At 45.7% G+C, this 60,948-nt stretch overlaps 1 protein-coding gene across 2 annotated transcripts; it reads left to right on the forward strand.

Annotated features, from left to right (window-relative positions):
• The first annotated feature begins 4,989 nt into the window (after nt 1–4,989).
• On the forward strand, nt 4,990–57,735 carry LOC112235670 (serine/threonine-protein kinase 17A-like). Of its 2 annotated transcripts, none has more exons than XM_042298726.1 (7): nt 4,990–5,540; nt 33,675–33,887; nt 48,894–49,038; nt 52,207–52,333; nt 52,451–52,499; nt 54,087–54,266; nt 56,010–57,735. In XM_042298726.1, the coding sequence occupies exons 1-7, from the start codon at nt 5,365–5,367 to the stop codon at nt 56,341–56,343; spliced, it is 1,224 nt and encodes a 407-aa protein (XP_042154660.1). In that variant the 5' UTR covers nt 4,990–5,364; the 3' UTR covers nt 56,344–57,735. The 2 variants fall into 2 exon arrangements, with proteins under 2 accessions (XP_042154660.1, XP_042154661.1); XM_042298727.1 differs by lacking the exon at nt 4,990–5,540 and adding an exon at nt 7,531–7,609.
• The last annotated feature ends 3,213 nt before the right edge of the window (nt 57,736–60,948 follow it).

Consider the following 60,948-nt stretch of genomic DNA (forward strand, 5'->3'; position numbering starts at 1 on the left):
CATTGTTAGATACTTCAACGACTGCTGCTACTACTACTACTACCACTACTACTGCTACTAATACTACTAATAATACTTCTACTACTAATGCCAGTACTGCTATTGCTGCTGCTACTGCTACTGCTGCTACTGCTACTACAACTGCCACTGCTACTACTACTACTAATGCTACTGCTACTACTACTAATGCCAGTACTGCTATTGCTGCTGCTACTGCTACTACTACCACTACTACTGCTACTAATACTACTAATGCCAGTACTGCTATTGCTGCTGCTACAGCTACTGCTGCTACTACTACTACTACCACTACTACTGCTACTAATACTACTAATAATACTTCTACTACTAATGCCAGTACTGCTATTGCTGCTGCTACAGCTACTGCTGCTACTGCTACTACTACCACTACTACTGCTACTAATACTACTAATGCCAGTACTGCTATTGCTGCTGCTACAGCTACTGCTGCTACTGCTACTACAACTGCCACTGCTACTACTACTACTAATGCTACTGCTACTACTACTAATGCCAGTACTGCTATTGCTGCTGCTACTGCTACTACTACTGCTGCTACTACAACACCTACTACAACTACTGCAACTACTACTACTGCTAATACCACTGCTACTACTACTACTGCTACTGATACTTCTACTGCTATTACTACTAATACTACTACTACTACTGCTACTATTACTACAAATACTACCACTACTACTATTACTACCACTACTACTATTACTACCGCTACTGCTAAATCTTCTAATATTACTACTAATACTACTGCTACCACTACTACTAGTGCTTACATTACTACTACTACTACTACAACTACTACTTCTACAACAACTACTACTTCTACTACTACTACAACTACTACTACTACCGCAGCTACCACCACCACCACCTCTACCACTAACATTACTACTACTACCACCACTTCTACTACCACTACCATTACAACTACCTTTACTACTACTACTACTACCACTAGCAAAACCACTACTACCACTACTACGACTACCACTACATCTACACCTCCTACTACTGCTACTACTACTGCCACTACCACTACTAACACTAATACTACCACTACTACCACTTCTACCACTGCTACTACTGCTACTACTACCACCGCTACTACCACGACTACTAGTACTTCTACTACCACTAACACTACCTCTACTACTACCGCTACTTCTACCACTACCACTACTACCACTACCACTACTAAAACTACAATTACTAATACTACAACTACTAGCAATACTACTCCTACAACTACTACCACTACCAATATTACCACTACCACTACTACCACTACACCTACCATTACTACTACAACTTATACTACTCCTACTACTACTACCACTAACAATACTACTACTACTCCTTCTACTACCACTATTACCACTACAACTACCATTACTACTCCTACTTCTACTACTACCACCACCAATATTCTACTACTACCACTACCACTACCACTTATACTACTACCACTACTACTACTAGTACTACTACTGCCACTACCAGTTCCACCAGTACCGCCACTACCACTACTACCACCATTATTCTACTACTACCACTACCACCACTTATACTACTACCACTACTACTACTAGTACTACTACTGCCACTACCAGTACCACCACTACCGCCACTACCACTTCCACTACTACCACCACTACCACTACCGCTACCACTACTACCACTACACCTACCATTACTACTATTACTACTACTTATACTACTCCAACTAACAATACTACTACTACTACTAATACCACCACTACTACTACTTCCACTACCTCTACTACTGCTACTACTGCTTCTGCTACTACTACTATTACTACTGCTACTGCTACAATACTACTACTACTACTATTACTACCATTACCACTACTGCTGCTGATACTATTACTATTACTACTGCTATTACTACCACTACTACCACTTCTACCAATACTACTACTTCTACAACCCCAACCACTAGTAGTAGTAGTAGCAGTACTACCACTACTACTACTACTAACACTACTACTATCATTACTGCTATCACTGATACCACTACTACTACTACTACTACTATCATTACTGCTATCACTACTACTACTACTATCATTACTGCTATCACTACTACTACTACTATCATTACTGCTATCACTACTACTACTATCATTACTACTAACACTACTACTATCATTACTACTAACACTACTACTACTACTATCATTACTGCTAACACTACTACTACTACTATCATTACTACTAACACTACTACTAACACTACTACCACTACTACTACTACTACTACCACTACCACTACTACAACCAACACTAATTCTGCTACTATTTGTATTACTACCACTACTACTACTACTAATAATAATAATAATAATAATACGAATACTACTACTAGATCAACAATAAAGAATTACATTGTATTCTACTCATCTCTCTTATATTTTGATGACTCTCACTGGTTAATGTGTTCAGGTTTGTGCACATTGCCCAGATTTTACTATGACAAAATACTATGAAAATGGATACAGGTTAGACAAGTGGAATGTATTGACAATCGATGGATTACATCTTCCTGGGAATTCTCCCAGCTCCCAGTGACCTAATGGTTGTGCTGTGTCTGATTACCAGTTAGGATATTTAAAGCATATTGAAGTTAATTATCTGGAGTACTTCTCCTGTCCTATTCGGTGTCCTGTGTGAATCTAAGTGTGCGTTCTCTAATTCTCTCCTTCTCTCTTTCTTTCTCTCTCTCGGAGAACCCTAGCCCTAGGACCTGAGCTCCAGGACTACCTGACATGATGACTCCTTGCTGTCCCCAGTCCACCTGGCCATGCTGCTGTTCCAGTTTCAACACCTGAGCCCTAGGACCATGCCCCAGGACTACCTGACATGATGACTCCTTGCTGTCCCCAGTCCACCTGGCCATGCCGCTTGCTCCAGTTTCAACTTCCACCTGACTGTGCTGCTGCTCCAGTTTCAACTGTTCTGCCTTATTATTATTCGACCATGCTGGTCATTTATGAACATTTGAACATCTTGGCCATGTTCTGTTATAATCTCCACCCGGCACAGCCAGAAGAGGACTGGCCACCCCACATAGCCTGGTTCCTCTCAGGTTTCTTCCTAGGTTTTGGCCTTTCTAGGGAGTTTTCCTAGCCCAGTGACTTCTACACCTGCATTGCTTGCTGTTTGGGGTTTTAGGCTGGGTTTCTTACAGCACTTTGAGATATCAGCTGATTAAAGGGCTATATAAATAAATTTGATTTGATTTGATTTGATTTAATTGAATAAGACTGTTGGCACTGCACCCACTGTAAGCAGATCTAACTGGTATGGAGCAACGATTTATATATATACAATAGATGACTAATAGAGGGCGCTGTTTTGAAGCCTCCAGGCCTCAAACTTGTTACTCCCCCTCCATTGTAAAAAATATGTTGGAAGCTATAGAAATGCATTTATTAATGTGTACATTTGTTTTTGACACATTTATTCTACTATCTTAATACACATGTTTTTCTCATTTTTATTTCACATTTATTTAACCAGGTAGGCTAGTTGAGAACAATTTCTCATTTACAACTGCGACCTGGCCAAGATAAAGCAAAGCAGTGCAACATAAACAACAACACAGTTACACATGGGATAAACACACATACAGTCAATAATACAATAGAAAGAGTATATATACAGCATGTGCAAATGAGGTAGGATAAGGGAGGTAAAGGCAATAAATAGGCCATAGTGGCGAAATAATTACAATATAGCAATTAAACACTGGGGTGATAGATGTGCAGAAGATGAGTGTGCAAGTAGAGATACTGGGGTGCAAAAGGAACAAAATAAATAAAATAAATAACAGTATGGGGATGAGGTAGATGGATGGGCTATTTACAGATGGACTATGTACAGGTGCAGTGATTTGTGAGCTGCTCTGACAGCTGGTGCTTAAAGTTAGTGAGGGAGATATGAGTCTCCAGCTTCAGTGATTTTTGCAGTTTGTTCCAGTCATTGGCAGCAGAGAACTGACAGGAAAGGCGGCCAAAGGAGGAATTGATTTCATTTTAGATTGGAGATGCTTAATGTGAGTCTGGAAGGAGAGTTTACAGTCTAGCCAGACACTTAGGTATTTGTAGTTGTCCACATACTCCAAGTCAGAACCGTCCAGGGTAGTGATGCTGGACGGGCGGGCAGGTGTGGGCAGCGATCAGTTGAAAAACATGCATTTAGTTTTACTTACATTTAAGAGCAGTTGGAGGCCACGGAAGGAGAGTTGTGTGGCTTTGAAGCTCGTCTGGAGGTTAGTTAACATAGTCTCCAAAGAAGGGCCAGAAGTATACAGAATGGTGTCGTCTGCGTAGAGGTGGATCAGAGAATCACCTGCAGCAGGAGCGACATCATTGATATATACAGAGAAAAGAGTCGGCCCGAGAATTGAACCCTGTGGCACCCCAATAGAGACTGCCAGAAATCCGGACAGCAGGCCCTCCGATTTGACACACTGAACTCTGTCTGAGAAGTAGTTGGTGAACCAGGCGAGGCAGTCATTTGAGAAACCAAGGCTGTTGAGTCTGCTGATAAGAATATGGTGATTGACAGGGTCGAAAGCCTTGGCCAGATCGATGAATACGGTCCATATTATGTGAGCTAAACATAAACATTAAAAATGAAGTACCAATGTTAACAAAAAACACTTAAATACATTAATTTTGTCCTTGAAACATTTCAATTAAATGCTGTAGAATTCCATTCATTCTTATGGAGGACTGCGTTTCTGAGGAGGGACAATATGGCCGACAGATCCACTCATTGGCCAATGCATAACAGGACAATCCAGGGTTTTTATACATTATTGATGTGGAGAGCCCTCCCCCTGCCTGTTGTGAAGAAGCATGCGCCGCCCTATTTGGTCAAATTGCTTGTCAATCAAGAGTGCTACCACGGTGACAGAGTATCTGACTGTAAATGTGTAATATATTATTTCATCCGTTGTTCAGACAGATGAGTGAGCGAAATCAGATTAGACAGCCCGGTTACAAACAGTCAGTTGAGTTTAAAATATTGAAACATTGTTGCACGCTTCGACATCCTTTAATTACACATGAAAGTAACAGTTTTCTCCTCTGAAATATCCATGAGGGATGCGGTCTTATTTTATCACTCCTAAAGCAGTGAAGTACTGCTACTTTTGTGGCCATATTGTAGCCAACGTCTACTACTAGTCTTCCAGCCTACTAGGGAAGTTGGGGTTGCTGTCGTTGTCTGTTTTGTTTTAAAGTGACAGGAAAGACCGCACGCTGTAAAACATTCAGCCCGGATCGAATCGACGCGATGATTCCTGAATGTCCCCGGAGCCGAGAGACAAGGAGCCGAACGCGGTGCCACTATGGCCAGGTAGCCGAACCAAACCAGAACTGTTTTGGGCTACTTTCCGAGATCAAAACTCTTATCAAGAATGAACCATTCACTGACCACTACGCCATCATTCCGGGCAAAGAACTTGGCAGGTAACTAACGTTAATAAGTTCTTAGTAAATAACGTTACTGTAGATCTGGTGCTGAGCATCTATCCAGCTTGTCTCTCTGTGAATTGTCTGAAGAACTTCTGAGCTACTGTGTCTGTCTGTTTCCATACTTCTGATAATACTGAAGATGTAGTGCAATTTTTTTTGCCCATTTCTTGAATAGTTGATATTCAAATATCCCCGTTTCTGGCTGTGGTAGTTAGATGTGGTAGCTACTAGCTATCTCTAGTTAGATGAGGTAGTCACATCTCCTTTCCTGCTGTCATTGTGTAAGTATTTGTCTGCACTGCATTCTGTCCAGCAGTTAAGGGTTTTGCAACGTGTATGTTTGATTGTAGACATCCGTGTAAATTGGGGAATCCGTTGAAGGGACTTGCGTCAATGTCACCGCGCACTTGGAGACAAAGTGCATTTAATGTTCACCCTTGCGTATAGGGTGCCAGCTGAAAAATCACGCCTCTCTTGTTTGAGAATGCTGGAGAAGGCTATCTATGCATGGCAGGCTATAGCGGTAGGCTTGCATTTTCTCCACAGCAAGGTCACTCGACTCGTCATATATTTGCTGAGTGTTTGAACTGCAGTGAGCTGATGTGTCTGATAAATTGTTAAAAAAAAAAAAAAGCATCACTGAAGCACATGAGTTATTTTCTGTAAGGAAAAATGCAATGCCCCTCAGTTTTCAGCCAGTCTTCACTAGGCCTTGTCTTGGGACAGATTCCTTTCCTTCCTAAGTGCAGTTTACAAACACTTTGGCAATGGGCTGTATGTTATGATTTGCAGCAATGGGCTGTATGTTATGATTTGCAGCAATGGGCTGTATGTTATGATTTGCAGCAATGGGCTGTATGTTATGATTTGCAGCAATGGGCTGTATGTTATGATTTGCAGCAATGGGCTGTATGTTATGATTTGCAGCAATGGGCTGTATGTTATGATTTGCAGCAATGGGCTGTATGTTATGATTTGCAGCAATGGGCTGTATGTTATGATTTGCAGCAATGGGCTGTATGTTATGATTTGCAGCAATGGGCTGTATGTTATGATTTGCAGCAATGGGCTGTATGTTTCAAATTGCCTTTAGTTGCACCAACGACTAAGCCTAAATGCAGCTCCCTCCATGTTATAAAGTATAATGAAACGCATGGGAAATACTGCATAGCCGGCTGTATTTACTCTCTCAATTCAATGATGCCAAGGGAAATACTGCAAAGCCGGCTGTATTTACTCTCTCAATTCAATGATGTCAAGGGAAATACTGCAAAGCCGGCTGTATTTACTCTCTCAATTCAATGATGCCAAGGGAAATACTGCATAGCCGGCTGTATTTACTCTCTCAATTCAATGATGTCAAGGGAAATACTGCATAGCCGGCTGTATTTACTCTCTCAATTCAATGATGTCAAGGGAAAATGATGTATTTACTCTCTCAATTCAATGATGCCAAGGGAAATACTGCAAAGCCGGCTGTATTTACTCTCTCAATTCAATGATGCCAAGGGAAATACTGCATAGCCGGCTGTATTTACTCTCTCAATTCAATGATGTCAAGGGAAATACTGCAAAGCCGGCTGTATTTACTCTCTCAATTCAATGATGTCAAGGGAAATACTGCAAAGCCGGCTGTATTTACTCTCTCAATTCAATGATGCCAAGGGAAATACTGCATAGCCGGCTGTATTTACTCTCTCAATTCAATGATGCCAAGGGAAATACTTGAAGACTATCTTGTCATTGGCACTTTGAAACTCCATACTTCACCACTGAATAATGGCTTTAGTCCACTTCTTGGGAGCCAACTCTGTGGTTCTTTCTCTGCTTCACTGACAGAGAACGAAGGGGGATTCCAGTGTGTTTTTTTTTTTTACGAGTGGAAATGTCTCAGCCTCCTTCCTCTTTCCACACAGCTCTCTTAACATGCTAGTCAAAGTTAGGGCAGTGTGTCTTTTTCCCTGTGAGCATTGTAAAGAGCGCCACTTAGACTAGGCAATGCAAACACCACACTCAACCCTGTCAATGGCACCATGTTGACCCCAAGCAAAACCTACAGCAGGGTAACGTATATGTGTATATATATATATATATATATAGATTACTTTGTGGATTACTTTGGAACACATTTCCAATATTTATATAATTTTTTTATTTTTATTGTTTTACACAAAAGACTGTAAAAACACTAACTAATCAGCTCCATGTGATTTACAATTTGGAAATGTGTTCCAAAGTAATATATATATGATCTTGTAAGCAAAGTTTGACATGACTATGTTTTAGTCATATGTTATATCTGTTTGGGTTTCCTGTGGTCAATTTGCAGTCTACAAATGATTTGTAATTATGTTCCGGTCCCCTGACCACCTACTCAATAAAATGAAAAAAAAATTAATCCCCATCGACTAGTTGATGATTCCTGACCTACGGTATATCTCCTCTGATTGGATTAAGCCGATAAGAAGTGCGTGAGTCCTGTTGGATTTCAAAGGCATTGTCCTTTTGTAGAAGGCATTTGAGCTATGCATGTCTGTCTGACGTTTTCAGCCATTTGTTTCATAAGAGGGACATTCAGAATGTGACTTTGCATCACATGACCTGCCGTTGCGTCTGAGATTAGCCAAAGGCACTCACTTCAAAGTGTTTGACTAAGCCACATCCGAATCAGATCATCCTTCCCTCTGCCTAGTGACCAGCTGCTAGGGAAGTACCCATCTGGTGACTGGTCACAAGCATCCTCTGGCCAAAGCCCCACAATCTCTAGCTGATGTTTGTTGCTATGTACGTACTCACTGTTAATTAATTTTTCATGGATCATCAAACTGTAGAAAAATAATTTTAAAATGTGAACTCCATACTATCTCTGTCTGTAGGATCATTTCGTTTGTTTGGCAGAATACCATGGAAACTGCTATCTAGCCTGAGACTGAAGCTTAGTGCCTGCCAATGGGAACAGGAGTTACATTTTGCCATAGGAGAACTTCATGGAACATTGGCTAAGAGTATTTTTAGAAAAGGCCCATAAGGAATCACTGTTCCCAGGTCAGATGTAGCTGGAATTCACTTGAGTCCTGAAACCACCTCTGTTACTGTGACACTCAACATTTCCCATTAAATTGAATTAGGCCGAGCCTACGCACATGTCTAACGTCTTTGTATGGTGCAATGATCAGATTACAAATAGATTTTTCATCCATAAGGCATGGATGTCATGAAGTTAGCTGGAGATGCATGACGGCTAACAATCTACAGTGGTCATACTGTACCAACTGATATTATGACCATTAGTCCTTTACCACCTCGATGAGAAACATTCAATCACGATGTCTGGACGCCTGAATTGAGGCAGTAGTGCGAGCCGTGTGTAAATATCTTGTGTTTTGTTTTGTTTTTTGTTTTGTTTTGTTTTGTTTTGTTTTGTTTTGTTTTGGTTGGCTATTTCTGTGAATCATGTGACTTAATGAAGTTATCTGGCTGTAAAGCTGAAGTAAGCACTTGACTAATAAATTACACTACTAAGCTGTTTCATTTGGTTGGGTTGTTTGTAAGTACTTCAGCCGCCAGGAGATTATGAACCTGGTTATTTAGCCTGGAACTCAATTTGAGCTGTGTGTTCTACTGTGCTCGTGTCCCCTGTGTGTTCTACTGTGCTCGTGTCACCTGTGTGTTCTACTGTGCTCGTGTCCCCTGTGTGTTCTACTGTGCTCGTGTCACCTGTGTGTTCTACTGTGCTCGTGTCCCCTGTGTGTTCTACTGTGCTCGTGTCACCTGTGCTGTGCTCGTGTCCCCTGTGTGTTCTACTGTGCTCGTGTCCCCTGTGTGTTCTACTGTGCATGTGTCCCCTGTGTGTTCTACTGTGCATGTGTCCCCTGTGTGTTCTACTGTCCCCTGTGTGTTCTACTGTGCTCGTGTCCCCTGTGTGTTCTACTGTGCATGTGTCCCCTGTCACCTGTGTTTCTACTGTGCTCGTGTCACCTGTGTGTTCTACTGTGCTCGTGTCCCCTGTGTGTTCTACTGTGCTCGTGTCCCCTGTGTGTTCTACTGTGCTCGTGTCACCTGTGTTAGTCTTTTCTGCTTATTTAAAATAAAATGAGATTTTATTTGTCACATGTGTCCCCTGTGTGAATACTGTGCTTGTGTCCCCTGTGTGTTCAACGTGATGTAAACTGTGTGTTTACTGTGCTTGTGTCCCCTTGTGAAATGATTGCTCGTGTCACCTGTGTGTTCTACTGTGCTCGTGTCCCCTGTGTGTTCTACCTCGTGTCCCCTGTGTGTTCAATGATGTCAGAATCAAAAATTATAGGACCTGTGTTAGTCTTTTCTGAATAAAATACAAAAGAATGGAGCTCTATACAGGAAGTACCATATCAATGTGGAGCTCTATACAGGAAGTATCAGTACCAGATCAATGTGGAGCTCGATACAGGAAGTACCAATACCAGATCAATGTGGAGCTCGATACAGGAAGTATCAGTACCAGATCAATGTGGAGCTCGATACAGGAAGTACCAATACCAGATCAATGTGGAGCTCGATACAGGAAGTATCAGTACCAGATCAATGTGGAGCTCGATACAGGAAGTACCAATACCAGATCAATGTGGAGCTCGATACAGGAAGTACCAATACCAGATCAATGTGGAGCTCTATACAGGAAGTACCAATACCAGATCAATGTGGAGCTCTATACAGGAAGTACCAGTACCAGATCAATGTGGAGCTCTGTACAGGAAGTACCAGTACCAGATCAATGTGGAGCTCTATACAGGAAGTACCAGTACCAGATCAATGTGGAGCTCTATACAGGAAGTACCAGTACCAGATCAATGTGGAGCTCTATACAGGAAGTACCAGTACCAGATCAATGTGGAGCTCTATACAGGAAGTACCAGTACCAGATCAATGTGGAGCTCTATACAGGAAGTACCAGTACCAGATCAATGTGGAGCTCTATACAGGAAGTACCAGTACCAGATCAATGTGGAGCTCTATACAGGAAGTACCAGTACCAGATCAATGTGGAGCTCTATACAGAAAGTACCAGTACCAGATATGTAGTTATTAAGAGACTACAGTGGGGCAAAAAAGTATTTAGTCAGCCACCAATGGTTCAAGTTCTCCCACTTAAAAAGATGAGAGAGGCCTGTAATTTGCATCATAGGTACACTTCAACTATGACAGACAAAATGAGAAACCACTACAAAGTATTAACTTAAGGGGGCTGAATAATTTTGCATGCCCAATTTTTCAGTTTTTGATTTGTTAAAAAAGTTTGAAATATCCAATAAATGTCGTTCCACTTCATGATTGTGTCCCACTTGTTGTTGATTCTTCACAAAAAAATACAGTTTTATATCTTTTATGTTTGAAGCCTGAAATGTGGCAAAAGGTCGCAAAGTTCAAGGGGGCCGAATACTTTCGCAAGGCACTGTAAATCCAGAAAATCACATTGTAGGATTTTTTATGAATTTATTTGCAAATTATGGTGGAAAATAAGTATTTGGTCAATAACAAAAGTTTATCTCAATACTTTGTTATATACCCTTTGTTGGCAATGACAGAGGTCAAACGTTTTCTGTAAGTCTTCACAAGGTTTTCACACACTGTTGCTGGTATTTTGGCCCATTCCTCCATGCAGATCTCCTCTAGAGCAGTGATGTTTTGGGGCTGTTGCTGGGCAACACGGACTTTCAACTTCCTCCAAAGATTTTCTATGGGGTTGTGATTTGGAGACTGGCTAGGCCACTCCAGGACCTTGAAATGCTTCTTACGAAGCCACTCCTTCGTTGCCCGGGCGGTGTGTTTGGGATCATTGTCATGCTGAAAGACCCAGCAAAGTTTCATCTTCAATGCCCTTGCTGATGGAAGGAGGTTTTTCACTCAAAATCTCACGATACATTCATTCTTTCCTTTACACGGAAAAACAGCCCCAAAGCATGATGTTTCCACCCCCATGCTTCACAGTAGGTATGGTGTTCTTTGGATGCAACTCAGCATTCTTTGTCCTCCAAACATGACGAGTTGAGTTTTTACCAAAAAGTTATATTTTGGTTTCATCTGACCATTTGACATTCTCCCAATCTTCTTCTGGATCATCCAAATGCTCTCTAGCAAACTTCAGACGGGCCTGGACATGTACTGGCTTAAGCAGGGGGACACGTCTGGCACTGCAGGATTCGAGTCCCTGGCGGCGTAGTGTGTTACTGATGGTAGGCTTTGTTACTTTGGTCCCAGCTCTCTGCAGGTCATTCACTAGGTCCCCCCGTGTGGTTCTGGGATTTTTGCTCACCGTTCTTGTAATCATTTTGACCCCATGGGGTGAGATCTTGCGTGGAGCCCCAGATCGAGGGAGATTATCAGTGGTCTTGTATGTCTTCCATTTCCTAATAACTGCTCCCACAGTTGATTTCTTCAAACCAAGCTGCTTACCTATTGCAGATTCAGTCTTCCCAGCCTGGTGCAGGTCTACAATTTTGTTTCTGGTGTCCTTTGACAGCTCTTCGGTCTTGGCCATAGTGGAGTTTGAAGTGTGACTGTTTGAGGTTGTGGACAGGTGTCTTTTATACTGATAACAAGTTCAAACAGGTGCCATTAATACAGGTAACGAGTGGAGGACAGAGGAGCCTCTTAAAGAAGAGGTTACAGGTCTGTGAGAGCCAGAAATCTTGCTTGTTTGTAGGTGACCAAATACTTATTTTCCACCATAATTTGCAAATAAATTCATTAAAAATCCTACAATGTGATTTTCTGGATTTTTTTTCTCATTTTGTCTGTCATTGTTGAAGAGTACCTATGATGAAAATTACAGGCCTCTCTCATCTTTTTAAGTGGGAGAACTTGCACAATTGGTGGCTGACTAAATACTTTTTTGCCCCTCTATATATACAGGGAGTACCAGTACCAGAACAATGTGGAGCTGTATACAGGGAGTACCAGTACCAGAACAATGTGGATCTACAGTGCATTCCGAAAGTATTCAGACCACTTGAAGTCGAAGGAATTGTCTGTAGGGCTCAGAGACAAGATTGTGTCGAGGCACAGATCTGGGAAAGGGTACAAAAAAATTCTGCAGCATTGAAGGTCCCCAAGAACACAGTGGCCTCCATCATTCTTAAATGAAAGAAGTTTGGAACCACCAAGACTCTTCCTAACTGAGTGATCGGGGGAGAAGGGCCTTGGTTAGGGAGGTGACCAAGAACCTGATGGTCTCTCTGACAGAGCTCCAGTTCCTCTGTGGAGATGGTTGTCCTTCAAGAACGTTCTGCCATCTCTGCAACACTCCACCAATCAGGCAAAAGGCATTTTCTCAAGCAATAAATTTGCTACGACTGTCTGTAAGTGATTTGAACAAGGAGCCTAATGGAAAGGATATGTAACCTGCAAACTGTCTGTTAATGGCAGAGAGATTTGTTTATTTGTTATTTGTCTATTAACCTATACCCCCAGGTGACGTTGTCAGGCAGGCCAATACTCCACAGTGCAAAACGAGCTGAAATTTTAGGCGGTCTTTTCAAACAGCTCTTACACTAAAATGGTATTGTCATTTTCACAATTTCACACAGTATTATTTAAACCTCATGGTGTGGAAATATCCATAAAACACAGGAAAACCCGTTTTTGACTGCACTGCCCCTTTAAGACTGTCTTCAGGCCTTGGTTCCAAGGAATTGACTGGATAAATGAGTAGTTTAAAGGCTATACTCGTTGTATAGGTGTGCAACCACTCGTAGTTTAGTTCGTCAAGGAATTAGGTTGGTAACAGGGCTAAAAGCGTCAGTCTTGCTGTAGTCTAAATATTTGGAGCTTTTTAAGTATTTTTATTATGGTTTCAGTTAAAAACAACTCTATCACATGCCTCAGGCAGCATACAGATGACACCAAGATATCCCAGGATTACATAGAGAGAAATTAGAGCACGTTAACCCAGGATTAAGTAGAGAGAGGCTAGAGCACGTTAACCCAGGATTAAGTAGAGAGAGGCTAGAGCACGTTAACCCAGGATTAAATAGAGCGAGGATAGAGCACGTTAACCCAGGATTAAATAGAGCGAGGCTAGTGCACGTTAACCCAGGATTAAATAGAGAGAGATTAGAGCACGTTAACCCAGGATTAAATAGAGCGAGGCTAGAGCACGTTAACCCAGGATTAAATAGCGCGAGGATAGAGCACGTTAACCCAGGATTAAATAGAGCGAGGATAGAGCACGTTAACCCAGGATTAAGTAGAGAGAGGCTAGAGCACTTTAACCCAGGATTAAATAGAGCGAGGCTAGAGCACGTTAACCCAGGATTAAATAGAGCGAGGCTAGTGCACGTTAACCCAGGATTAAGGATAGAGCACGTTAACCCAGGATTAAATAGAGCGAGGATAGAGCACGTTAACCCAGGATTAAGTAGAGAGAGGCTAGAGCACGTTAACCCAGGATTAAATAGAGCGAGATAGAGCACGTTAACCCAGGATTAAATAGAGCGAGGCTAGTGCACGTTAACCCAGGATTAAATAGAGCGAGGATAGAGCACGTTAACCCAGGATTAAGTAGAGAGAGGCTAGAGCACGTTAACCCAGGATTAAATAGAGCGAGGCTAGTGCACGTTAACCCAGGATTAAATAGCGCGAGGATAGAGCACGTTCTACTGCTCTCTGGTGAAATCCATCACAATTATTTCCACTTTGCTTCATCACTTTTGGATCTTGCCAGGCCTGCTCTAATAAATTAAACTAGGTTTACATTTTAAAACAATAGCCGTATGGGATATTCAGTTCTTCAAGTAGTTTAGTCTCTATGCCAAAATTAAAGCCTGTTCATATTACTAAGGGCTGTATGACTGAAAGTAGTGCTAAAACTCTTCAAATAATCCTGTCATATCACCATTGAATGTTTTGAAGAAAAGTTCTGATGTTTTCCCCATCACATTCCAGTGGTCAGTGGATCTTTCAGTGTCTCATCAGGGGAGAAAAAAATGCTCTGTCATCATGGATTAATAAGAGAGTGTGTCGTTTTAGAATTTCTCTTTCCCCGAAGGGTTAGACTGCAGTTACAGCAGGCTGTGGGCGGGTGGTACGCCCTCCCATACTCCCCCAGCATCTAAAACATCAAGTCATCTGCACACACACACACACTCCTTTGGATAGCTCACATCGTCGTGTGTGTGTGTGTGTGTGTGTGTGTGTGTGTGTGTGTGTGTGTGCCTGCCTGTCAGTGTGGTCCCGGTCCCAAACCCCTTTTACTAACCCCTATCATGTTTTGAACAAAACCTCCCCCTCTGTTTCTCACAGAAGGAATCTATGTGTCTTGACAGTCAGGCAGGATACCATGACATCATCGCCCAAGCTTTTCATGTTGTTTGAGTCTCGCGGCAGGGCCGGAGGCAACATTTGCTGAGCGCCGTGGAAACAGCCAACCGCTGAGAAATGAGGGGGGAGGACATGTGAAAGCCAAGTTTGTTATTGAACCCCATCCTCTGTACTCTCTTGTGTCAAGAGATGATGGGCAGGGCAGGGAGGGGTGTATGTCACTCTATTCTTCCTCCCTTCAAAGCAATTTAATGACGTTGATTTAACTTTCTGTCCTCCTACAGCTGTTACACGCCTCAGCAAGAAATCTCTCATTTCTGTCATCAACTGGGCCTAATCCGTTTTCTGTTGATTATTAACGCATGCCGTTGAGACCCTGTAGGATTAAAACGGTGCTACATGCTATGGTGTTACCTTTCTCCCTCAGCAAATTCAATCTGTCATGCCCTTTCACATGTACTGAGCCTGTGCCGAGAGAGAGAAATCCAGGCGAGGAAGTCTAACACAAGTATGGAAATTGTTCATCTCCACATAGGCGTGGCGAGTGAACCGCGTCTTTTATTGTGGCCGATTAACCACAATGTAACGGATCCTGAGCCGCACTGAGAAGACACGGTGGGATTTAGAAACGGACATCCCCAGGGGAGGGCGACGAGGCAGCCCAGGGGACGGCGACGAGGCAGCCCAGGGGACGGCGACGAGGCAGCCCAGGGGACGGCGACGAGGCAGCCCAGGGGAGGGCGACGAGGCAGCCCAGGGGAGGGCGTCGAGGCAGCCCAGGGGAGGGCGTCGAGGCAGCCCAGGGGAGGGCGTCGAGGCAGCCCAGGGGAGGGCGTCGAGGCAGCCCAGGGGAGGGCGTCGAGGCAGCCCAGGGGAGGGCGTCGAGGCAGCCCAGGGGAGGGCGATGAGGTAATGCCCTTTCCCAAGGTATTCAGAAAATGTCCCTCTCTGTGCCCAAAGAACAAATGAATAGGCAACCCGTCTTCCTCTCTCTCTTTCCCACTCCTCTACACACAGGGGGTCACATAATGTCAGAGTTCATTAGGCACGGCGTTAACAGGCCTCTGGTTTCAGTCCTGGCGTTGGTACAGAGCTCAAAGGCCCTTTTCTTAGTGAGGAAAATGAGCAGTCAGTAGGAGCTCTTTGCTCTGCCTTGCTGTTTGTTCTAAAGGTGATGAGGCCATTGCAGCCATTGCCTCATTTACTCCCAGGTTCACTCTCCGTGTGCCCGTTGATGATTAATGGAGCTCTTTGAGAAGATGGCCGCGCCTACTCAGGACACTCGGGTGACACTGCAAACCTGTGAAAACAACACTAGAAAAAAAGTAGTTGATTACCGGGCTGCCAATACAGTGACAGACACAGGGAGCAGGCCGACAAACACGGTAACCTTCCCTCTATGTGACTCTCCCCTCATACTGGCAGTGTGAAAGATTAGGATTTCAGCAACAGCCCCCCCATGTAAAGTGGTTGTGTTTGTAGTGAGTCTAGTGACCTATTGCCAAAACATACTTAAAACGCATTAAAAACATGGGCATTTCCTCCTATGGGCAACTGCTGGGGAAAGCAATTCTGCTGCCAGGACAGATCCCCAGGCTGAAAGCCCTCTGTCTCTCTGTCTCTCTGTCTCTCTGTCTCTCTGTCTGTCTGTCTGACATCTGTTAAGGACACTGCTATACCCAAACTGACTTGGTAGAAAAATCCCAGTTGTAAATGAGAACGGTCAAGAGCCTACCTGGTTTGGCCTGTTAACTGGCCTACCTGGTTAAATAAAGGTAGCTGGCTCTGGTTAAATAAAGGTGTTCCCAAACTGACTTGGTTAAAAAATCCCAGCCTACCTGGTTAAATGAGAAGCCTACCGTTCTCAACTAGCCTACCTGGTTAAATAAAGGTGTTCTCAACTAGCCTACCTGGTTAAATAAAGGTGTTCTCAACTGGCCTACCTGGTTAAATAAAGGTGTTCTCAACTAGCCTACCTGGTTAAATAAAGGTGTTCTCAACTGGCCTACCTGGTTAAATAAAGGTGTTCTCAACTAGCCTACCTGGTTAAATAAAGGTGTTCTCAACTAGCCTACCTGGTTAAATAAAGGTGAAATAAAAATAGACAAATAAAAAAACTCTAGTCTGCTCTTGTAAGTCGGTCTGGATAAAAGCATCTGCTGAATGACTATAATGTAGTCTGGCTTTTGGTATCCTGTCAACTCTTCTGTCAGCTGGAGACCTTGTCTGCATTCTATAGAACCTGCACTGTGATACCAGCGTTTTTGACGCTATAGACTGGCCACGAGATAGCCGAACAGAAGGTTTTTACCGTATGCTCAGTAACATGAGAGTTTGACACCTACCGGTTAGATGATCGGGCCGCTCCATCAGTCTATGACTAACATAGCAACAACTTTAATGCCATGATTATACAGGTGGTAAGATTCCTAAGAGTACTGGCCTCACTTTTCTTAAGCATCGGTCAGTCAGAGCCAGATTTACAGACACCTGATGACCTCATATCACTCTACCCATACCCACTGTGTGTAACTCTTAAATATTGGACCTATCATCTATGTAGAGGACATCTCTAAGGGGACGATCCTGCCGAGTCTAATTCAATAAAGCTCTGTCAACGACTTTGTCTCAAGCCCCCCCACCCCACCCCCACCATAGTTTGGGGGAGAGATGTTATATTCCTAGAATTGCCACTCTTTTAACCTGGACGTTAACGTACATACTTACCTTGAGGTGACTTTCCCCATGTAACGGATGTGTAACGGCTAGCTTAGTTAGTGGTGGTGCGCGCTAAATAGTGTTTCAATCGGTGACGTCACTTGCTCTGAGACCTTGAAGTAGTGGTTCCCCTTGCTCTGCAAAGGCCGCGGCTTTTGTGGAGCGATGGGTACCGATGCTTCGAGGGTGACTGTTGTTGATGTGTGCAGAGGGTCCCTGGTTTGCGCCCGGGTATGGGCGAGGGGGCGGTCTAAAGTTATACTGTTACACCCACTCAAGGGCTACTGTGTGGAAAATATTTTCAAAATAAAAGGACAGCAGCCATTCAGCTCTTGGCATGCAAAACCTTATTATATTAATCTTGTTTTCTGCTTGGACACCTGCCACTGCAAAAAAATATGTATGGAAGTAAAGATGTCCATTAATTTAAAAAAAATATATATATTTATTTTTTAAATGGATCTTTAGCCCAAAAGCCCAAATGGTCCAAACGTGCAGTTTTTTTTACAGTTTTGGTCAAAAATAACATAACCTTACTTCCTCTTGATGAAGTCCACTGGTTTAGGGCCACAGCCATCTGTTCTGAATCGACCGTTCCTGGGTCACAGTCAGTGTGACTGTGATCCAGCAGTCACCCGCTTTCTGTGTACACATGACAGCCATCTCTTTCAGGGTGTTGTCCGTGTGAGGCCACCGGCTTTTGGAAATGTGCTGACATGGCTGCAGAAAAGGCTGTGGTCTGTTTTTAAAAGTTTCTCCATGTACACAAGCCTTAAATCAAAGGCTTATGTGTGCCTGCTGAACTTGGAACATTTTGGTATAGTGTGCACTACTTGCATTGAGGGTACAGTCGTGAGTTTTCTCCTCAATAGCATGCAGATAGTGGCCCAGATATACGCAATATAAATAGGCTAGTTGTCTCTCCCCTGGAGTGAGCCTTAGAGCAATCCAGGTCTAGACCCCGTGTCCAGCACCCCGTGTCCAGCACCCCGTGTCCAGCACCCCGTGTCCAGCACCCCGTGTCCAGCACCCCGTGTCCAGCACCCCGTGTCCAGCACCCCGTGTCCAGCACCCCGTGTCCAGCACCCTACCTACTGTAAACATAGCACAGATTCATGGCCGACTTGATGAACGTCACACAGCATTGGATCGGAATCATCTGAAACGTTTTGGTATCAAAGCCTCATGATCTCCCAGTGGGTGAGAGTCCGGACGGGACGAGGATGCAGTGGTGGGCGGGGCGTTGGATAGGCTAGGGCTGGGCCGCTGGTTAGGCTAGGGCTAGGCCGCTGGTTAGGCTAGGGCTGGGCCGCTGGTTAGGCTAGGGCTGGGCCGCTGGTTAGGCTAGGGCTGGGCCGCTGGTTAGGCTAGGGCTGGGCCGCTGGTTAGGCTAGGGCTGGGCCGCTGGTTAGGCTAGGGCTGGGCCGCTGGATAGGCTAGGGCTGGGCCGCTGGTTAGGCTAGGGCTGGGCCGCTGGTTAGGCTAGGGCTGGGCCGCACCAATGCCACCACGCAAACCTCATCTAGGGCAGGGTTTGTTTCTTTACATAAGACAATTGTAAAGGTGATACCTGCCTCTATACTAGGACCCTGCCTATATAATAGGACTGGGAATTACCAGGGACATCACCATACCATATTATCACCATACTGAGGGACCTCACCATACCATATTATCACCATACTGAGAGACCTCACCATACCATATTATCACCATACTGAGAGACCTCACCATACCATATTATCACCATACTGAGGGACCTCACCATACCATATTATCACCATACCATATTATCACCATACTGAGAGACCTCACCATACCATATTATCACCATACCATATTATCACCATACTGAGAGACCTCACCATAACATATCACCATACCATACTGAGAGACCTCACCATACCATATTATCACCATACCATATTATCACCATACTGAGAGACCTCACCATAACATATCACCATACCATACTGAGAGACCTCACCATACCATATTATCACCATACCATATTATCACCATACTGAGGGACCTCACCATACAATATTATCACCATACTGAGGGACCTCACCATACCATATTATCACCATACTGAGAGACCTCACCATACAATATTAACACCATACCATATTATCACCATACCATATTATCACCATACCATATTATCACCATACAATATTATCACACCATACCATATTATCACCATACTGAGAGACCTCACCATACCATATTATCACCATACCATATTATCACCATACTGAGAGACCTCACCATACAATATTAACACCATACCATATTATCACCATACCATATTATCACCATACCATATTATCACCATACAATATTAACACCATACCATATTATCACCATACTGAGAGACCTCACCATACCATATTATCACCATACCATATTATCACCATACAATATTATCACCATACTGAGAGACCTCACCATACCATATTATCACCATACCATATTATCACCATACCATATTAGAGGCCTCACCATACCATATTATCACCATACCATATTATCACCATACCATATTATCACCATACCATATTACCACCATACCATATTATCACCATACAATATTAACACCATACCATATTATCACCATACCATATTATCACCATACAATATTAACACCATACCATATTAACACCATACCATATTATCACCATACAATATTAACACCATACCATATTATCACCATACCATATTATCACCATACAATATTAACACCATACCATATTATCACCATACCATATTATCACCATACAATATTAACACCATACAATATTAACACCATACCATATTATCACCATACAATATTAACACCATACCATATTAACACCATACCATATTATCACCATACAATATTAACACCATACCATATTATCACCATACCATATTATCAACATACAATATTATCACCATACTGAGGGACCTCAACATACAAAATTATCACCATACCATATTATCACCATACTGAGAGACCTCACCATACCATATTATCCCCATACTGAGAGACCTCACCATACCATATTACCACCATACTGAGAGACCTCACCATACCATATTACCACCAAACCATATTATCACCATACTGAGGGACCTCACCATACCATATTATCACCATACTGAGGGACCTCACCATACCATATTATCACCATACCATATTATCACCATACCATATTATCACCATACTGAGAGACCTCACCATACAATATTATCACTATACTGAGAGACCTCAACATACCATATTATCACCATACTGAGGGACCTCAACATACAATATTATCACCATACCATATTATCACCATACTGAGAGACCTCACCATACCATATTATCACCATACTGAGGGACCTCACCATACCATATTATCACCATACTGAGAGACCTCACCATACCATATTATCACCATACCATATTATCACCATACTGAGAGACCTCACCATACCATATTATCACCATACCATATTATCACCATACCATATTATCACCATACCATATTATCACCATACCATATTATCACCATACCATATTATCACCATACCATATTATCACCATACTGAGAGACCTCACCATACCATATTATCACCATACCATATTATCACCATACAATATTAACACCATACCATATTAACACCATACCATATTATCACCATACAATATTAACACCATACCATATTAACACCATACCATATTATCACCATACAATATTAACACCATACCATATTAACACCATACCATATTATCACCATACCATATTATCACCATACTGAGAGACCTCACCATACCATATTATCACCATACCATATTATCACCATACCATATTATCAACATACCATATTATCACTATACTGAGAGACCTCACCATACCATATTATCACCATACCATATTATCAACATACCATATTATCACTATACTGAGAGACCTCACCATACCATATTATCACCATACCATATTATCACCATACTGAGAGACCTCACCATACCATATTATCACCATACTGAGAGACCTCACCATACCATATTATCACCATACCATATTATCACCATACTGAGGGACCTCACCATACCATATTATCCCCATACTGAGGGACCTCACCATACCATATTATCACCATACAATATTATCAACATACCATATTACCACCATACTGAGAGACCTCACCATACCATATTATCACTATACTGAGAGACCTCAACATACAATATTATCACCATACTGAGGGACCTCAACATACAATATGATCACCATACCATATTATCACAATACTGAGGGACCTCACCATACCATATTACCACCAAACCATATTATCACCATACCATATTATCACCATACTGAGAGACCTCACCATACCATATTATCACCATACCATATTATCACCATACCATATTATCACCATACAATATTAACACCATACCATATTAACACCATACCATATTATCACCATACCATATTATCACCATACAATATTAACACCATACCATATTAACACCATACCATATTAACACCATACCATATTAACACCATACAATATTAACACCATACCATATTATCACCATACCATATTATCACCATACAATATTAACACCATACCATATTATCACCATACCATATTATCCCCATACTGAGGGACCTCAACATACAATATTATCCCCATACTGAGAGACCTCAACATACCATATTAACACCATACCATATTATCACCATACCATATTATCACCATACTGAGGGACCTCACCATACCATATTATCACCATACTGAGAGACCTCAACATACAATATTATCACCATACTGAGAGACCTCAACATACAATATTATCACCATACCATATTATCCCCATACTGAGAGACCTCACCATACCATATTATCACCATACAATATTATCACCATACTGAGAGACCTCACCATACCATATTATCACCATACCATATTATCCCCATACTGAGAGACCTCACCATACCATATTATCACCATACAATATTATCACCATACTGAGAGACCTCAACATACAATATTATCACCATACCATATTATCCCCATACTGAGAGACCTCACCATACCATATTATCACCATACCATATTATCACCATACCATATTATCACCATACTGAGGGACCTCACCATACCATATTATCACCATACTGAGAGACCTCACCATACCATATTATCACCATACCATATTATCACCATACTGAGACCTCACCATACCATATTATCACCATACTGAGACCTCACCATACCATATTATCACCATACCATATTATCACCATACCATATTATCACCATACTGAGGGACCTCACCATACCATATTATCACCATACAATATTATCACCATACTGAGAGACCTCACCATACCATATTATCACCATACAATATTATCACCATACTGAGGGACCTCAACATACAATATTATCACCATACTGAGGGACCTCAACATACCATATTAACACCATACCATATTATCACCATACAATATTATCACCATACTGAGGGACCTCAACATACAATATTATCACCATACTGAGGGACCTCAACATACCATATTAACACCATACCATATTATCACCATACAATATTATCCCCATACTGAGAGACCTCAACATACCATATTAACACCATACCATATTATCACCATACAATATTATCAACATACCATATTACCACCATACTGAGGGACCTCACCATACAATATTACCACCAAACCATATTATCACCATACTGAGGAGCCTCATCATACCATATTATCACCATACCATATTATCACCATACTGAGGGACCTCACCATACCATATTACCACCATACCATATTACCACCATACCATATTATCACCATACCATATTAACACCATACCATATTAACACCATACCATATTATCACCATACAATATTAACACCATACCATATTATCACCATACCATATTATCACCATACAATATTAACACCATACCATATTATCACCATACCATATTATCACCATACCATATTATCACCATACCATATTATCCCCATACTGAGAGACCTCAACATACCATATTATCACCATACTGAGGGACCTCACCATACCATATTATCACCATACTGAGAGACCTCACCATACCATATTATCACCACACTGAGGAGCCTCACCATACCATATTATCACCACACTGAGGAGCCTCACCATACCATATTATCACAGTACTGAGAGACCTCACCATACCATATTATCACCATACCATATTACCACCAAACCATATTATCACCACACTGAGGAGCCTCACCATACCATATTATCACCGTACTGAGAGACATCACCATACCATATTATCACCATGCCATATTATCACCATACTGAGAGACATCACCATACCATATTATCACTATACTGAGAGACCTCACCATACCATATTATCACCGTACTGAGAGACCTCACCATACCATATTATCACCATACCATATTATCACCATACCATATTATTACCATCCTGAGGGACTTTACTATATTTAGGTGCGGATAAGTATTGCGATTCGATGCTGAAATTCTATTGTGATTTGATGTTCCAAGCATAATGCTCACAATATGTCTGCTACAGAGGGACAAGAGAGAGCCATGATAACTAACTAGTTTTGATCATTCATAGAAAAGTGCTGAAAACCAATTGCAATATTGTCAAAACGATGCGATACAATATGTCACTGTATTATTCAGGTTTTAAGAAGCCTTGCGGCAGCAGGGACTTGGTTAGTGTATCAGTCGTGGAGGTACGAAGGATTGGCTCAGCCATGCCGTCGTCATCAGAAAGCCTGTAAGAATCAGCCATGCCATCAGGTGAAAGCCTGTAAGAATCAGCCATGCAGTCGTCAGGTGAAAGCCTGTAAGACTCAGCCATGCCATCAGGTGAAAGCCTGTAAGACTCAGCCATGCAGTCGTCAGGTGAAAGCCTGTAAGAATCAGCCATGCCATCAGGTGAAAGCCTGTAAGACTCAGCCATGCCATCAGGTGAAAGCCTGTAAGACTCAGCCATGCAGTCGTCAGGTGAAAGCCTGTAAGACTCAGCCATGCAGTCGTCAGGTGAAAGCCTGTAAGACTCAGCCATGCAGTCGTCAGGTGAAAGCCTGTAAGACTCAGCCATGCAGTCGTCAGGTGAAAGCCTGTAAGACTCAGCCATGCAGTCGTCAGGTGAAAGCCTGTAAGACTCAGCCATGCAGTCGTCAGGTGAAAGCCTGTAAGACTCAGCCATGCAGTCGTCAGGTGAAAGCCTGTAAGACTCAGCCATGCAGTCGTCAGGTGAAAGCCTGTAAGACTCAGCCATGCAGTCGTCAGGTGAAAGCCTGTAAGACTCAGCCATGCAGTCGTCAGGTGAAAGCCTGTAAGACTCAGCCATGCAGTCGTCAGGTGAAAGCCTGTGAGACTCAGCCATCAGCCTGTAAGACTCAGCCATGCAGTCGTCAGGTGAAAGCCTGTAAGACTCAGCCATGCAGTCGTCAGGTGAAAGCCTGTAAGACTCAGCCATGCAGTCGTCAGGTGAAAGCCTGTAAGACTCAGCCATGCAGTCGTCAGGTGAAAGCCTGTAAGACTCAGCCATGCAGTCGTCAGGTGAAAGCCTGTAAGACTCAGCCATGCAGTCGTCAGGTGAAAGCCTGTAAGACTCAGCCATGCAGTCGTCAGGTGAAAGCCTGTAAGACTCAGCCATGCAGTCGTCAGGTGAAAGCCTGTAAGACTCAGCCATGCAGTCGTCAGGTGAAAGCCTGTAAGACTCAGCCATGCAGTCGTCAGGTGAAAGCCTGTAAGACTCAGCCATGCAGTCGTCAGGTGAAAGCCTGTAAGACTCAGCCATGCAGTCGTCAGGTGAAAGCCTGTAAGACTCAGCCATGCAGTCGTCAGGTGAAAGCCTGTAAGACTCAGCCATGCAGTCGTCAGGTGAAAGCCTGTAAGACTCAGCCATGCAGTCGTCAGGTGAAAGCCTGTAAGACTCAGCCATGCAGTCGTCAGGTGAAAGCCTGTAAGACTCAGCCATGCCGTCGTCAGGTGAAAGCCTGTAAGACTCAGCCATGCAGTCGTCAGGTGAAAGCCTGTAAGACTCAGCCATGCAGTCGCCAGGTGAAAGCCTGTAAGACTCAGCCATGCAGTCGTCAGGTGAAACTCTCTTCAGCTAGGTTCTCTATAGCACCAAAACTATTTATTCTGAACTTGAATGATTAGATGCTGCCCGCTAAGATGTTGTAAATGCAAAAGATTACATCTGCTCTCCACATTCCTTTTGGGCTTTCATTGGATACTGTGACTGAGGAGGAGTGTTTAGTGTCCAAGTCACTGACCTTGTCACTGAGTCACAGCTGTCAGACTGACTTCAGACAATAACAAACACCTTTGTTTGCCACATCCTCAAGAGTATGATTTACACAACCATCTGAAAACCAGCCTTTTACTGACTTCTTCCCATAGAAACCCAACCTAGAGAATTCCACCCTCAAATATTTAGCCTAACTAAAGGCATTTAGTCCTCTGTGGACAAGCCGAAGAGTTTAGTTTTTTTTAAATCCTCCAGTCTTTATATTTTTCAAAGGGAAGTGTTTTCAAAAGTAAAGGTGGACCCAGCTGTATGTAATACATCTGTGCTGGACAGAGCCTCAGCCCAGTCCTGGCTAAATTCCCAATCTGGCCTTCATACCATCATGGCCACTTAATCATCCCTAGTTTACAATTGGCTCATTCACTCCCCCACCCTCCTCTCCCCTGTAACTATTCCCCAGGTCATTGCTGTAAATGAGAATGTGTTCTCAGTCAACTTACCTGGTAAAATAAATACAAAATAAAAAGTCTAGGGCTGTGACGGTAATAATGAATCTAGGGCTGTGACGGTAATAATGAATCTAGGGCTGTGACGGTAATAATGAATCTAGGGCCGTGACGGTAATGAATCTAGGGCCGTGACGGTAATAATAAATCTAGGGCCGTGACGGTAATAATGAATCTAGGGCTGTGACGGTAATAATGAATCTAGGGCCGTGACGGTAATAATGAATCTAGGTCCGTGACGGTAATGAGTCTAGGGCCGTGACGGTAATGAATCTAGGGCCGTGACGGTAATAATGAATCTAGGGCTGTGACGGTAATAATGAATCTAGGGCTGTGACGGTAATAATGAATCTAGGGCCGTGACGGTAATGAGTCTAGGGCCGTGACGGTAATAATGAATCTAGGGCTGTGACGGTAATAATGAATCTAGGGCTGTGACGGTAATAATGAATCTAGGGCCGTGACGGTAATGAATCTAGGGCCGTGACGGTAATAATGAATCTAGGGCTGTGACGGTAATAATGAATCTAGTAAAATGACGGTAATAATGAGTCTAGGGCCGTGACGGTAATGAATCTAGGGCCGTGACGGTAATAATGAATCTAGGGCTGTGACGGTAATAATGAATCTAGGGCCGTGACGGTAATGAGTCTAGGTCCGTGACGGTAATGAATCTAGGGCCGTGACGGTAATAATGAATCTAGGGCCGTGACGGTAATAATGAATCTAGGGCCGTGACGGTAATAATGAATCTAGGGCCGTGACGGTAATAATGAATCTAGGGCCGTGACGGTAATAACGAATCTAGGGCCGTGACGGTAATAATGAATCTAGGGCCGTGACGGTAATAATGAATCTAGGGCCCTGACGATGGTAATGAATCTAGGCCCTGACGGTGGTAATGAATCTAGGGCCGTGACGGTAATAATGAATCTAGGGCTGTGACGGTAATGAATCTAGGGCCGTGACGGTAATGAATCTAGGGCCGTGACGGTAATGACATTTTGTCAGGCAAATAACTGCCGGATTCACGGTAATCAGTTAATTAACATAAACACATTTAGCATCTCCTGGCCTGCACACATGCCAATGATTTATTATTTTATTTGACCTTTATTTAATTAGGCAAGTCAATTAAGAACACATTTTTATTTTCGATGACTGCCTGGTAACGGTGGGTTAATTGCCTTGTTCAGGGGCACTGATGCAGACCTTTGGAAAATCGACATTTTAAAAAGTCTAATAAATCCATGTCATATAGCCTACACCTTCACAATAAATCCATGATTTATTTTAGACAGGTCTAAAGAAACATGATATGAAGAAAATGTAGTCTATTTTCAGAAGAGCAGAATAGCATACTTGGCATACTTTTACAAGTATTTCGCTAGACCTGCAATAACATCTGCTAAATAGGTGTATGTGATCAATACATTCGATTTGATGGTAAGCCCTGGTCTGGCAAAATGCTGTGGAATACACTAATTCATTTAGCAGATCATATTTGCTTAGAATTCCCTGGCATTATATTAAATTATACTGGAAAAAGTAAATAAATAAATTAGGTCCTAATCTATGGATCTCAAATGACTGGGCAGGGGTACAGCCATGGGTGGGCCTGGGAGGGCATAGGCCCACCCACTTGGGAGCCAGTCCCAGCCATTTAAAATGTGTTTTTCCCCACAAAAGGGCTTCATTACCGACAGAAATATACCTCAGTTTTATCAGCTGTCCGGGTGGCTGGTCTCAGACGATCCTGCAGGTGATGAAGCCAGATGTGTAGGTCCTGGGTTGGCGTGGTTACACGTGGTCTGCGGTTGTGAGACTGGTTGGATGTACTGCCAAATTATCTAAAATGACATTGGAGGTGGCTTAAGGTAGAGAAAATAACATAACATTTTCTGGCCAAGGCTCTGGGTGACATTCCTGCAGTCAGCATGCCAACTGCACACTCCCCTTAACTTGAGACTGTGGCATTGTGTTGTGTGACAAAACTACACATTTTAGAGTGACCTTTTATTGTACCCAGCACAAGGTGCACCTGTGTAATGATCATGCTGTTTAATCAGCTTCTTGATATGCCAGACCTGTCAGATGGATTATCTTGGCAAAGGTGAAATGCTCACTAAGAGGGATGTAAACAAATTTGTGCACAACATTTGAGAGGAATAAGATTTTTGTGCGTATGAAACATTTCTGGGATCTTTTATTTCAGTTAAAAAATTAAAGGAGAGCCGCACGCTCTAGGAGCTCAGATGCAAAAATATTTATTTCCAACATTTGGACAGACAAGCTGTCTTCATCAGGGTGACAAACACTGCGGGATGACTCATTTACAGAGAGGGGGAAAAGTATTTGATCCCATGCTGATTTTGTACGTTTGCCACCGACAAAGAAATGATCGGTCAATAATTTTATAATTTTATAATTTTTATAATGATATTTTTAATGGTAGGTTTATTTGAACAGTGAGAGACAGGATAACAACAAAAAAATCCAGAAAAACTCATGTAAAAAATTTTTAAAAAGAAACATCTCTTTTTCTGGACCAGGTCTTTCAAAGATGATTTGTAAAGATCCAAATAACTTCACAGATCTTCATTGTGAAGGGTTTAAACACTCTTTGCAATGCTTGTTCAATGAACCATAAACAATTCATGAACATGCACCTGTGGATGTTCGGCTTACAGAAGGTTAGGAATTTAAGGTCACAGTTAGGCCAACTTAGGACACTAAAGAGGGCTTTCTACTGACTCTGAAAACACCAAAAGAAAGATGCCCAGGGTCCCTGCTCATCTGCGTGAACGTGCCTTAGGCATGTCGCAAGGAGGCATGAGGACTGCAGATGTGGCCAGGGCAATAAATTGCAATGTCTGTACTGTGAGACGCCTAAGACAGCGCTACAGGGAGACAGGACAGGCCGCTGATTGTCCTCGCAGTGGCAGACCACTTGTAACAACACCTGCACAGGATCGGTACATCCGAACATCACACCTGCGGGACAGGTACAGGATGGCAACAACAACTGCCCGAGTTACACCAGGAATGCACCATCCCTCCATCAGTGCTCAGACCTCATGTGGTACCCTTCCTGCGGGCTCATCCTGACATGACCCTACAGCATGACAATGTCACCAGCCATTCTGCTCGTTCTGTGTGTGATTTCCTGCAAGACAGGAATGTCAGTGTTCTGTCATGGCCAGCGAAGAGCCCAGATCTCAATCCCATTGAGCACGTCTGGGTCCTGTTGGATCGGAGGGTGAGGGCTAGGGCCATTCCCCCCAGAAATGTCTGGGAACTTTCAGGTTCCTTGGTGGAAGAGTGGGGTAACATCTCACAGCAAGAACTGGCAAACCTGGTGCAATCCATGAGGAGGAGATGCACTGCAGTACTTAATGCAGCTGGTGGCCACACCACATACTGACTGTTACTTTTGATTTTGACCCCCCCTTTGTTCAGGGACACATTATTCCATTTCTGTTAGTCACATGTCTGTGGAACTTGTTCAGTTTATGTCTCAGTTGCTGAATCTTGTCATGTTCATACAAATATTTACACATGTTAAATTTGCTGAAAACACACGCAGTTGACAGTGAGATGATGTTTCTTTTTTTGCTGAGTTTATATGCTTAATTTAGAGTTATATAACTTTAGTTGTGATAGAAACATTGGGCTATATGTGGTGATATTAATAAATGTAAAGGCTACATGATGCGACTCTAGTGATGATTTGATGATGCTTAAAGTGCCCTGTTTTCTTTTTTTGTTGTACAGGCTGCACACACTTCATCAGTCTCTCATTCAAAATCTGACAAGTACTTGATAATGCCTCGAATTTCCCGGCAGATTCCCTTCGTGTGCCCCCTATAAAATTCCATGTCTTTTGCTGAAGATAATAATTAGAATTCCCTGCTCCCGGCTGCGTGCTCCGAAGCACCTCTTACTCACATGGCTCTCTGATATCTCAATTCTTATTAGCCCATGCCCGTCACATGATAGGGTCTTTCGCACAGGCTACAAGTGAAGACAGACACATCAGGGATGCAACTGTGCACGTCCTTATTGAATTCCGAGGTGCATATTGAAGATATAAGAACTGTCCACATATACTTAACAGAAAAAGCACTCGCCTATGTCAATCTACTATCCCCCATAGTACAAAAGTTGACATTTTGTGCAATAAATAAATTTCAAACATAGTCTGGGACAGTTGTGGGATGCGATATATCAAATTAAGGTACATTTGGTAGCTGGTTGAGAGAATGCCAAGTGTGCAAAGCTGTCATCAAGGCAAATGGTGGCTACTTTGAAGAATCTCAAATATACAAAATATATTTTGATTTGTTTAACACTTTTTTTGATTACTACATGAAGCCATGTGTTATTTCATAGTTTTTCTGTCTTCACTCTTATTCTACAATGTAGAAAAGAGTAAAAAATCATAATATCTTGAATGAGTAGGGTGTGTCCAAACTTTTGACTATTACTGTATATATTTAACAAGACTAAAAACACCATGACCTTATTACATCACGAACTTGGCTGTTTTGTTGTAGTTGTTTTTCACAGAAATATACTGTCCAGTACGTTGTGTTTTTCCCCCCTTGATGTAGGTTCTCTAGAGTTCCAAACCAACTCCATTTCATCCGTTTCCACTCCTGCCCCGACAACATGACAATGACGTTCAGCATGGTGGCGTTAGGCAGGCATGACTGCACTGGATGTTTTCTCTTCGCTAGTCAGATCTATCCCTCTTGGCTTCCCAGTCGCTGTCACGCCAACGCAGTATTTTACATGATGCAGGCTAGTGACACTGCTCTCAGGAGAAAGCACAGTACTGTACACAGTATTTTACACAGTATTTTTACACAGTATTATACATGATGCAGACTAGTGACACTGCTCTCAGGAGAAAGCACAGTATTGTACATGTATTGTACACAGTATTGTACATGATGCAGGCTGGTGACACTTCTCTCAGGAGAGGAAAGGCAGGACGCCCCCCTCCATCCATCCATCCATCCATATCAACATACAGTAAAGACAGCCTGAGACATGACTGCTTTTCAATGAGAGCAGTAACTCAGCCTTCAAGACCATTGTGTTTCACTGTGTTTCACTGTGTTTGTGGTCAATCCCATTTCAATTCCAGTCAATTCTGGAAGTGGAGTGAAATTCAAATTTTCTCTTCAATGCTTTTCAATGAGGAAAATTAGAAATTGGAATTGGACTTTGGTTTACTTTCTAAATTGACCCCAATCCTGCTGTTTTCTTTCCTTGAAAGACTCAGGTGTTGACTGAGGACAGTCTTACACCATTTCACTTCCTCTGCGTGTGCAATGAGGACACAAAAAGGAGCATGTGATATGTGGTTGAGGTTCCGAGTTACACGCTCTAAGGCTTGTATGAGGGGAGCAAAGGTCAGGGAAGGATTTTTAGGTGAGTGTTTACTCAAAGTCCACCCGTGGCAACTTGGCCCACTTCCAGACGTCAGTCACGCTCCGACTTCTCGACGGCCACCGAAGTCACCCCAGCCTCCCGAAGTCATCATTCGTTAGACCTGTTTACCAGAGATTTGGCTGGCTCTGGACTTTTCCACTGCAAACCTCTCCGTTCAAATAACCTTTCCTGGTCCTGGCAAATACACTCCCCTTAGTTAAGTCAATACCATTGTACTTCAATTGTATATAAATGTGAGGTTTGTTGCGTTGGCCTGGAAACAATACAACACAACATTTGTATCAATGTCTACAGTCTACACTGTTTCTACCTAGCAGCAATGCTTCATTTAATTGTCTCTGCTACACATTTAGAATCTAAAGTTGTATTGTCATATCCTCTTAGAGAACGTAATGAAGCCATTGCTCCAGTGTTTTAGTGCATTGACTGAAAACAAATCACAAACATTTTAGGTGTAGACCTTACGGTGAAATGCTTACAAGCCCTTAACCATTAATGCTGAAAAAACGTGTTCAGTAAAACATATATAATAAAATAAAAAAAACTAAAAGTAACAAATAATTAAACAGTAGCAGTAAAATAACAAGCGAGGCTATATACAGGGTCAAGAGTCAATGTGGAGGGGCACCGGTTAGTCGAGGTAATTGAGGTAAGATGTACATGTAGTTAGAGTTAGACTGACTAGGCATCAATCGTAAACAGAGAGTAGCAGCAGTGTAGAAGAGGGGTCTGGTAGCCCTTTGATTAGCTGTTCAGGAGTCTTATGGCTTGGGGTTAGAAGCTGTTAAGAAGCCTCTTGGACCTTGACTTGCCACTCTGGTACCGCTTGCCGTGTGGTAGCAGAGAGAACAGTCTATGACTGGGGTGGCTGGAGTCTGACAGTTGACAGCAGCCAAGAGGGGGGGCTGATGTGGGCGTGTCATCTTGATGTGGGCGTGTCATCTTGATGTGGGCGTGTCATCTTCATGCACTCCTTTCTCTCAGAGAGGACCCTCTATTCCCTATGGGTCCTGGTCAAAAGTAGTGCACTACATAGGGAATGGGGCACCATTTGGGACACAACACACTCGCTGTGTGTTCTTCACACCAGACCAGGCCCCTGCACCTGCATCATCCCAGTCCACATTCAAAGTGGGTCAGAGCCACAAAGCAGACGGTTGTAACAGTGAGAAAGGGGCCAGCTCGGGTGCTGGGGACGGGGGGATGACTTCATCCTGTAGAAATGCCAAAGAGACAAAGGGATGTTCAGCTCCCAATGATAACAAGTGTGCCGGTTTCAGAATCACTGGAACACCCCTCTCTTTCTCTCTCTCATCCACGCCATCAGACACACACACACACACACACACACACACACACACACACACACACAGCTCAAGTCTCTTCTCTCACTGAGATGAAAGGGTTTCACGGGGGGGAAAAAATGTTTGTGTAAATACGCTGCTTGTACGTTGGTTCCTTTGATTTGTAACGGCATTCATCTCTAATGAGATGCACTGGGATTACTTCATTTAGTTTCACAAGACTTGATATTCAAACGTTCATTGGGGCTTTGTGTCGTTCTTGTGAGTTGGTAGAAAGACGGTATCGGCCTATTGGGTCAGCGAAACTAGGTCGTATAGTCAACTTGGCATTCACAAATGAAAGACTGCCTTCGGTTACCATAGTCACAGTTACCATGGTTACAGTTACCACGGTTAAAAAGGCTTTTTATAATAACTTTGATGGTGAATAAATAAACCTACTCTACTGTAAATAGCATGAGGCTTTTCCAGTCTACCGTATTCTTTGAACCAGAATGAATACAATCGCTCAGTGAATCATTACCCTTAACGCAACGTCCTCTTCTCCTCAGGGGGAAGTTCGCCGTGGTGAGGAAGTGTGTGGAGAAGTGCACGGGGCAGGAGTACGCCGCCAAGTTCATGAGGAAGAGGAGGAAGGGCCAGGACTGCAGGCTGGAGATCATCCACGAGGTGGCCGTTCTGGAGCTCGCCACGGCCAGCCAGCGGGTGGTCAACCTGCACCAGGTCTACGAGATGGCCTCCGAGATGGTGCTCGTCCTCCAGTTGTGAGTATAGCACTATGCCAATATGTCGTGGGAACAATGCCACGTCCTCAGCGTTACGGTGCAGAGATGATGCAGACACGTGAAGAGGTCTGCCCCTCTTTCAGTTGTTTTAATCCTCTTCAGACATGGACAGCATCTGGTTATGTACGTACTGTACATTCACACAGCCTTGAGTATCTCAGTAGTCTCAATATGACTCCATCTCCATCTACACGGATCTGAAGAAACAGGATAGGTGATGGGATCTCATACCCAGTGTTATTCAGGTCATGGAAAAGGAAGCTCAACTCCTACGTATCACTTTTGACCCACAGAATGTATGAGACAGGCTCGCGGGCACAGCAGACTGATCTCCTAGCACAGCAGACTGATCTCCTAGCACAGCAGACTGATCTCCTAGCACAGCAGACTGATCTCCCAGCACAGCAGACTGATCTCCTAGCACAGCAGACTGATCTCCTAGCACAGCAGACTGATCTCCTAGCACAGCAGACTGATCTCCTAGCACAGCAGACTGATCTCCTAGCACAGCAGACTGATCTCCTGGCTTCCTGCCTCCTCACCGGGCTGGTGAATAATAAAAAGCTCATGACCCAGATGGTTCATTGAAAGGCAGCAGGTCCACGGCAAGTCATTAAATATTGAGACTGCAGTGAAACCCTGTCCTCCATGACTATCCCTCTGTCCTGTACACAGAGACACAGAGAGAGGACTGAGAGAAGGAGAATGACAGTACAGGAGAGGGGGGTTACTGTACATAGGCAAGGAGAAATAATTGCAGGACTAGGATAAATACAAATAAAAAATGAACGATTGTGTCAGTGACTTATGTGAGGTAGAGACATAGAACTAGAATGAAACCGAGGGGGGGGGCCTCCTGGAGGGAGGGAGGGGCCTCCCTGGATAGAGGGAGGGAGAGGCCTCCTGGATAGAGGGTGGGAAGGAGGGAGAGGCCTCCCTGGATAGAGGGTGGGAAGGAGGGAGAGGCCTCCCTGGATAGAGGAGGGAGGGAGGGAGGGAGGGGAGAGGCCTCCTGGATAGAGGGAGGGAGGGAGGGAGAGGCCTCCCTGGATAGAGGGAGGGAGGGAGAGGCCTCCCTGGATAGAGGGTGGGAGGGAGGGAGAGGCCTCCCTGGATAGAGGAGGGAGGGAGGGAGGGAGAGGCCTCCCTGGATAGAGGGTGGGAGGGAGGGAGAGGCCTCCCTGGATAGAGGGTGGGAGGGAGGGAGAGGCCTCCCTGGATAGAGGGAGGGAGGGAGGGAGAGGCCTCTCTGGATAGAGGGAGGGAGGGAGGGAGAGGCCTCCCTGGATAGAGGGAGGGAGAGGCCTCCCTGGATAGAGGAGGGAGGGAGAGGCCTCCCTGGATAGAGGGAGGGAGGGACAGAGAGGCCTCCCTGGATAGAGGGAGGGAGGGACAGAGAGGCCTCCCTGGATAGAGGGAGGGAGGGACAGAGGCCTCCCTGGATAGAGGGAGGGAGGGACAGAGAGGCCTCCCTGGATAGAGGGAGGGAGGGACAGAGAGGCCTCCCTGGATAGAGGGAGGGAGGGACAGAGAGGCCTCCCTGGATAGAGGGAGGGAGGGACAGAGAGGCCTCCCTGGATAGAGGGAGGGAGGGGCAGAGAGGCCTCCCTGGATAGAGAGAGGGAAGGACAAAGAGGCCTCCCTGGATAGAGGGAGGGAGGGCGAGACATAGGCCTCCCTGGATAGAGGGAGGGAGGGCGAGACATAGGCCTCCCTGGATAGAGGGGGGAGGGAGGGAGAGGCCTCCCTGGATGGAGGGAGGGAGGCCTCCCTGGATGGAGAGAGGGAGGGACAGAGAGGCCTCCCTGGATAGAGAGAGAGAGGGAGGGACAGAGAGGCCTCCCTGGATAGAGAGAGAGGGAGGGAGGGAGAGGCCTCCCTGGATAGAGGGAGGGAGGGAGAGGCCTCCCTAGATAGAGGGGGGGAGGGAGAGGCCTCCCTGGATGGAGGGAGGGAGAGGCCTCCCTGGATAGAGGGAGGGAGGGGCAGAGAGGCCTCCCTGGATAGAGGGAGGGAGGGGCAGAGAGGCCTCCCTGGATAGAGAGAGAGAGGGAGGGACAGAGAGGCCTCCCTGGATAGAGAGAGAGAGGGAGGGACAGAGAGGCCTCCCTGGATAGAGAGAGGGAAGGACAAAGAGGCCTCCCTGGATAGATGGAGGGAGGGCGAGACATAGGCCTCCCTGGATAGAGGGAGGGAGGGAGGGCGGGACAGAGAGGCCTCCCTGGATAGAGGGAGGGAGGGACAGAGAGGCCTCCCTGGATAGAGGGAGGGAGGGACAGAGAGGCCTCCCTGGATAGAGGGAGGGAGGGACAGAGGCCTCCTTGGTAGAGGGAGGGAGGGACAGAGAGGCCTCCTGGATAGAGGGAGGGAGGGACAGAGAGGCCTCCTAGATAGAGGGAGGGAGGGACAGAGAGGCCTCCCTGGATAGAGGGAGGGAGGGGCAGAGAGGCCTCCTGGATAGAGGGAGGGAGGGACAGAGAGGCCTCCTGGATAGGGAGGGAGGGAGGGACAGAGAGGCCTCCCTGGATAGAGGGAGGGAGGGACAGAGAGGCCTCCTGGATAGAGGGAGGGAGGGACAGAGAGGCCTCCCTGGATAGAGGGAGGGAGGGACAGAGAGGCCTCCCTGGATAGAGGGAGGGAGGGAGGGACAGAGAGGCCTCCTGGATAGAGGAGGGAGGGAGGGACAGAGAGGCCTCCTGGATAGAGGGAGGGAGGGACAGAGAGGCCTCCCTGGATAGAGGAGGGAGGGCCAGAGAGGCCTCCCTGGATAGAGGAGGGAGGGCCAGAGAGGCCTCCCTGGATAGAGGGAGGGAGGGACAGAGAGGCCTCCCTAGATAGAGGGAGGGAGGGACAGAGAGGCCTCCCTAGATAGAGGGAGGGAGGGACAGAGAGGCCTCCCTGGATAGAGGGAGGGAGGGACAGAGAGGCCTCCCTGGATAGAGGGAGGGAGGGACAGAGAGGCCTCCCTAGATAGAGGGAGGGAGGGAAAGCGGGAGAGACAGAGCGAGTAAAAATCGTTGGCCTTAGAGAGCAGTAATCCAGTCCCAAAGACCAGGGCAATACTCCCCATGCCTCAGTGAGCACTGGCTATTTAAACAACGTGCCATCCCCCCTCCTCTCTTCCTCTCTGCTCCACTGGATGGGGCACACAGACACACACAGGCATTGTGTTGGGGACTGGGTTTCTCCTGTGTCACATGCTGACATTGAACTTTGGGTTTGTTAGGGTGAGAGATTTGTCAGGGATCCATTACACTGATTGGCTGATTGGTTTCCCAGACAGGATCCATACTGGTCACCAGGCTCTTTGGGTTCAAACTCACTGTAGAAGGCCTCTGTACCTAACCAATAGTAACATCTGAGTCATCAAGTCAAACTACTTGGCTTTTTTCTATTACAATATTGGAATATTAAAATATGAACAAACTTTAACTAAGAGCTTATCGTTCTATACAGTCCTTTCATTATATCAAAAACATGTTAATGAGTGGTAGAGAGATACCAGTGTTGTTGACCAATGAGACCTGACCTGGTTCTCATGTGACCCCTGTGTGTGTGTGAAAGACTTCCCTGTGGTGTGGAGAGATAGAGGAAGAGGTCACAGCATCTAGCCCGACAGAACTTCCCTCTCTTCTCCCTGTCTGCCAGCCCTTGGAAACTACCCCTCCACTGCTGTTTCTACATGTGCATATACTCTTGAGTGTGTCCCTCCTTCCCTACATGGCACCTCTATTCTCTCCTCCCACAGGGCAGTTTGACTGACTGCAGCAGCTCTCTCCTCTCTCTCTCTCTTCTCTTCTCTCTTCTCTCTTCTCTCCCCTCTCTTCTCTCTTCTCTCTTCTCTCCTCTCTCTTCTCTCTCCTCTCTCCTCTCTCTTCTCTCCTCTCTCTCTCTCTCTCTCTTCTCTTCTCTCTTCTCTCTTCTCTCTTCTCTCCTCTCTCCTCTCTCTTCTCTCTCTTATATATATATTGGATGGTGTATCAATACACACAGTCACTACAGGCGTCCTTCCTAACTCAGTTGCCAGAGAGGAAAGAACCCACTCAGGGATTTCACCATGAGGCCAATGTTGATTTTTAAACCGATAGGATAACTGAGGATGGATCCAATTTAATCCTATCTACACTGGAGTTGCCTACCAAGAAGTCAATGAATGTTCCTGAGTGGCCGAGATACAGTTTTGACAAAAATGTGCTTAAAAATCTATGGCAAGACCTGAAAATGAGAAACAAATGTTATTCAGTTTTTTTATTTTGACCATTACTGCAGAGCAGACTCCATCTCCACACCATCTCCCGCCCTCTCACTGTTTCTGCCTTGAATAGTTAAAATATATTAGTGTTTTATTTTTCTCATGTTAAAAAAAAAAACTACTTCATTGGGCCGGGCCATGTGGGAGAAAAGTGATTTATTTCGATGGCATTTGTAAAAATATGAGGAAAATATTCAGTGTTTTTTACAGCCCCCTTGACCATTACCAGAGCAGAATCTCCACACCATCTGCCTCTAGCCTTTCGCATGTTGGCACTTGGGCCGGGCCATTGCTGATTTTTTACCCCCCCACCAGAATCTCGTGCCTCTAGCGCAAGTGGCACTTGTTGCCCTTCACGTTTCAATGCCCCCACCTACACGCGCAAACACACACACACACACACACACACCTACTAGGCTTTAAAACAGCCCAGACAGGCCCTCCCTCCACAGAGGGGAGGGAGGTCCTGTCTGATGGAAAACACCAGGCCATACAAATACCATGGGAATGCCCTAACTCTGCCCTAAAGGATGCCCTAACTCTGCCCTAAAGGATGCCCTAACTCTGCCCTAAAGGATGCCCTAACTCTGCACTAAAGGATGCCCTAACTCTGCCCTAACTCTGCCCTAAAGGATGCCCTAACTCTGCCCTAAAGGATGCCCTAACTCTGCCCTAACGAATGCCCTAAAGGATGCCCTAACTCTGCCCTAACTCTGCCCTAAAGGATGCCCTAACTCTGCACTAAAGGATGCCCTAACTCTGCCCTAACTCTGCCCTAACTCTGCCCTAAAGGATGCCTAAAGGATGCCCTAACTCTGCCCTAACTCTGCCTAAAGGATGCCCTAACTCTGCCCTAAAGGATGCCCTAACTCTGCCCTAAAGGATGCCCTAACTCTGCCCTAACTCTGCCCTAAAGAATGCCCTAACTCTGCCCTAAAGAGCACATCATAGAATCTATGGGTTTTAATGGAGACGATGCACCTTCCTTTCTCCACCACACCAAGCCCCTCCTTCAATACAACAACTAGTGTTGGCAAACCGAATGCATAGCCGGAGCCCTGAGCTAGACAATCATTGACTTTATCGTTTTTTTGGGACAGTATCATCCTGTTAAAATAGCCCGGTATACAGTATATACAGTATTACACCTAAGCCTAATATATAGTACATCTCACACACAATGTAAAATGGCTCCTTTCTTGATTTCCCAACAAAGGTCCCAAACTCCCTGTACAGTGTAGTAGCCTACTGCGTTGCATGTTATCTGTGGCTGGCTTGGCGTCCCCCAATGAGTCAGACTAAAAAGGCTTTAAGTGAACCCCTGTGGTGTCCAAGCCTGCCCTGAACTAGCCTAGAGGGTAGGAGAGGGGTTAGCGTTAGCAGGGAGATAATTGGTTGTCCTGCTAGGTTAGCATCCTAAACTAATGCCAAGGACACCACACTGCATGACCTCTGCTAACAGTCACTCCAGTCCATAAGGAGCCCCTCTGTGACTTGACCGCTCACCTCTGCATGACCTCTGCTAACAGTCACTCCAGTCCATATGGATCCCCTCTGTGACTTGACCGCTCACCTGAACAAGACTAGAACATTCCGTGTGTGGGGGATGCTACTCCCTCAATGGGCCGCTACTGGAATGATCCCTCTTTAGGACATTAGATTACTCTAGTTAACATTTGTTAATATTTCTCCATGTTCTTTGACCTTTTATTTAACTAGGCAAGTCCGTTAAACCTCTTGAACCTCTAGGGGCAGTATGTCATTATTGGATTAAAAAACGTGCCCGTTTTAAGCGCAATATTTTGTCATGAAAAGATGCTCGACTATGCATATAATTGGCAGCTTTGGAAAGAAAACACTCTAAGGTTTCCAGAACTGTAAAGATATTATCTGTGGGTGCCACAGAACTCATGTTACAGGCGAAACCAAGATGAAACCTTATACAGGAAATCAGCAGAATTTCTGAGGCTCTGTTTTTCATTGTCTCCTTATATGGCTGTGAATGTGCCATGAACGAGCTTAAGCTTCGTGCCGTTTCTCCAAGGTGTCTGCAGCATTGTGACGTATTTGTAGGCATATCATTGGAAGATTGGCCATAAGAGACTACATTTACCACGGGTCCGCCTGGTGTCCTTTGTGTAAATCAGCGCGTAATCTTCAGTTCTGGGCATTTTCTCCTGGGATTCAGAGGGAAAGCACACTTCGACGAACGATGTATCATTGAAGAGAAATGTGAAAAACACCTTGAGTATTGGTTCTAAACAACGTTTGCCATGTTTCAGTCGATATTATGGAGTTAATTTGGAAAAAAGTTCGACGTTTAGATGACTGAATTTTCGGGTTTTTTTGGTAGCCAAACGTGACGCACCAAACGGAGCGATTTCTCCTAAACAAATATTATTTTTGGAAAAACTGAACATTTGCTATCTAACAGAGTCTCCTCATTGAAAACATCTGAAGTTCTTCAAAGGTAAATGATTTTATTTGAATGCTTTTCTAGTTTTTGTGGAAATGTTTCCTGCTGAATTGCTAACGCTAAATGCTACGCTAGCTATGAATAGCTATGAATACTGTTACACAAATGCTTGTTTTCCTATGGTTGAGAAGCATATTTTGAAAATCTGAGATGACAGTGTTGTTAACAAAAGGCTAAGCTTGAGAGCTAGCATATTTATTTCATTTCATTTGCGATTTTCATGAATAGTTAACGTTGCGTTATGGTAATGAGCTTGAGGCTGTATTCACGATCCCGGATCCGGGATGGCTAAGTGCAAGAGGTTTTAAGAACAAATTCTTATTTTCACTGACGGCCTAGGAGACTCATACTTCAGCCTTACAGTGTTGTCACCATACCAGAATTTTGACTTCGATCCTGATACCAGGTTCAATATTACGATAGTCGATACTCGATACCAAAATTATACCATGGTAAAATAAAAGGTGTATTAGCTAAAGTCCCAGAATGCCACTTGATCCAGACAAATCAACTCAGCTACTGCTCTGTTCAATAGTTGGCCGTCCTTTGAGTTCATTATGATTTATTTTTAAGTTGATGAGACAGTCATGCAAATTTAATGAATCAATTTTACAATCATACAATTCATTTGACTTTGTTTTTACCAATCTAACTACATAACATAAGGGTAATAATTTATTTGAATGGTAATTATCTATTGATAAACTGGGTAAATCAAGATTATAGCCTAAGCTTATCCACAATACAGCTGAATGAATATGCAATAGCAGTGTGTGCATGCATTGAGTTATTGAGGTTGTTTTGCTGCTGATTTCATGGGGCTACAGATGACACTGTTATTTTATTGTACTGTTCAAAAACATTTGGATAGAAGTAGAAATCTCTTCTTTTATTAAAGTGTGCCTTATCTCCTTAAACCCAGTAATTAGGTTGTTCATGACAAGGCACACGCCCAGCCCCACAGTCAGTTGAGTTTGGTGAGGAAGAGACGGGACTACCGTAAGTATTTTTGGACATGATGGAGAGACAATTAAGTGAATGAATCAAGTTTGTGGTAACAATAAGCTTTGATTTGTTTTATGGTTTGCATATTATCACAAAGAAAGAGTAGTGAATTGATGATATCTTTAGCTGAAATGTTAGCCTACAAAGCTGGAAGCTACCAGTATCTTCTTCCATTGTAAAGTGTTGTAACCTGTATGGACATTGTTTTGCGAACAGTAATGAAAAGTTTCAACATTTCTACATACCGTATTGCATTATTCAAGTGTTTTAACTTCTGTGCATCAGAGATCTAACACGATACAGGCCAGACTCCCAGTTCATCATGAGTAGAGAGGTAACATGATACAGTCCAGACTCCCAGTTCATCATGAGTAGAGATCTAACATGATACAGTCCAGACTCCCAGTTCATCATGAGTAGAGATCTAACATGATACAGTCCAGACTCCCAGTTCATCATGAGTAGAGATCTAACATGATACAGTCCAGACTCCCAGTTCATCATGTAGAGTAGAGATCTAACATGATACAGTCCAGACTCCCAGTTCATCATGAGTAGAGATCTAACATGATACAGTCCAGACTCCCAGTTCATCATGAGTAGAGATCTAACATGATACAGTCCAGACTCCCAGTTCATCATGAGTAGAGATCTAACATGATACAGTCCAGACTCCCAGTTCATCATGAGTAGAGATCTAACATGATACAGTCCAGACTCCCAGTTCATCATGAGTAGAGATCTAACATGATACAGTCCAGACTCCCAGTTCATCATGAGTAGAGATCTAACATGATACAGTCCAGACTCCCAGTTCATCATGAGTAGAGCTCTAACATGATACAGTCCAGACTCCCGGTTCATTTTGAGTAGAGAGGTAACATGATACAGTCCAGACTCCCAGTGCAGGCTATGTGGAACAGTCAAGAGGCACGAAAGGTGCGCCCGCGCTGTATGGGGCTGTGGTTATAGAATTGATCCTCTCATTTGCTTATACGACGTGAGACACATTACGTGGTATCAAAGTTTCAGGTATACCGTGCAACAATATAGCTTCATCTATTTCAGTTTGTGAAGAGTGGGATCGGTCAGTTGCATAGCTATAATTTGGATTACGTTTTGTTTGTTGTTTTGAGAATGGGAATATCCCATGGCAGTCCCCCAGTCTTAGTTCCATTGTTGACCTGCTGGATCCCCGCCACAAGACAGACTGTACCACAAGGAAGGCACCCAGGGCAATAATATTGTCAAAAAAGGAGGAGAGGTGAGGGACCGGGAGAGGGCGGAGGGGAGACAGGTGAGGGACGGAGGGCGGGAGAGGGCAGGGGAGCGGCAGGTGAGGGACCGGGAGGGGCAGGGGGCTACAGGTGAGGGACCGGGAGAGGGGCATGGGGGACAGGTGAGGGACGGAGGGAGGGCATGGGAGACGGAGGTGAGGGACCGGGAGGGGGGCATGGGCTACAGGTGAGGGACCGGGAGAGGGGGAGGGGCATGGGGGGAGAGGGACAGGTGAGGGACCGGGGAGGGGCATGGGCGGACAGGTGAGGGGACCGGAGGGAGAGGGGCATGGGCGGAGGTGAGGGACCGGGAGGGGGCATGGGCTACAGGTGAGGGGGACGGGAGAGGGCATGGGGAGAGACGGCAGGAGAGGGACGGAGGGGAGGGGCATGGGAGGGACGGAGGTGAGGGGGACCGGGAGGGGCATGGGAGGGGTGAGGGAGGGGGACCGGAGGGAGGGGCAGGGACAGGTGAGGGACCGGGAGGGGCATGGGGAGAGGTGAGGGGGACAGGGAACGGGGCATGGGACAGGTGAGGGACCGGGAGGGGGGGATGGGCTACAGGTGAGGGACCGGGAGGGGCATGGGCTACAGGTGAGGGACGGGGGGGCATGGGAGAGGGACGGAGGGGGGGAGAGGTGAGGGACCGGGAGGGGCATGGGCTACAGGTGAGGGACCGGGAGGGGCATGGGAGGGGGGGAGGTGGCGGGGACCGGGAGGGGGGGACGGAGGGACAGGTGAGGGACCGGGGGGGGCATGGGCTAGGGAGGTGAGGGACCGGGAGGGGCATGGGAGACAGGTGAGGGACCGGGAGGGGCATGGGGACAGGTGAGGGACCGGGAGGGGCATGGGCTGGAGGGAGGGGTGAGGGACCGGGAGGGGCAGGGGGGACGGAGGTGAGGGACCGGGAGGGGCATGGGGGGGAGGGGACGGAGGGGAGAGGTGAGGGACCGGGAGGGGCATGGGCTACGGGAGGTGAGGGAGAGGGAGGGGCATGGGCTACAGGTGAGGGACCGGGAGAGGGCGGGGAGGACAGGTGAGGGACCGGGAGGGGCATGGGCGGAGGGAGAGGGTGAGGGACCGGGAGGGGCATGGGGGACGGAGGGTGAGGGACCGGGAGTGGGACGGAGGGAGAGGGACGGAGGGTGAGGGACCGGGAGGGTGGCATGGGAGAGGGACGGAGGTGAGGGACGGAGGGGAGGGTGGCATGGGAGGGAGGGGACAGGTGAGGGACGGAGGGAGAGGGCATGGGCTACAGGTGAGGGACCGGGAGGGGCATGGGCTACACGGGGGTGAGGGACCGGGAGGGGCAGGGAGAGGGATGGGGAGGGGGACGGAGGGAGGTGAGGGACGGGGAGGGGCATGGGAGGGACAGGTGAGGGACCGGACGGGCGAGGGGCATGGGCTACACGGAGGGAGAGGGTGAGGGACCGGGAGGGGCATGGGAGACGGTGGGAGGTGAGGGACCGGGAGGGGGGCATGGGCTGAGACAGAGGGGTGAGGGACCGGGTTTTTTGGGGCATGAACAAACCCAGGCATGAGGACAGGTGAGGGACCGGGAGTGGCATGGGAGATGAGGGCATGGGCTACAGGTGAGGGACCGGGAGGGGCATGGGCTACATGTGAGGGGTGAGGGACCAGATGAGGGACCGGGGGGCATGGGCTACAGGTGAGGGACCGGGAGGGGCATGGGCTACAGGTGAGGGACCGGGAGGGGCATGGGCTACAGGTGAGGGACCGGGAGGGGCATGGGCTACAGGTGAGGGACCGGGAGGGGCATGGGCTACAGGTGAGGGACCGGGAGGGGCATGGGCTACAGGTGAGGGACCGGGAGGGGCATGGGCTACAGGTGAGGGACCGGGAGGGGCATGGGCTACAGGTGAGGGACCGGGAGGGGCATGGGCTACAGGTGAGGGACCGGGAGGGGCATGGGCTACAGGTGAGGGACCGGGGGGGCATGGGCTACAGGTGAGGGACCGGGGGTGGCATGGGCTACAGGTGAGGGACCGGGGGCATGGGCTACAGGTGAGGGACCGGGGGGGGCATGGGCTACAGGTGAGGGACCGGGGGAGGCATGGGCTACAGGTGAGGGACCGGGGTGGGCATGGGCTACAGGTGAGGGACCGGGGGGGGCATGGGCTACAGGTGAGGGACCGGGGGGGCATGGGCTACAGGTGAGGGACCGGGGGGGGCATGGGCTACAGGTGACCGGGGGGGATGGGCCAGGTGAGGGGGGGGGGCATGGGCTACAGGTGAGGGACCGGGGGGGGCATGGGCTACAGGTGAGGGACCGGGGGGGGCATGGGCTACAGGTGAGGGACCGGGAGGGGCATGGGGGGGGGGCATGGGCTACAGGTGAGGGACCGGGGGGGCATGGGCTACAGGTGAGGGACCGGGGGGGGCATGGGCTACAGGTGAGGGACCGGGAGGGCATGGGCTACAGGTGAGGGACCGGGAGTGGCATGGGGGGGCATGGGCTACAGGTGAGGGACCGGGGGGGCATGGGCTACAGGTGAGGGACCGGGGGGGCATGGGCTACAGGTGAGGGACCGGGAGGGGCATGGGCTACAGGTGAGGGACCGGGAGGGCATGGGCTACAGATGAGGGACCGGGAGGGGCATGGGCTACAGATGAGGGGCGGCCTGAAAGTATAGAGTGCTAATCATGCAATTACAGTATGAGGTGGAAGTGGGGAGGGAAGTCGAATGGGGGGATTAGCGAGCCAGGGGAAGTGGGGAGGGAAGTCGAATGGGGGGGGATTAGCGAGCCAGGGTCCAAAGTGCGCTTTTCCAAGCAGGATGGCGAGGGCAGGGGCTGGATGAGGGAGTGTGGCCTCATTGGGCTCTCCTCTGGGCCCCAGCTGGGAGTTCATTATCTCTGTAGTGCTCCACGGTGGCACGCGAGGTTCCGGGCCGTGGCTTCCAGCCCAGAGAAAGAGAGGGAGGAGATGGACAATGAGGGAGGGTTAATCTCATCTCCGGACTGGAGCAAGGGGGATAGCCCCTCCCCAGTGAAGCTACACTGAGCTCTTTCTCTCCATCCTCCATTAATAAAGTGGCTAGTTTTTGTGTTGCTAGTTCGAGTGGCGAAACAAAACAGGTTACCAGAAATAGACCAGACGGATCCTGTGTTCAGTTTGGCTGAAATGGGTTGGTGATAAAAGTTGGATCGATCTTTCCCGGCAGTGCATCATTGATTTAATTCATCCATGGCACGGGGAAAGGGGCCAATACAAATATACAGTAGTGCACGAGAGCACATAGCCTTTGACATAAAGTTTTCCAGGCCTTGTCTAACAAGTGGGGTTCCTTTCAGCAGGCAACATAATGAACATGAACGGTTGTAGAAACACAACTCATACCACTGACTGGGAGAAATGTTTCCATCCAGGAGGAAGAGAAGGATGGAGGGATGACTTGTTCTCGAGATTTCTGTGACTTACCCACAGGTCACCTACTGACTGTCACCTAGTCACCTTCTGACTGTCACCTGGTCACCTACTGACTGTCACCTGGTCACCTACTGACTGTCACCTAGTCACCTTCTGACTGTCACCTACTGACTGTCACCTGGTCACCTACTGACTGTCACCTGGTCACCTGACTGTCACAGGTCACCCTGACTGTCACCTGGTCACCTTCTGACTGTCACCAGGTCATCTACTGACTGTCACCTGGTCACCTACTGACTGTCACCTGGTCACCTACTGTCTGTCACCAGGTCATCTACTGACTGTCACCTAGTCACCTTCTGACTGTCACCTGGTCACCTACTGACTGTCACCTAGTCACCTTCTGACTGTCACCTACTGACTGTCACCTGGTCACCTACTGACTGTCACCAGGTCACCTACTGACTGTCACCTACTGACTGTCACCTGGTCACCTACTGACTGTCACCTGGTCACCTACTGACTGTCACCAGGTCACCTACTGACTGTCACCTAGTCACCTTCTGACTGTCACCAGGTCATCTACTGACTGTCACCTGGTCACCTACTGACTGTCACCTGGTCACCTACTGACTGTCACCAGGTCATCTACTGACTGTCACCTAGTCACCTTCTGACTGTCACCTGGTCACCTACTGACTGTCACCTAGTCACCTTCTGACTGTCACCTACTGACTGTCACCTGGTCACCTACTGACTGTCACCAGGTCACCTACTGACTGTCACCAGGTCATCTACTGACTGTCACCTGGTCACCTACTGACTGTCACCTACTGACTGTCACCTGGTCACCTACTGACTGTCACCTGGTCACCTACTGACTGTCACCAGGTCATCTACTGACTGTCACCTGGTCACCTACTGACTGTCACCAGGTCACCTACTGACTGTCACCTACTGACTGTCACCTGGTCACCTACTGACTGTCACCTGGTCACCTACTGACTGTCACCAGGTCACCTACTGACTGTCACCTACTGACTGTCACCCACTGACTGTCACCTGGTCACCTACTGACTGTCACCAGGTCACCTACTGACTGTCACCAGGTCACCTGACTGTCACTGGTCACCTACTGACTGTCACCTGGTCACCTACTGACTGTCACCTGGTCACCTACTGACTGTCACCTGGTCACCTACTGACTGTCACCAGGTCACCTACTGACTGTCACCTACTGACTGTCACCCACTGACTGTCACCTACTGACTGTCACCTGGTCACCTACTGACTGTCACCAGGTCACCTACTGACTGCCACCTAGTCACCTACTGACTGTCACCTACTGACTGCCACCTAGTCACCTACTGACTCTCACCATGTCGCCCACTGACTGTCACCAGGTCACCTACTGACTGCCACCTAGTCACCTACTGACTGCCACCTAGTCACCTACTGACTGTCACGTACTGACTGTCACCTACTGACTGTCACCTAGTCACCTACTGATTGTCACCTAGTCAACTAGTGACTGTCACCTAGTCACCTACTGACTGTCACCTAGTCACCAACTGACTGCCACCTAGTCACCTACTATTTTTGTACCCTTCCCCAGATCTGTGCCTCGACACAATCCTGTCTCGGAGCTCTACGGACAATTCCTTCGACCTCAAGGCTTAGTTTTTGCTCTGACATGTACTGCCAACTGTGGGACCTTATATAGACAGGTGTGTGCCTTTCCAAATCATGTCCAATCAATTGAATTTACCACAGGTGGACTCCAATCAAGTTGTAGAAACATCTCAAGGATGATCAATGGACACAGGATGCACCTGAATTTAATGTAGAGTCTCATAGCAAAGGGTCTTAATACTTATGTAAATAAGGTATTTTTGTTTCTATTTTTAATATATATTTTTTTCTAAAAACCTGTTTTTGCCTTGTCATTATGGGGTATTGTGTGTAGACTGATGAGGAAAACATTTATTTAATCCATTTTAAAATAAAGCTGTAAAGTAACAAAAAGTGAAGGGGTCTGAATACTTTCTGAATGCACTATATATCATACATCATTGTATACCTAAAGCTACAGTCCAGACCTAGTTTAACAGTAATGCTTCCGTCCCTCTCCTTGCCCCATCCTGGGCTCCAACCAGGGAACCTCAGAACACATCAGCAACGGCCTCCCACCAAGCATCGTTACCTATCGCTCCAGAGCAAGGGAAACAAGGTCTCAGAGCGAGTGACGTCACCGATTTAAAACGCTACTAGCGCACACCGGTTACGCTAGCTGTAAGGCAGCATTAACCCTAACCACCAGTCAGGAGAAACAAAGACTCCCACACAACACAGCAAACCACTGGTCAAGGTCCAGACACTATAGACCGAGACAGAGTAGTGAAATGCAAAATGAAAGGTTTGACTGTTTGTACATGTAAGATGTGTGTTTTGTGCTTGAGGTCTATGTGACTTCAATGCAGAGATGTGTTTTGTACTTGAGGTCTTCCAATGCACACCAGCAGATAGCAAGCCTGACAAATCAGACAGGATGAGATCTTTAACCAGTCTGTATGTGTGTCCACAGTGCGGCCGGAGGGGAGATCTTTAACCAGTGTGTAGCGGAGAGGGACGAGGCCTTCAAAGAGGAGGACGTTAAGAGGCTGTTGAGACAGATCCTAGAGGGAGTCTCCTTCCTCCACAGGAACAACGTGGTGCACCTGGACATCAAGGTCAGTCCCCGACCCCTGTTAGACGCTTTACCTTATTTTATTAGGATCCCCATTAGCTGTTACCCCTGTTACCCCATTAGCTGTTACAAAGGCAGCAGCTGCTCTTCCTGGGGTCCAACCTTTCAACGTTCACCAGGTCGCAATTAAAACATTCAGAGGAGGGGGGGGATCGATTTCTTTGTCAAAAGAAATCTGTGTAGCAGAAAAAGCTAGACCTACTAGACCTACTCTCTAATGCTGCTGTCCAGTTAATCCCCACTAGACCTCCTCTCTAATGCTGCTGTACAGTTAATCCCCACTAGACCTACTCTCTAATGCTGCTGTCCAGTTAGTTCCCACTAGACCTACTCTCTAATGCTGCTGTCCAGTTAGTCCCCACTAGACCTCCTCTCTAGTGCTGCTGTACAGTTAATCCCCACTAGACCTCCTCTCTAATGCTGCTGTCCAGTTAGTACCCACTAGACCTCCTCTCTAATGCTGCTGTCCAGTTAGTACCCACTAGACCTCCTCTCTTAATGCTGTCCTGTAGACCAGTTAGTCCTGCTGTCCAGTTAGAGACCTCCTCTCTAATGCTGCTGTCCAGTTAGTTAGTCCCCACTAGACCTCCTCTCTAATGCTGCTGTCCAGTTAGTCCCACTAGACCTCCTCTCTAATTCTGCTGTCCCCAGTTAGTCCCACTAGACCTCTCTAATGCTGCTGTCCAGTTAGTCCCCACGAGACCTCCTCTCTAATGCTGCTGTCCAGTTAGTCCCCACTAGACCTCCTCTCTAATGCTGCTGTACAGTTAAGTCCCCACTAGACCTCCTCTCTAATGCTGCTGTCCAGTTAGTCCCCACTAGACCTCCTCTCTAATGCTGCTGTCAATTCCAGTCCCCACTAGACCTCCTGTCTATACTAGTTAGTTAGACCCCTAATGCTGCTGTGACCTAGACCTCCTCTCTAATGCTGCTGTCCAGTTAGTCCCCACTAGACCTCCTCTCTAATGCTGCTGTCCAGTTAGTCCCCACTAGACCTCCTCTCTAATGCTGCTGTACAGTTAGTCCCCACTAGACCTCCTCTCTAATGCTGCTGTCCAGTTAGTCCCCACTAGACCTCCTCTCTATACTGCTGTCCAGTTAGTCCCCACGAGACCTCCTCTCTAATGCTTCTGTCCAGTTAGTTCCACTAGATCTCCTCTCTAATGCTGCTGTCCAGTTAGTCCCACTAGACCTCCTCTCTAATGCTGCTGTACAGTTAGTTCCCACTAGACCTACTCTCTAATGCTGCTGTCCAGTTAATCCCCACTAGACCTCCTCTCTAATGCTGCTGTCCAGTTAGTCCCCACTAGACCTCCTCTCTATACTGCTGTCCAGTTAGTCCCCACTAGACCTCCTCTCTAATGCTGCTGTCCAGTTAGTCCCCACTAGACCTCCTCTCTAATGCTGCTGTCCAGTTAGTCCCCACTAGACCTCCTCTCTAATGCTGCTGTCAATTCAGTCCCCACTAGACCTCCTGTCTAATACTGCCATCCAGTTAGTCCCCACTAGACCTCCTCTCTAATGCTGCTGTCCAGTTAGTCCCCACTAGACCTCCTCTCTAATGCTGCTGTACAGTTAGTCCCCACTAGACCTCCTCTCTAATGCTGCTGTAGTTAGTCCCCACTAGACCTCCTCTCTAATGCTGCTGTCCAGTTAGTCCCCACTAAACCTCCTCTCTAATGCTTCTGTCCAGTTAGTCCCCACTAGACCTCCTCTCTAATGCTGCTGTCCAGTTAGTCCCCACTAGACCTCCTCTCTAATGCTGCTGTACAGTTAGTCCCCACTAGACCTCCTCTCTAATGCTGCTGTCCAGTTAGTCCCCACTAGACCTCCTCTCTATACTGCTGTCCAGTTAGTCCCCACTAGACCTCCTCTCTAATGCTGCTGTCCAGTTAGTCCCCACTAGACCTCCTCTCTAATGCTGCTGTCCAGTTAGTCCCCACTAGACCTCCTCTCTAATGCTGCTGTCCAGTTAGTCCCCACTAGACCTCCTCTCTAATGCTGCTGTCCAGTTAGTCCCCACGAGACCTCCTCTCTATACTGCTGTCCAGTTAGTCCCCACTAGACCTCCTCTCTATGCTGCTGTCCAGTTAGTCCCCACTAGACCTCCTCTCTTTACTGCTGTCCAGTTAGTCCCCACTAGACCTACTCTCTAATGCTGCTGTCCAGTTAGTTCCCACTAGACCTACTCTCTAATGCTGCTGTCCAGTTAGTTCCCACTTGACCTACTCTCTAATGCTGCTGTCCAGTTAGTCCCCACTAGACCTCCTCTCTAATGCTGCTGTCCAGTTAGTCCCCACTAGACCTCCTCTCTAATGCTGCTGTCAATTCAGTCCCCACTAGACCTCCTGTCTATACTGCCATCGAGTTAGTCCCCACTAGACCTCCTCTCTAATGCTGCTGTCCAGTTAGTCCCCACTAGACCTCCTCTCTAATGCTGCTGTACAGTTAGTCCCCACTAGACCTCCTCTCTAATGCTAATGCTGTGTTAGTTAGTCCCCACTAGACCTCCTCTCTAATGCTGCTGTCCAGTTAGTCCCCACTAAACCTCCTCTCTAATGCTTCTGTCCAGTTAGTCCCCACTAGACCCTACTCTCTAATGCTGCTGTCCAGTTAGTCCCCACTAGACCTCCTCTCTAATGCTGCTGTCCAGTTAGTCCCCTGTCCTTAGTAGAGACCTCCTCTCTATACTGCTGTCCAGTTAGTCCCCACTAGACCTCCTCTCTATGCTGCTGTCCAGTTAGTCCCCACTAGACCTCCTCTCTAATGCTGCTGTCAATTCAGTCCCCACTAGACCTCCTGTCTATACTGCCATCGAGTTAGTCCCCACTAGACCTCCTCTCTAATGCTGCTGTAGTTAGTCCCCACTAGACCTCCTCTCTAATGCTGCTGTAGTTAGTCCCCACTAGACCTCCTCTCTAATGCTGCTGTACGGTTAGTCCCCACTAGACCTCCTCTCTAATGCTGCTGTCCAGTTAGTCCCCACTAAACCTCCTCTCTAATGCTTCTGTCCAGTTAGTCCCCACTAGACCTACTCTCTAATGCTGCTGTCCAGTTAGTCCCCACTAGACCTCCTCTCTAATGCTGCTGTACAGTTAGTCCCCACTAGACCTCCTCTCTAATGCTGGTGTCACGCTGCTCTTCTCTCCAGCCCCAGAACATTCTGTTGACCTGCGATGGTCCTCTGGGGGACATCAAGATTGTGGACTTTGGTCTGTCCAGGATGGTGAGCAGCAGTCAGGAGCTCAGAGAGATCATGGGGACCCCGGAGTATGTGGGTGAGTAGAGCAGCGAACACACAACCCCTGACCTGACCGGCGGCCATGTTGTTATGACCATCATGGTCACTCCAAGTCTTCAGAGTGATAGTTAAAAAGTCATTTTTTCTTTTGCAGCTCCAGAAATCCTTAATTACGAACCAATTAGCACAGCAACAGACATGTGGTAAGTGACCTTTCACAGTATCTTAGTGCAGTTGTTCTTAAACCTCTCCTCGGGACCCCCAGACATTCCAGGTACTTTATATATTCCGGAGCTAGCACACCTGATTCAACGGGTCAACTTGACTAGATCAAACAGGCGAGCTAGTTCAAAGCTACATCAAAATTGTGAAACGTTGAAAAGAGGTTTGAGAACCATTGTCTTTGTTCAACAGTATGTGGTATGGCTTGTGATTGATTGTTTTATCCAATAGCTTCTTTGAGACAGAGAGAGATACAATGTAATACTTCACGTGTAAGAAAACAGATCCATTCCCTAGATGGGCTTTTAAAATCATGAGTTTATCTTAGAGAAAAAATATTCAGCTCATTTCTAGTGGCTGTATATACACTATATATACAAAAGTATGTGGACAACGCTACAAATTTGTGGATTTGGCTATTATAGCCACACAAGTTCTCTCTCTCTGGAGTAGAGGTCAACCGATTAATAAGGGCCGATTTCAAGTTTTCATAACAATCGATAATCTGCATTTTTTGGACACCGATCATGGCCGATTACATTGCACTCCACGAGGAGACTGCGTGGCAGGCTGACTACCTGTTATGCGAGTGCAGCAAGGAGCCAAGGTAATATGCTAGCTAGCATTTAAACGTACCTTATAAAAAACTATCTTAACATAATCACTAGTTAACTACACATGGTTGATGATATTACTAGTTTATCTAGCTCGTCCTGCGTTGTATATAATCGATGCGGTGTCTGTTAATTTATCATTGAATCATAGCCTACTTCGCCTAACGGGGGATGATTTAACAAAAGCACATTCGCGGAAAAAAAGCACCACTCGCCAAACGGTTATTTAACAAGCGCATTCGCACAGTCCTTGAAGGTTAGGATTTTATTTTTTTAATTTTACATAATTATGACATAACATTGAAGGTTGTGCAATGCAACAGGAATATTTAGACTTATGGATGCCACCCGTTAGATAAAATACGGAACGGTTCCGTTTTTTCACTGAAAGAATAAACGTTTTGTTTTCGAAATGATAGTTCACGGATTTTACCATGTTATTAATGACCTACGGCTCGTATTTCTGTGTGTTGTTATGTTATAATTAAGTCTATGATTTGATATTTGATAGAGCAGTCTGACTGAGCGGTGGTAGGCAGCAGTAGGCTCGTAAGCATTCATTCAAACAGCACTTTGGTGCATTTGCCAGAAGCTCTTTATGATAGGCTTGAAGCTGTTTATGACTTCAAGCCTATCAACTCTCCGAGGCAGGTGTAACCGATGTGAAATGGCTAGCTAGTTAGCGGTGTGCGTGTTAATAGCGTTTCAGTCGGTGACGTAACTCGCTCTGAGACCTTGATATAGTTGTCTAGGGCCGTGGCTTTTGTGGAGCAATGGATTAAGCTTTTCCAGAAGAGTGGAGACTGTTATAGCAGCAAAGGGGAGGACCAACTCCATATTAATGCCCATGATTCTGGAATGAGATGTTGTACGAGCATTGGGCTGTCCATATACTTTTGGTCATGTAGTGTATATATATCTGTCTAACTGTTTGCAACTGTATGTATCTGCCAGGAGTATTGGGGTGCTGACCTACGTGATGCTGACAGGTACCTCTCCCTTCCTGGGGGAGGACAAGCAGGAGACCTTCCTCAACATCTCCCAGATCAACGTCAGTTACCAGGAGGACGAGCTGGAGCATGTAGACCAGGCCGCCATCGCCTTCATCAAGCTCCTGCTCGTCAAAGAACCCCAGTGAGTAATGTGGTCATTGGGGGGGTGGAGGGGGGTTCTAAGCTGACATATGGAATTGTTTTAGGAAGGTCATACAATGGATCATTTAGCTATTTGATTTAGAATTCAGAATTGTAGGTATAAAAAAAATCTATATTTAACAAGTATTTGATAAAATATTGAATTTGGCACTTTCTACTGTAACCCAGAGAAACGCATTGAATAGCACATTCATAAATGCAAAAAAATGCAGTCAAAAAAATGTCATAAGGAATAAGGTTTTGAAGTGTCTGTCCTATATCTAAGAGATACACATTCAACCCCTTATTTTTGTTGGCACAAAATTACCTCCATACTGCCATTCATGTGTACCTTTTAGACGAGTCGTAAAGCAAAACAAAGAACAGTCTTGAAGGAGTTCCCACATATGCTTTGTTGGCTGCTATTCCTTCACTCTGCGGTCCAACTTATCCCAAACCATCTCAATTGAGCTACGGTCGGGTGATTGGCCAGGTCATCTGATGCAGCACTCCATCACTCTCCTTCTTGGTCAAATAGCCCTTACACAGCCTGGAGGTGAGTTTGGTCATTGTACTGTTGAAAAACAAATGATAGTCCCACTAAGCCCAAAACAGATGGGATGGTGTATCACTGTTGTAGCTATGCTGGTTAAGTGTGCCTTGAATTCTAAAGAAATCACTGACAGTGTCACCAGCAAAGCACCATCACACCTCCTCCTCCATGCTTCATGGTGAGAACAACACATGCGGAGAGCATCCGTTCATTTAATATGCGTCTCACAAAGACATGGCGGTTGTAACCAAAAATCTCAAATTTGGACTCATCAGACCAAAGGACAGATTTCCACCAGTCTTCTTCTTGTTGGTGTCCTTTGGAGTGGTTTCTTTGAACAAATTCAATCATGAAGGCCTGATTCACGCAGTCTCCTCTGAACAGTTGATGTTGAGATGTCGGAAATTGAACTCCATTAAGCATTTATTTGGGCTGCAATCTGAGGTGCAGTTAATTGCCGATATCTGAGGCTGGTCACTCGAATGAACTTATCCTCTGCAGCAGAGGTAACTCTGGGTCTTCCTTTCCATAGCGCTTGATGGTTTTTGAGACTGCACTTGAAGAAACGTTCAAGTCCTTGAAATGTTCCGGATTGACTGACCTTCATGTCTTAAAGTAATGACAGACTGTAATTTCTCTTTGCGAGCGGTTGTTGACATAATGTGGACTAGGTATTTTACCAAATAGGGCTATATTCTGTATACCATTCGTACCTTATAACAACACAACTGATTGGCCCAAACGCATTAAGGAAAGAAATTCCACAGATTAACTTTTAACAAGGCACACCTGTTCATTGAAATGCATTCCAGGTGACTACCTCATGAAGGTGGTTGAGAGAATGCCAAGAGTGTGCAAAGCTGAAATCAAGGCGAAGGGTGGCTACTTTGAATAATCTCAAATATAAAATATATTTGATTTGATTTGTTAAACACTTTTTGGTTACTACATGATTCCATATTTGTTATTTCATAGTTTTGATGTCTTCACTATTATTCTACAATGTACACCTCCAGACCACAAACATCTATTCTATAGACAGTAGGATAGGCCCCTTGGGGAATCAAATCCACATAATTTGTATTGAAAGTGCCATACTCGGTCAAACCAACCAAGCCAGTGGAGAAGGTGAATATGGGGGTAAAGGTTTCCAATGATTCCCTGGCCTCACACAGTCCTTTCTCCCAACAGGAACCGTGCCACGGCAGAAGAGTGCTTGCAGCACCAGTGGCTCCAGCCAAAAGAGAAAAGGGAAGCCGAGGCGACAGTAGAGGTGAAAGAGACTATAAGCCCCACCAAGTGCACCTCTGATCCAACCAGCCCCGAGAGCCCCATCAGGGGGGATGAGGAGGAAGGCCCCGAAACTGAGGAGCTGATCGTGATGGCGGCCTACACACTGGGCCAGTGCCGCCAGTCAACAGACAAGGAGGTCATGACCCCCGACCAGAAGGCCATCTCCAAACGCTTCAAGTTCGAGGAGCCCTTCAGCGCCCTCCAAGAGGTTCCTGGAGAATTCATCTACTGAAGGACTCACACACACACATCTCATCCTCTACACTAGGTGGTCCTGGAGAGCTAGTGGTGGTGTTGGGTCTCCCTTCTGCCCTTCACTGACACACCAGATAATTCAGATCGTCACGGCCCTGATTAGTTGCTTAGTAGAATCAGGTGCATTAGTGATGGGTTGGAGCCAAAGCCTGCACCAACCAGTAGCTCGCAAAGAACCTGGGTGGAAAAACTCCTGCTCTTACATCTAGGGAAAAGCAGTTAAAAACATTGCACTTACAAACCACAAGAAACATCTCACACTTTTCTAACCCACCTCACGGTCTGAATTCTTAAACCAAACAGTTTTTTTGTCCCTTTTTCATATACATCCTGACGTTTCTCTAGACTAAGCCTTGTTGTGACGTAACTCCAGACTGAGCCTTCTGTGACGTTATTCCAGACTAAGCCTTGTTGTGACGTTACTCCAGACTAAGCCTTGTTGTGACGTTACTCCAGACTAAGCCTTGTTGTGACGTTATTCCAGACTGAGCCTTGTTGTAATATTACTCCAGACTAAGCCTTGTTGTGACATTACTCCAGACTAAGGCCTGTTGTGGCGTTACTCCAGACTGAGCCTTCTGTGACGTTATTCCAGACTAAGCCTTGTTGTAATGTTACTCCAGACTAAGCCTTGTTGTGAAGTTATTCCAGACTAATCCTTGTTGTGACGTTTCTCCAGACTAAGCCTTGTTGTGACGTTACTCCAGACTAAGCCTTGTTGTGACGTTACTCCAAACTAAGCCTTGTTGTGACGTTTCTCCAAACTAAGCCTTGTTGTGACGTTTCTCCAGACTAAGCCTTGTTGTGACGTTTCTCCAGACTAAGCCTTGTTGTGACGTTTCTCCAGACTAAGCCTTGTTGTGACGTTTCTCCAGACTAAGCCTTGTTGTGACGTTTCTCCAGACTAAGCCTTGTTGTGACGTTTCTCCAGACTAAGCCTTGTTGTGATGCTTTATTTTCTTTTTTCTTTGGTGCCTTGCTGGGAGAATTAGAGATGGAATTGCATCTTTTTTGTCCATGTTTTGTCTGCCTTGTATTTTCTTTATGTTTAAGGTTATAGATATCTACTGTACGGTGAAAGGGGGGGTTAATTATATATATATATAAAAACATTATGTTGATTTAAGAGTACGTCTCGAAATAATTCTGTTGAAAAAGCCATTGCACACGTTTGACCCAGAACTGAAAACATCCCATGCATCTCAAATATGCATCTCAAATATGCATCTCAAATAATTGACACTTGTATATGCAGAGAGCGCTTGGTTTTCTTTCCTAATTCCCAAATAATAGGCATAGTCTCCATCAAACAAGAAGCTTCTTATTATGGGATGTTCTACTGTAAATAAAGATATATCTCTTAAACCTTTTTCTGAGTACCATTTGTTGTTTTTTATACTGAACTATGGCCTAGAATGAATATGTATTTATTTCAGAGGAGATGATGCATGGACACACTGGCAGCTGTGCTCGCTGGGTGCCTGCTCCCCTGGGTGCCCCGCTCCCCTGGGTGTCTGCTCCCCTGAGTTTCCCCACTCCCCTGGGTGTCTGCTCCCCTGGGTGTCTGCTCCCCTGGGTGTCTGCTCCCCTGGGTGCCCTGCTCCCCTGGGTGCCCTGCTCCCCTGGGTGCCCTGCTCCCCTGGGTGCCCTGCTCCCCTGGGTGTCTGTTCCCCTGGTTGTCTGCTCCCCTGGGTCCCCGCTCCCCTGGGTGCCCTGCTCCCCTGGGTGAGGTGAAGCAAAGCACCAGTGATGCCCCATTAGCCATTCATATACAGCTGTTAGTTAAGAAGACTACTCTAGCCTTGCAGGTCCTCTCCTCCTCTGTCTCCTTGTCCATCTCTCACCCTCCACTTCTGATGTTAAGGCTTCTTTTAATAACACCCAATGATCTTTAGGAAGAAGTTATTGAGTCAGCAATTTAGATTTAAAACATTTTCCAGTAGTCCATTGAGTAAGTCATGTCTTTGGTGCACCTAAAAGAACACACAGAATTGTGACATCCTTTACAATATATGGGTCTGGGTAGAGAATTATAAATTATATTTGTCAGGAACACAATAAGGATGTGGTCTACACATTGTTTTCTCCCAAATGACCACTAGATGGCAATGTTGGCTCTATTCTGGGACCTACACTTGAGTCATTAACGTTCCTTAAAAGTGCATCCGTTCTTCCTCCCGTCCTTGACGTAATCACTGATTAGACGTGATCTAACAGGTGAGTGCAAGGCCTCCATCACATAGCTTTCACCTGTCAGGGTCATTTCTTATCAGTGATTACTTCAAGGAAGGTTGTAAATAAATCGTGCTTGTTTGACACAATTATAAACCTTGATGATTCATACATACCTGTTTCTATATTCACTCCAACTTGAAGTAGCCAGTTTGGGAGAGGTGAGGACAGCTATGGAACAGGGCTTTGTGGTAAGTGCAATGGAAGAATATATCAATATTTTATGAGTCATCTTATTTTGTCTGGCAGTAGTGTGGTATGTCATCTTAAAAGATACATTTATTATATGTACAGTGGGGCAAAAAAGTATTTAGTCAGCCACCAATTGTGCAAGTTCTCCCACTTAAAAAGATGAGAGAGGCCTGTAATTTTCATCATAGGTACACTTCAACTATGATGGACAAAATGAGAAAAAAAATCCAGAAAATCACATTGTAGGATTTTTAATGAATTTATTTGCACATTATAGTAGAAAATAAGTATTTGGTCAATAACAAAAGTTTATCTCAATACTTTGTTTTTTACCCTTTGTTGGCAATGACAGAGGTCAAACGTTTTCTGTAAGTCTTCACAAGATTTTCACACACTGTTGCTGGTATTTTTGCCCATTCTTCCATGCAGATTCTCCTCTAGAGCAGTGATGTTTTGGGGCTGTTGCTGGGCAACACAGACTTTCAACTCCCTCCAAAGATTTTCTATGGGGTTGAGATCTGGAGACTGGCAAGGCCACTCCAGGACCTTGAAATGCTTCTTACAAAGCCACTCCTTCGTTGCCCGGGCGGTGTAGAAATCTTGCTTGTTTGTAGGTGACCAAATACTTATTTTCCACCATAATTTGCAAATAAAATCATTAAAAATCCTACAATGTGAATTTCTGGATTTTTTTCCCATCATTTTGTCTGTCATAGTTGAAGTGTACCTATGATGAAAATTACAGGTCTCTCATATTTTTAAGTGGGAGAACTTGCACAATTGGTGGCTGACTAAATACTTTTTTGCCCCACTGTACATTTGGTTGACATATCCAAAGGGACCCATTAAGACAAACCTTAAAATCAGATAAATATTGCAATTGATTTCCTGCTTTGGCGTTTAATTTACAATCTGAAATATGTAGATCTTATCTAAATTCACCCATTTGTTGAGCATTTTAGGAAATGAATTGTTTCAGGCGTCCTGACTAATTGAAAAGATTTGAAATACACAAATAGGTAACGTTGAATCATGTTGTTTTTTGTGTTTTTATAAACATGAGCTGGCGCACACCCAGAATGACGGTTTGTGAGGTGCTGACTAACAGCGAATAAACTATCAAAAATAAAGCCACACACTCCATGTATAAACTCCTAGCAATTTATTGGGTATTTACCAACGCTTTGGGCATCACTGTGACAGCTTCCTCCGACCCTGTGGAAGTCACAGTGATGCCCAAAGCATTGGTAAATACCCATTCAATTGCTGGGAGTTTATACATGGAGTGTGTGTGACTATAGTTTTAATATTTCAGTCGGGCGGTGCTGACTTAATTTAACCCACTCGTTTTTAACAATGCCTGGTGGCGGTACTTAGGCCTAACAAGCCAATTTGTATCAAGGATACTTCTCAACTGTGAAGACAAGGAAAGATGCCATTAGCCTGCAGTGTAGGGTTACTGTGTATTGTTTCGAAATGCGTACCATCTTTTAATGTTCAATTCAAGAATCAGTTAAGTAAGTCTTTGTTGGAATTCAGTCTGGATTTTTTTCCCCCTCATCACTACAGAGGAGTCTTTGTTATTGATGAAATGAATAAGCATCTCCCCAGTCCCATTAAAACTAACATACCGAGAGAACTGGAGAGGGGAAATGCATATAGATACACCTCTCAGAACGCTGTCATAAATGAAGCATGGTACCAATTACAGGCTGAACATGGAACTCCAGAATAATGAATTGTTGTGACAGACTGTTTGACAAGGGGACATTTGTCATCTGCCCCCCCCACCCCTCCCGACAGCTATAGTTTATATTAGAATACTCGCACAGTCATATTAACTCCCCCGACAGCTATAGTCTACATTAAAAGACACCCACCTTCATATTTACTGTGTCTCTGGCAAACCATTCCAGTTTATTTTGAGTAACCGATGCATGTTGATAGGAGGAATTGCAGGGCCGTCAAGTCTTTCATATTCAGGGAAAGGGGTTGGGTGCTACATTCTGTCACTGATGTGGAAACCTATGGAAGAAAGCCTATTTGTAGCAGAGGTAGTTCACTGAGCTTGAACCTTTACTTTAGCTCTCCAAACCAATCCCTTGCTTTAGCTCAGTTGGCTAACACTGTCTTGTGTTGCAGACAGCCTCGGGTTCTA

This window comes from Oncorhynchus tshawytscha, linkage group LG16 (assembly GCF_018296145.1).
Source record: "Oncorhynchus tshawytscha isolate Ot180627B linkage group LG16, Otsh_v2.0, whole genome shotgun sequence".
Taxonomy (NCBI): domain Eukaryota; kingdom Metazoa; phylum Chordata; class Actinopteri; order Salmoniformes; family Salmonidae; genus Oncorhynchus; species Oncorhynchus tshawytscha.

Coding starts and splice junctions, on each gene's coding strand:
- LOC112235670 (XM_042298726.1), top strand. CDS start 5,365: ATGATTCCTGAATGTCCCCGGAGCCGAGAGACAAGGAGCCGAACGCGG. Junction 52,500..54,086: donor AGCACAGCAACAGACATGTG/GTAAGTGACCTT, acceptor TGTATCTGCCAG/GAGTATTGGGGTGCTGACCT. Junction 54,267..56,009: donor CTGCTCGTCAAAGAACCCCA/GTGAGTAATGTG, acceptor TTCTCCCAACAG/GAACCGTGCCACGGCAGAAG.